At 31.9% G+C, this 61607-nt stretch overlaps 3 protein-coding genes and 1 non-coding gene across 8 annotated transcripts; 1 reads left to right on the plus strand and 3 right to left on the minus strand.

Moving 5' to 3' along the window:
- Positions 1–19125: 19125 nt before the first annotated feature.
- LOC112697418 (wax ester synthase/diacylglycerol acyltransferase 11) lies at positions 19126–32976 on the minus strand. 2 transcript variants are annotated; one of them, XM_025750592.3, is made up of 7 exons: positions 32544–32976; positions 28770–29354; positions 21547–21616; positions 21348–21442; positions 20918–21127; positions 20684–20821; positions 19126–19431 (listed from the first exon to the last, which is right to left on the minus strand). In XM_025750592.3, the coding sequence occupies exons 1-7, from the start codon at positions 32754–32756 to the stop codon at positions 19267–19269; spliced, it is 1476 nt and encodes a 491-aa protein (XP_025606377.1). In that variant the 5' UTR covers positions 32757–32976; the 3' UTR covers positions 19126–19266. The 2 variants fall into 2 exon arrangements, with proteins under 2 accessions (XP_025606377.1, XP_025606376.1); XM_025750591.3 differs by having other exon boundaries at positions 21348–21445.
- A 337-nt stretch (positions 32977–33313) lies between these two features.
- On the minus strand, positions 33314–40100 carry LOC112697417 (wax ester synthase/diacylglycerol acyltransferase 11). 4 transcript variants are annotated; one of them, XM_025750590.3, is made up of 8 exons: positions 39778–40100; positions 38712–38942; positions 35719–36306; positions 35131–35200; positions 34939–35033; positions 34510–34719; positions 34272–34409; positions 33314–33633 (listed from the first exon to the last, which is right to left on the minus strand). In XM_025750590.3, exons 2-8 carry the CDS (start codon positions 38913–38915, stop codon positions 33469–33471), a joined length of 1470 nt encoding a protein of 489 aa, XP_025606375.1. In that variant the 5' UTR covers positions 38916–38942; positions 39778–40100; the 3' UTR covers positions 33314–33468. The 4 variants fall into 4 exon arrangements, with proteins under 4 accessions (XP_025606375.1, XP_025606374.1, XP_025606372.1 ...); XM_025750589.3 differs by having other exon boundaries at positions 34939–35036; XM_025750587.3 differs by lacking the exon at positions 39778–40100 and adding an exon at positions 39036–39441 and having other exon boundaries at positions 34939–35036.
- Positions 40101–44235: 4135 nt separating this feature from the next.
- Positions 44236–45216, plus strand: LOC112805888 (uncharacterized). Its single transcript, XM_025848211.1, has one exon. The coding sequence runs from the start codon at positions 44236–44238 to the stop codon at positions 45214–45216; it is 981 nt and encodes a 326-aa protein (XP_025703996.1).
- A 10401-nt stretch (positions 45217–55617) lies between these two features.
- LOC112700386 (small nucleolar RNA R71) lies at positions 55618–55721 on the minus strand. The gene has a single exon (XR_003153292.1). It is a non-coding gene; the product is annotated as a small nucleolar RNA R71 (small nucleolar RNA).
- Positions 55722–61607: the final 5886 nt, after the last annotated feature.

The raw sequence follows: 61607 nt of genomic DNA on the forward strand, positions 1-61607 counted from the left end.
AATCGTCATTAAGTTTCTTAAATGACAAATATAGTAATAATAGAACCGATCATGCATTCATTTTTAAACAAAATCTAAATTACTGTGTTATATATGATGAACTTTTTTTAAATTATGAATATAAACAACTTAGTATTATTATTCTAAGTGCGCACACTTTGTCCTCAATATTATTATTATTATTAATATTATTATTATGATATGACATTTTGTCCTTTTGCATTAGCCATCATAGAATGTCAATTCTAATTGTTGGAAACAAATGTCACTGCACTGAATAAAAGGGACATGCGCCCTCTCTCCATCTACAATAATGTATGTGTTGAAATGAAAACAAATTTCACATCCGAACACTATATTAATTGAAATTTACAAGAATTGGAGAGTAAACAATATCTGATATATGATCAACTTTCAAGTTTCAAGGATAAATATATATATTTTTTTGGTTGTTCGTGTGTTTGTAAATCGGTTTAGTACTCATGTATTGTATTTCAACAGTAATTATGTTATTATTCAGATTGCGACAGTTTTTTAACCGTCATAAAATAGATAACAATGACTAACTATTCCAATATTAGATATCGCTAAACCATTAGCGGCAATTTCTGCAAACTGCTAGAATAACCGCCACAAAGTAGGATTAGTTGCAGATCCCCTTTTGCAGTGGTTTGTAACTGCAGCTATATTCGAAATTAAAGTTATTTATTTTTTAGTGGCAGTATCAAACCAGCACGATATATCAACAATGTTTAAAAATTTAACATTTGTATTGCGACTGTTTTACCGCCACTACTAAAAACAAAATATAAATGTAACGTTACAATGTTTTTGTAGTGGTTCTATAAAATCGCCGCCAACTTCTTTTATTTTTGTTATTGGTTTTTTTTAGGTTTAATTGAGTTTCTTTATTTCATAACCAATAATTTTCTATCTTTTATTTCGTGTATTTTTTATTTATATTTAATTTATTGAAAAGTAATTAAAATAAATAACATCCAATCAAATTAAAAAGTAAAATGCTAATAAATTAAACAAATATATATTCAAAAATAATATATAATAGCAATTTGTCATAAGTGTATCATTACCTACAAATTTTAAAATAATAGGGTAAGGTAAATAAATAATGAAGACAAAATCAAATATACATCTATAATATCTGTTTCAGTTAAATCAAACTCATAATTTTTTTTGCAGGTTATAATTGCCAAAAAATGATCTTACGCACGATAAAGTCGGTGTGTTTCCCAAAAAATCCAGTTCTATAGTAATATTAGGTGGCAAACCATCTCTTTACTATTGAATGAAATATCTGAAAAAATTTTTTATCGTTTGTCTCTTTATATTCTCTTTTAATGCTTCTATCTTTATTTTGACAATATTTTTTGATACTCCTCTATTCACACATACACTAAAACTTGTTTTAATTGTTTATATATAAATTATATATTCTAATGAGCACCTGAATTTTTCATACTCTAACCAATTCTTATATTTGTACTTCTCAGTTTTATTTAACTTAATAATCTTTAGTTATTTTCAGGAATCCAAATAAAATTATATATGGCCAGTTTAATTTGTAATTATTAAGATCATGATATAGTTGGCCACTCAAATATGTGTAGAATTAAAATATGTGACGAACAAATTCTAATAAATAATACTAGCAGAATAAGTATATACAAAAGTAAAATCATTATTTAAATGAATAAATATTATTTTCCAATTATTTGGAGTCTGAAATTAAATTTGTTGGGAGTATTTTCCATGTTTCTTTCTCCAAATTAAAATCTTCTCTATAACTTTTATTTTTATAAAAAATAATTCTTAATAGAAGATATATAATCAAAATTATGTAATTTGTATATATTTTAATAAATTTTAAATCATAAATTCTATACAAATTGTGGATGAACAACACTTATTAGTCACATTCAGCAAATTGATGTGATGATCCCTTATCTATATTATTGTTTTTTCTGATTTTTTTCGTTTCCGCTACTGTTTAGTGTTCAGTGTATTATTGACTCTCTTTCTTATTGCAAATAGAATGTCGTGTGTGTTTGATTCTCATTAGTAGAACGTGGTTTTCTTTGATATATATTACAAGATATCCTGATGTTAAGAGTCTTATATTTGACATAGAGGGTTTAACTTTTGTTATTTATTTATTTATTTATTTTTTGGTTCTGATCTTGATACTCTCGGACTTGTCAGTTCACTTTTTTTTTTTTGGGGTGTAGAATAGGCTTAATTACTTTATTAGTGAACCACCTTTGAAGTATATATCCATGGTAAGAAAATCTATCAACTAAAATGGATATCTATATATCACATTCATATATAATTGAAAGAAGTTTAGTATATAACTTTTTGAAAAAAAAATCATATATAATATATGTATTGTTATTTTTAAAACTTAAGCTTAAATTTTTATTTAAATATAAAATACTTAATATATTAAGAAATTTTATATTTTATTATTATTACATAAGTATGATAATAAAAAGGTGGATTAATAATGATATTCTAATAAGTATTATATAAGGACAAAATAATTAGTTGAAGTTAATATTCTAATAGAATGATATCATTTAAAAAATAATGCCCTAATGTTGGATTGGGGTAACATAAAAGGGAAGTTCTTTGGTGGCCAAGGATATAATGGTCAAGAATGACTAAGTTTTGACTAACTTGTATAAAAAGTACAAGTGGCGACAATAATAATTATGAATGATTTTATTAGGTGTGTGAGTGCTATATACACTGCAAGCTATATTTGTAATTACATTTTTAAAAAAGTGCTTCATGTATATAGACTTTATATGTAATTGGACAAAAACAAATATCAAACAATTGCTATTTTTTTAAATTAATATAATATAAGATGTTATCTAATTCTTCTTAACAAAATGTTTTCTTAAATAATTATTAAAGTTTTTTTTTCAAAAAAAATTATTATTTAATTAGACAAAATATATTTCAAAAATAAAAATTCCATTAAAGTGATGAGAGTAGTTTTAATGGTTACGTACATAATTACTATTTACTATTAATTAAAAAATATTAGCTAAGTATTTATATTATATATTTTAAATTACGAAATAGATAAATATGAAATATGCGTAAATAATTATTTATTAAATATATCACATGTTGTTACAAAATTGTTTTATAATTATTCACGTTATTTTATCAAATTATGCTACTATTCTTATTAGAGAAATGCTCAGGAAATATTAAAATTTATTTTTTTAAGCTATCATTTAACCATAGACTTAATTTATTTAGTTTAATTTTTTTAGTCTAATAATCTAATAACATACTTTATCTCATATTTTTAAATATTGATGGCTAAATAATGACAAAAAATAATAAATTTTGATAATCCTCTAGTATTCCTCTTCTTATTATTTTATTCTAAAAATTGAAAAAACCAAAAGTATAATTAAAATTTTAAACAAAATAAAGAAAATCAAACCTTTTAATTTTTTTGACAAAATAAAATAGTTGAGGTAGATGAAGTAATAAAATTTATTAGTTTAATGAATATATTTTTTTGTTTTTATTTTTTATTTTTTTGGACTTGGTTCAAGATCCACAAAAACAAACCTGACTTAAAGAATGGCTAAGTTTTGACTGGTCTATGAATTATATAAGAGTATAAATTTATAAAGTGTCTAAATTTTATAAGAAAATATTATTACTTTGAATAAAAATAACTATTAAATAATATTGTTGATATTACCATAGTTATTATTATTTTTGTTCTTGGTATTATTGATATTATTATTATTATTATTAAAAAAATTTGGAGATTGTTAATCTTTAGTTCTTTTGGCCATTTTTTGGTCAATATAAATACTAAATTATTTTTAATAGATAAATTTTATTAATTTATGTGTTTAAACTCTGAAAAATTTAGATGCAAGTGATAATGATTCATGTGTGTAAAATTTTGGTAAATATAGGTGCAAACTATATGTTTATTGTGTATAAAATCTCTGTAAATATGAGTACAAATTATTATTGGTTAAGTGTTGACCAAAAATAATAATACTTGTTGATCATGTAGCATTGTTCTTATTAAAAATATTCATAACAATTTTTTTTAATAAGATTTACTTTTTCGCTTTGTCAATCCATATTAAATCTGATTTCCATAAATCATAAATTCATAATGTCATACTTTTAAGAATTGACTTAATTAAATAAACTATTTAAAAATCATTCGTACGAGATTGTCTTAAAATTAAATGCATTGTTAATTTTTGTTTATCCTCTCAATATTTATATAAGCATTGTTTTTGTACAAAATTTTAAAGAAACAAATATAATATAAAACCTGCAAAACTACCACAATTTTTGAAGTGAATTTGTTAATTTGTATGGCTTTTTAAGATTTTAATTTATTATTTTTTATTTAACTAAAATTTTTTTATTTTTTAATTAGTATATCTATAATTATGCATATTATTTGTTAATTTCAAAACTATAAGTTTCAAAATTAAAGAATAAATGGACACTGACAAGCACGAAATGTAAAAGTAAAAAAACAAAAAAATTATTCGTATTTTTTTAGGATATCCATATAAAATTATGAAAAAATATATTTTAATTCTAGTTGTGTATAAAATATTTTTGTATTTATATTAGCAGGAACGAATCTAAAATTTTTAATATGGAGGAGTCAAATTTTAGATAATTTTTTTTAGATTTTTTTCATTACATAAAAGCAATCTAGGAATAATATAATATTATTGAATTGATTTTATACAGATATATAAAAAAATATGTTCTAAATTCTTTTTGGTAATTACATTTTTTATATGAGAATTACATAAAAAAGACAATAATTAAGCTATAAACCTATTGCATAATAAAAAATAATACAAATAAAATTATTAAATTATATAATATTTTTTATTTTCTTAGACATATATTTCATATGTAGGCATAGTTCTTTAAAATTTGGGTGGATGAAGTCACTACTACTCTTGCATGTTACAATAAAAGATGAAAAAAGCTTAAAAATTAATAAAAACTGAAATTTAAATTTTGTTTTTAATTTTGAACAAAAAAAAGTGTTTCTACAAACATAATTTTAAACCATAAATTTTATTTTCGAAAAAATAACCTATATATAACCGTCTAAAGTGGCATGTCAGCATAAATTTTGTATATTTTAGATTTTATGGTAACAAATAATTATAATAAAGAAATTTTATAAGCCTAACCAGATTTATATAGTATAATTCTAAAAATATTAAGACGTAACAATAGTAAAAATATTATTTAACTTTTAAATATCTCTCCAACACTTAACATCTTAATTGATAATAATTTGTATTTATATTTACAAAAATTTTATACACAATAAGTATATATTTTGCACACATAAATCATTACCATTTGTATTTAAAATTTTCAGAGTTTAAACACATAAATTAATAAAATTTATCTATTAAAGATAATTTAGTATTTATATTGACCAAAAGATGGCCAAAAGAACTAAAGATTAATAATCTCTAAAAATTTCTCTTTTAATAATAACAACAATAATATCAATAATACCAAGAACAAAAATAATAATAACTATAGTAATATCAACAATACTATTTAATAGTTATTTTTATTCAGAATAATAATATTTTCTTATAAAATGTAGACACTTTATAAATTTATACTCTTATATTATTCATAGATCACCAGTCAAAATTTAGCCATTTTTTGAGTCAGATTTATTTTTGTGGACTTTGAACCAAGTCCAAAAAAAATTTTAAAAATAAATGAATTATTCATTAAACTAATAATTTTTATTGCTTCATTTACTTCAACTATTTTATTTTGTCAAAAAAATAAAAAGGTTTAATTTCTTTTATTTTGTTTAAAATTTTAACTCTACTTTTGGTCATTATTTAGCCATCAATATTTAAAAATATGAGATAAAATATGTTGTTGAATTACTAAACTGAAAAAATTAGACTAAACAAATTGAGTTTATAATTAAATGATAGCTAAAAGAATAAATTTTAATGATTCTTTAACATTTCTCTAATAAAAATAGTAGCATAGTTTAATAAAATAATGTGAATAATTGTAGAACAATTTTATAACAACATGTATATTTAATAAAAAATTGTTTACGTATATTTTATATTTATCTATTTCGTAATTTAAAATATATAATACAAATACTTAGCTAATATTTTTTAATTAATAGTAAATAGTAATTATGTACGTAATCATTAAAACTATTCTCATCACTTTAATGGAATTTGTATTTTCGAAATACATTTTGTCTAATTAAATAATAAATTTTCTTGAAAAAAAAATAACTTTAATAATTTGAGAAAACATTTTGTCAAGAAGAATTAGATAACACCTTATATTAGATTAATTTAAGAAAAAATAGCAAGTGCTTGATGTTTGTTTTTGTCCAATTATATATAAAGCCCATATACATGAAGTATTTTTTTAAAAATGTAATTACAAATGTACCCCACAACACATATAGCACTCACACATCTAATAGAATCATTTATAATTATTATTGTTGCGACTTATCCTTTATATACAGGTAGTTAAAACTTGGTCATTCTTAGCCACTATATTCTTAGCTACCAAAGAACTCCCCAACATAAAAATGTTGCATTGGTGTGGAACCAGAAGATAAGATTTGATAAACGTATGTAGAGATCATACAGCTTAAGGAAAAATTTTATTTGACGATCATCAAGTAGTTCAAAGTATTATTTAAACTATTCTTCTAATTCCATAAATAAACAAGGAGAGAGTTAAAATGCCATTATATATACTTGGCTTCTGAGAATTCTTGAGTTAGTTATGTGAAGATGATGGACTACAAAACCATTCTTGTATTGTAGTTCTTTAAGGCGTCGAATCTTTTATTCTAAACGTTTAAAGGAACAGATATAAATATATAAATAATTATATATCTAACAAGATATTATTACTGATGTAATAATAGATATAATTATTACTGTAATAATTATAATCACACTTAGATAAGATTTTTTTTTACCTAAAAAAAACAAGATTTATTTTAAATAGTTTTTAAATTATGGTTGTGGTTGCTGCAACTAGATTTTGCTTTTTGTTGCAATTATATATGTGGATTGCAGCCAACCAATTATTGTCGTATATATATATATTTTTAATTGGTTCTGCTAGATAGATAATGAAAAATCTAAATAACGTAAGACCGATTTTTTTATTTACAAAAAAAATTCACCTCAATGAAGTAACAAAATATCCTTTCACCTTACTTTTTCAAAATTTTAACTATTTGCCACTACTGCCTTTCCTGAAAACTCCATCAGCGTCGTTGTTGCTCCATTAGCCTCTCACTAGATTTGTAACAAGAACAATGATCCATTTTGTATGTAAAATGAACGTCTATCCTTTTTGTATGTAAAATAAAATATAATAATGAATTTGCAATAAAAATAACCATTTTTTTTTGTATGTAAAATGAACATCTATCTTTTTTTATATAAAATAAAATATAATAATGAATTTGCAACAAGAACAACTATCCTTTTGTATATAAAATGAACATCTGCATGCAAATAAAATTAAACTTTTAATAAATACATTGTCAAAAATTTTTTCCTCCACAATATTTCCATTTGAGTGATTATATGATGTAGGAAGATAGGGGCCGTAGAATTTTCTTCGTCTATTAAAGAATTAGGGAGTTATAGAGATGGATTTATAAAGTATAATGGTTTTTGAATTGATTTGAAGAGTAATGAATGTGAAATTTTCAATGGAAATAGAGTTATAGAGATGGATTAAATCAGCTTCATGAAAAATTACTTCTTTTAAATTGGCGATAAGTACTGAGAATATGTTATATGAGTTTGATAAATAAAAAATATATATTTTCTCTACGAAAAAGAAAGAAGTGATAACTTATAGTTAGGCTTAACCAATTGGACGAAATTGGTTCTCTTCACGGCTGCGTCTGTACGGGCTGCGGAGGGATAGCGGCGTACGATCAAGCTGCGGCAGTATCGGTGTCGGCGGGGTACGGTGAGCGGCGTCGACACAGGCTGCGGGGGGACAATGCCACGGGATGAGGTTGCGGCGGCGTGCACAGGCAGCAACTGAACGATGTTAGGGGCACGATAGAATTATCATGCGTCGGAATGGCTGTCTCGGCACCGACGGCGAGGTTTGAGCGTAGACCAGAGATTGAGAGATTATGGTGAAATTAGAAATAACTGTACGTAGTGTAAATGTGTTTAATTACTAATCCTATTTTTTTAAATTTTAAAATCTGAAATTAAATAATTAATTAAGAATCTAAATTTTAATTTTTAATTTACCCTCTTTTTAGATTCATGGTTTTCTATTTAATAATTATTACTGATTAATAAATTATTACATATACAAAATAGTTAAACATAGGAATAAACTAACTATATATCCAATCGACTTAAATTTGTTTGAATTTGAGTTCATGGGAGCCCATTAAATCCGTTGCAATTTTAATTTGATGTGATATAATTTATTGATGTTATGGTCAAGTTTCGGTATCATGACACTTTTGCATCTTGACACAAAATCTTAGATGATAAAATTGTGAGAGTTCCATGTGTTTAGGTATTCCATTCGCGTTTTATTCATTTTGGGTCTTGTTAATATGTATATTAAAGACATATTTTAAGAATAACACAAAAAAATATTTTATTAAAAACTATTGAAAATATAAATTTTTTATATTTCAAATGTATTGAATACATAAAAGTTTAAAATTTTTTTATTATTAGTCTCTTAAAATATATTTTTAAAATACAATATGACTAAATTTATTTCTTTTTAACTATAAAAATACTATTTGTCTTTTAAATATTATTTTTTATTCAATCTTTAAATTTAATATTTTATTATTTTAATTTTTTAATTAATTACATTTCTTATTTTTAAGGAATTACAATTAATTTTATTTAATTTAAAATTTATATATAATAATACGCCCGATGCTTGTGTAACTGCCTGGAAAGGATGCGAGAATAGTATTTTAGTTTTAAAACAATTCAAATAGTAAGCACTTCATTTTTTCTAGTTTTCAAACAAAAACATTTTATGGCTTTACAGGGTAGCATTTTTCATTTTCCATTTCCAAACAATTCAAAATATCCACCACCGCAAATAATTTTTTTTTTTTTTTGAGTTAAGCTCTCTACTTCAATTGACGGTCAAAGAAAATTCAAAAAATTATCAAATTCTATTTATGCACGAGATTAATAAAGAAGGAATACCAATAAGTTGATCATCTTAAGTGTATATATATTTTGAGTTTTGGACATGTTTATAATTTATTTTTGTGCAATTAAAGTATTTTAGACGTATTATGAAGATTTAATGTAGTATTACAAATATATTCAAGAGATATCTAAAATAGCAAATAACAAATATAATAATTTTAAAATACATTAAAAAATCATCGAATGATTTTTTTTTTTTGTAAAATTAAGTAAATGAATGGGAAGAACACATCAGTTTATGTGAAATAAAAGTTTTGATGAGATTTGAATATGGAGTTTTATTATTTAGGATTTAAGATTTTAGAATTTAGAGTTTGAATTTTTTTTTATTTGAAAGAGTAATATATAGAACAACATTTGGAAATGCATATAATATAGATTTATTTGGTAAAATTAAATAAATACGTCTAAAATAATAAATAACAAACTAAATATTTTATAAATACATATAAAATTATCAAAAAAAAATATCAAAAAAGTGGATACCATCAAACGTAATTTAGTTATGATAACTTTAAATTTTTTTTTTTACAAGAATAAAGTTTTTTTATTCCAATACAAATTAAACAAAAATACAACAAAGAAAAAAGGGAGGATGTGATGTGGAAAGAACGTAAATGAGAAGAAGAGAAGATTAGAGTGATACATCCATTTTAATTGCAATGATTTTATTTAGATTTGCTTTTGATATTACTTATTGTGATCGCAATGCAGATGAGAAAGCGACGATGAGAATGACGAGTATGGCAGAGGAGGAAGCGGCAACGGAGATGATGAGCGCCACGAAAAATGAGAGTTAGGCTGCGGTGGCAGATGAAGAATGAGGTGTAATTTTGGATTTTAGGGGTTTTATTTGAGATGTGTTAATAATTAACAGCTTTAATTCTGCGTTAAAAATTTTAGAATTAAAAATTTGAATTTTGTTGTGATAAGAATAAGTGTGTGGATGCCCATTTATGACTTGGGCGGTTAATTGAATGATTTATCTTTTCAAAGATGAATTCATATTAATTGAGAGTTGAAAATGAAGTTTTCTTATGTGTATAATAGGAAGTTTAAACCTCCGTTAATAATACAACATCAATAACAATTCTCTCTTTCTCATTATATTTCTTTGTTTTATTTGTTACCTCTTCCTTATTAATTTAGTTATTTTATAACACGTTATCAGCACGAAACTCTAACGAAATTTTAGGAAGACTTCAGATAACAAATTTTTATTATGTCAAAATTCTCTCATCTTGAATTTAATGCTCATGATATATCTAGAAACAATTATTTATCATGGATACTAGATGCTAAAATCCATCTTAATTCAATGGATCTTGGAGATACCATTAAAACTGAAAATAATACATCGCAGAAGGATAAAGCCAAAGTCACGATTTTTCTTCGTTCTCATCTTGACGCATGATTGAAAAATGAATATCTCACATTAAAAGATCCTGTAGATCTGTGAAAAGACCTTGAAGAAAGGTATAATCATCAAAAGACGGTGATACTTCCTCAAGCCCAATATGTTAGAGAAAATATTTTCGATCTTCCATGCCTCGAATGTGCTCCTGCAGCAGCAGTATCAAGAAAAGGAATTTAAAAAATATTCTGAACTAATTTCTTGCCTTCTTGTTGCTGAACGCAACAATGAATTACTCTTAAGAAATCATGAAGTGTGCCCAGCTGGCGCCGCCCCATTTCCTGAAACAAATGCGACAAATTATAACTCCAGAAGAGGTAAATGGCAAGATTTTGGTAATAAAAAAATTATGTAAGGAAAAGGAATTATGTTCACAATAAAAGATCTCACCAGAAATGGGATAAAGAAAGAAACAATGGGTAAAGTAAATCAATTGAGGATAAATGCTTCCGTTGTAGTGAAAAGAGCCATTGGTCACGTACCTCTCGTACCCAAGGCACCTAGTTGATCTTTATCAAGCATCCTTAAAAAAGGATGACAAAAAAAAGAAACAAATTTTATTTCAAATGATAAAAATTTCACCATTCATTATGATGTATCTAATTTCTTTGAGGATCCTAAAGGAAATATTGGCTATTTAATCAATGATGGAATAATTTAATATGTGTATTTGTTAAGTATTCATGTGAATAATTTTAATGTGCATGTACTTTGACTCATTTTATTATTATTATTATTATTATTTGTCTTTTAAGAAAAATGGCAAGGACATATTGTGAAGATATTTGCCTTGCGGATAATACAAGTTCGCACACTATTCTTAAAAGTAATATATATTTTACCATCTTGTGCCAAAAGAAGAATATGTTAATACTATTATTGGCTCGGACAATGTGATAGAAGGCTTCGAAAGAGCTATAATTTTGTTTCATGGAGGAACAAAATTTATAATAAATAATACACTATTATCTACCAAGTCTCTGAGGAACTTGTTGAGTTTCAAAGATATTTGCCGAAAGGGATATCATATTGAAACAATGAATGAGAAAAATCATGAGAATTTATGTATCACAAACTCATGATTCAAATAAAAATGTTATATTAGAAAAGTTACCATCACGTTCATCTGGGTTATATTATACCAAGATTAGTGCGATTGAATGACATGCCATTGTAAACCAGAAATTTACTAGCCCAAATGAATTTATAATTTGGCACAACCGATTGGGTCATCCGGGAACAACCACGATGCGGAGAATTATTGAAAACTTCCATGGACATTCACTAAAGAACTAGAAGATTCTTAAATCTAGTGAATTTTGTTGTGCTGCATGTTCTTAAGGGAAGTTAATTTTAAAACCATCACCAGTAAAGATTGGATTTGAGTCCCCTGAATTCTTAGAAAGGATTTAATGTGATATATGTGGACCTATTCATCCACCATGTGGATCTTTTAGATATTTTATAATCCTAATAGACGCATCTTCGAGATGGTCACATGTGTGCTTGTTGTCTTCTCGCAACCTGACGTTTGTGAGATTATTGGCTCAAATTATTCGATTAAAAGCACAATTTCCAAAAAATCCAATCAAAGTAATTCGTCTTGATAATGCTGGTGAATTTACTTCCCAAGCTTTTGATGCTTATTGTATGGCCAATGGAATAAGTGTTGAATATCCAGTAACTTATGTTCACACACAAAATAGGTTAGCAGAATCACTTATTAAATGCCTCCAATTAATTGCTAGACCCTTACTTATGAGAACAAATCTCCCAACCTCGGTTTGGGGACATGCTATTTTACATGCCGCAGTACTTATTTGTTTGAGGCCAACGAGTTACCATCAATTCTCTCCTATGCAATTAGCTTTTGGCCAGCAGCCAAATGTTTCCCATTTAAGAATATTCGGATGTACAATATATGTTCCCATTGCACCACCTAATCGCACCGAAATGGGACCTCAAAAAAAAATTGGGGATATATATTGGATATGATTCTCCCTCTATAGTGAGGTATCTTGAGATACAAATTGGAGATGTATTTAAATTCCGGTTTGCAGATTGTCATTTTGATAAATCAAAATTTTCAACATTAAAGAGAGAGAATAAGCTTCTTGAAAAGAAACTTAATTGGAATGTATCATCCTTGGTGCATTTAGATTCTCGATCAGGGCAATGTGAACTAGAAGTTTAAAAAATTATACATTTGCAAAGAATAGCAAATGAATTGCCTAATGCATTTTTGATACAAAAAGGATAACCAAATATTATATACCAGTAAAAAATGCCCCAATTCAAATTGATGTCCCAGTAGGACAAGTAGCCACTGAAGCAAATTCACGCCAGAAGCGTGGTAGGCATGTCGGTTCCAAAGACAAAAATCCTTGAAAAAGAAAAGAGGTAAATACGATTCCAATTGAAAAAGACATAGTAGATACACCTATAATTGTCCAAAATTCTGATATAGTTTTAACGCCAGAAGACGTTCAGGTACCTGAAAATTGTGAAAATGACGAGATCTCGATAAATTATGTCTTTACAGGAGAGAAATGGAACCGAAATAAGACAATTGTCAATGAAATATTTGCATATAATGTGGCATTAAATATCATGAATAAAAGTAAGGATCTTAAGCCAAGATCAGTCGAAGAATGTTGATAAAGAAATGATTGGTCAAAATGCGAAGAAGTAATAAAGGCTGAATTAGACTCACTTGCAAAACATGAAGTCTTTGGACCTGTAGTCTGTACACCAAAAGATGTAAAATCTGTTGGATATCGATGGGTATTTATGAAAAAACGAAACGAGAAAAATGAAGTTGTACGCTACAAAGCTCGACTTGTAGCATAAGGTTTTTCACAGAGACTCGGTATAGATTTTGAAGAAACGTATTCTCCTGTAGTGGATGCGATAACATTGCGTTATTTGGTCAGTTTATCTGCATATCATAAACTGCATATGCATTTAATGGATATGGTAACAGCCTATTTATACGGCTCATTAGATCGGGATATCTATATGAAAGTCCCTGAAGGACTAAAGATATCTAAACCATCCAATGAATATTCACAAGGATTAGACTCAGTCAAATTACAAAGATCTTTATATAGTCTAAAGCAATCTGGACGAATGTGGTATAATCGTCTTACTGAGTATTTGGCCAAAAATGGATTCAAGAATGATGATATCTGTCCATGTGTTTCCATAAAGAAATCTGCTTCTGGGTTCAATATAATTGCTGTGTATGTTGATGATTTAAATATCATTGGAACTCCTGAAAAGATTCCAACAATTATAAAAACTCTAAGAAAAGAGTTTGAGATGAAAGATCTTGGAAAGGCTAAATTTTGTCTCGGCCTACAGATCGAGCATACAAAAAATAGGATCTTTATTCATCAAACAACATACACAGAAAAGATCTTGAAGAGATTTTATATGGATAAGTCACATCCATTAAGTACCCCAATGATCGTAAGGTCCTTGGATGTGGAAAAGGATCAATTCCGTCCAAAAGAATAAAATGAAGATATCATTGGTCCTGAAGTACCATATCTTAGTGCCATTGGAGCGCTAATGTATCTTGCTAATAACACATGACCCGATATATCATTTGCTGTGAATTTACTAGCAAGGTATAGTTCCTCTCCAACCAAAAGACATTGGAGTGGAATCAAACAAATCTTTCGATATCTTCATGGAACGATTGATATAGGGTTGTTTTATCCCTATGGATCCAAATCACAATTTGTTGACTATGCAGATGCTGGATACTTGTCTGATCCACACAAATGGAGATTTCAAACAAGATATCTATTCACATATGGTGGTACAACTATATCATGGAGGTCCACAAAACAAACGATAGCAGCAACCTCCTCTAATCATGCTGAAATACTAGTGATACATGAAACTAGTCGCGAGTGTTTTTGGCTCAGAAGTCTGATCCAATATATTCTATCATCATGTTGACTGATTGATCATAAGATAACTCCAACTGTCTTGTTTGAAGATAATACAACATGCATTGCTCAACTTAGGGGCGGATATATCAAAGGCGATAGAACAAAGCATATTTCTCCCAAATTCTTCTTCACTCATGATCTTCAAAATCAAAGGGCAATTGATACCCAACAGATCCGCTCAAGTGACAATCTGGCAGATTTATTCACAAAGTCACTCCCAAAATCCTCCTTTGAAAGATTGATACCTGAGATTGGGATGCACCGATTTCAAGATATTAAATGATGTCGACAAGAGGGGGAAACTGTACTCCTTTTCTCTTGGTCAGGTTCTTTCCCATTGGGTTTTTCTTGACAAAATTTTTAACGAGGCAGTCCCCATCAAAGGATATTATACTCTTTTTCCTTCACTAAATTTTTTTTTTTCAATGAGTTTTTCTTTAGTAAGGTTTTAATGAGGCATAATCCTAAATGGTCATCTAAGGGGGAGTGTTGTGATAAGAACAAATGTGTAGATGCCCATTTATGACTTGGGCAGTTAATTGAAGGAATCATCTTTCCAAAGATAAATTCATATTAATTGAGAATTGAAAATAAAGTCCGCTTATGTGTATAAATAGGAGGTTAAACCTCCGTTAATAACACAATATCAATAACAATTCTTTCTCTCTCTCATTATATTTTTTTATTTTATTTGTTACCTCTTATTTATTTATTTATTTAGTTATTTTATAATAAATTTTAGTTTTACTTAGTTTAATTTTTAGATGTATATTCAAATTGGGATGTGTTAATACTTAAAAATTTTAAAACTAAAATGTGGATTTTAAAATTAAAATTTTTAATTTTAATTTTATTTAGTGTGTTTTTTTAATGTGTATTTAAATTAAAAAGACATTAAATCTATTTAGATGCATTTTTTTAAATTTTTTTAAATTAGTATAATAAAAGGCTGAATAAAAAAAACACTCTTAAATAATACCTAATTAAACTGTTTTAACTAATTCGGGTACAGCTTCACCTTCACACTCACATTATCACTGGTACTTTCCGTTCCCTTGTGATTTTACTTCAATTATTACTAGCTTTTTGTTTGCTTACTTTTGTTATTATCATCTTGTTCTTTTCCAAGCTTCCGAATTTTGTGGTGTGAAATGATTTATTGGTGGCCCTTCACTCCACCATTTTGTCTGTGTGTTCATCAAAGCATATGGAGGGTTAAGTTCATGGGGTTCCTACTTGTCTCACTCACATTTTAATTTTATTCTGTTTAAAATCCAATAATTGAGGGAACGGTATATATAGCTTGAAGCTGGGGGAATCTCGACTTGAATATTATTATTGGATGTGAAAAAAATGGCAAAATGAATGCAACTATCAAATTAAACACATTCAGACACGTGACCTTATTTATTTTAATTAATTAATTTTCCATGCATTCTTGCATTCTCCCTAGCCAAACATTATTCTTTCAATAATTTTTGTAGTAACTTTAACAAATATTATTATATGCACTATTTTTTTTGTCTATATATTCTATATATATTTTATATTTTAGTATTGGGTAAATCACCTAAAATACATTCGAATAATTTTGTCGTTGACAAAAATACACCCAAATTTTTCTATAAAAAAATGTATTCAAATAATTTAAAAATTCAACAAAAATATCTAATATTAAATATGTATTTATCAAAAAACCGATTTAAAAATTGAATTTTGATGAATTTTTTGCAAACATGATTAAAAAAATGAGGTATTATTATTATTAAAATTTAGTGATTTTTTTAAGTATATATGTTTTTGTGACTTTTTAAAAGTATTATTGGTCGTTGACAAAAAATCACAAAAAAATATATACTTAGCGAAAAATCACTTAAATTTAAGGATAAAAATATTTTATTTTTTTAATTATGTTTACAAAAAATTGCATCAAAATTCAATTTCTGAAGTATTTTTTGAGAATAAATATTTACTGTTGGACATTTTTGTCACATTTTAAAATTATTTCAAGACATTTTTGTTGATATAAAATTCGAGTATATTTTTATCAGTGACAAAATTATTCGAGTACATTTTTAATTAGTGGTTTACATGTTAGTATTTAAAAGAAAAGTTAAAAAGATCAGAGAATAAAAAAAATCTTTTAATATAAAAGAACAAAAATATGCATTTTAAGTAATGTAACCCTCTAAAAAATAGTATGCCAAATCTTAAATAAATAAAATTATAAACTAATAAATTAATAGGGTGATGATAAAACCAAGAAACAATTAGACGAATAATAAGTAATTTGGCCTCATATAAAAATGAATACACAAGTTTATATAAATTCCTAAAACAACAAAAGCAATGTCTCCACGATATACTTATTATCAAGGAATATCATGTGATGACAAACATATTTATTTCCGAATATACACAAGAATTTCTCTTTCAAGCTTATTTTCATACAAATAAAGATAAATGATGATGACTTGTAATTTATTGGCACTCTTTCCACCGATTGTCCTCTTCTGCATGCGTTAAGGTCCTCAACCTTCTTGTCTTTTATCATTCAGGAGACGTACTATTCTTCGGTAAAATTTTAACTTGGAAAGTGATTCGACTCTCTCAATCTGAATTTTTTGATATAAACATTAGTATGTCTCTTTCTATTCATTTAAATTAAAAAAAAGAATATCATAATATAATATTAAAAGATGCTATTACATGAGAGAATGTGTGAAAGATATAATCATTACTATCATTGGTTTTGTCCTTTAAGAAAAAAATGGAAATGCGGACAAAATTAATTGGAGACCGATAAAAAAAAAGCTTGATAAGTTTGGTTACAATTAAATTGAGTTAATATTTAAAATGGTCTCTGAAATTTAATTTTCGATTCAATTTAGCCCTTAAATTTTTAATTGACCTAAATTATACCCTAAAATTTTAACGCATGTCTCAAATTGGTTCTTCTGTCTATTTTTATCACCAGAAAACTAATATGACACAATTAAATGATATCGTTTTGCTATTTGTTCTAAAAAAACGTCGTTTAACTCTTCCTCTTTTTCTTCCTTCTCTTCAAGCAACCATGGCTTGGGTACTGTTTCGAGATTTAAAAACTTTAAGTATGGTCTCATCCTCAACTTTAGACTCATATCTTCTTCTTTGTTCATTATCTCTCCGAATAGCTATTAAATCCATCACTCGCACTCTCTCCTTTTCTCCATGGCTTTTCTCCAATCCAATTTCAGTGATCAAGTAATCATCATCACCTTCATCTATACACGCATGAGCAACTACTTCATTGACAACAACAACTACAACCACAACCTCTTCTACTTCCTCCATTTCACTTCAAATTGATTCTTAATTATCATTATTATTATTATTATTGAAAAAGAAAATACAGAATGGAGGATAGGGTTCCAGTGCAATACTACAACCTCAATTCATCCTCTTCCTTCATCGGGAGTCTCCTCCATGTTCTCAAAGTCGTCGTCGACGTAAGAACCAGTGTCCCCTCCCCTATTAATCCGGAAGCTTTTCATGTGATTGAAGTGGCTGATTCAAAGGCTGATTATTCTGGCCAAGACAAAATAGATAAGAGAAAAAATAGGAAGATATAACATAAAGAGGAGGAGGCGACGAACGGTGCACGTTGGTGCAGTGGCCAAGGTTGCACGACCAAAAAAGAGGTGGCAACGATTACAAATACGGCGGTGGTGGAAGGATGTTGCAGGAGCTTTTTGTTGGTTTATTTGGATTTGGCACCATGAAAATTTGACACACCCTTTTAGTGATGAAGGAACAGAAAATTGGGGTTTCGAAAAACGGACGCACGCGCTAAAATTTGAGGTACAATTTGAGACAATTGAAAATTTGAGGGTTAAATTGAATTGGGAGTCAAATTTTAGGGCCATTTTGAATATTAACTCCAGTTAAATTTGGGTGTCAAACATAGGCCTTAAGACAGAAAATTCCACGGTCAAATTCAAAACTTTAAAGTATCAAATTAATGAATCTTTTATCTTTATAAATTTCTCATTTGTTTTTGTTTTCTTCGATGTGTGACTAATTCTTTATATTCCTCACACTTGCTACTCAACATGTAGAGCTTTGGATTGTGGGTAGGTGTTGGTTGATCGGTTTTGTCTCGTTGCCTTTCTTGGAGGTGTTTGGTGAGGGTGTTTATGGATTTGTAAGATCTTGGTGGAGTCATTGTCATATGAAGAATTTGGTAGCTTTTATTGCTGATCTGTATGGTTGGTCTAAAATGTTCCTAATGACAATTTTGCCTATTTTTTGTGTAGACAAAGTAAAGTGGTACTGGTGTGTTACGCTGATAACAAAAGTGAGTGAACATAGTCTTGAATTATAATGGTCCTAGCAGCGACAATAATACTTATGGATTGCTTGTTATATGATTTGGACTTGGTGATTGCTTGTTTTTAGTTTGCAATTGTTTTTGTATAAACTAGATATCTTGCATCTATGATTTATTTTTGTGTGTGTAATAAATCAATTTCAGAATAATTGAATAATAAATGAAATTACTTAAACAAATATAAGCTTTCTCAAATGCTGATAATTAAAGTATTTGTTGTCACACTGCATCTTCAACGGGCTTCTTCTGAGCAACATCACGCATGAGTTTTAGTGATTCTTCGAAATCATCACAAAGGAGATAAGGATCTGGAATTACACTTGGATCCACTGATAGAGAAATTATCATCTTATTAGCGTAACTTTGGAAATGCATAGTCAGGGCCTGCAAAACAAATCCCAACTGATGAGTGGAATGATTCAATGGTCTCTGGCTATAAATAATCAAAGGTAAAACTCCTATTTTATTTTGATCTTTAAAAAAAAAATGTGTATCGGAAGTAACTAATTTGGTTCGAAAAATTAGAGATAATACTTAATTTAGTCCTGAATTTACATGCAAGTCTCAATTTAGTTCCTAAAGTTTCAATTGCCTTTATTTAGTCTCCAAACTTTGCGAACACAACTCATGTTAGTCCTTGAAACAATTTTCAACGTATAAATATTAACGGAACACTGTCGTGGACAGTCGAATACCACACTAAACTTTGTAAAATGATGTCGTTTTAGTTTTGACACTCAAATAACCCAAAAACAACATCGTAAGTGGTGCTTATTAAAATTTTATCTAACAAAATAAGTGATACGACACCGTTTATGAGCTATTTGAATGTTAAAACCAAAATTGCATCATTTTACAAGTTTCAACGTGACATCTGACTGTCTATATCAATGCTCCATTAATGTTTTTGTACTGAAAATCGTGTCATGGACTAATATGAGACAATTGAAATTTCAAGAACTAAATTGAGACTTTAGGGACCAAATTGAGTATTAACTCGAAAAATTATGATGGCTTGTTTCAAAGCAAGTTATTTGCTTCTAACTTAAATCCAAGATTATTGAGGAGACAGAAACTTGCGTAATACTTGACTAACTAGCTATTGCTTAACAAAGAAATCAAATAAGTTCTCGTTTAAAAAGGCCTATCCAAACTCAAACTTAATAGAAGGGACAACTCGAATCAAAAGTGTTGACGAATTCTTATTAATTAATGAAGCTAATCACAGATTATCATCAACTAGTGAAGCTGTTACTTAGCACACAAGCAACCAATTCTGTTTCGCATGTAAACTGAATTAACAAAATCAGTTATTGCCAGTTATGCTCATCACGTGCAAATTGAGCTTTTTTTTAAATAATGTTATCTGGATTCTACTAACTAGAAAAAGTAACTAATTTGGTTCAAAAAACTATGATGATTTCTTTCGAAGCAAATTACTTGCCTCTAAATATGTTAAATCCAAGATTATTGAGGAGAAAGAAACGTGCTTACTTCTTGACTGACTAGGCATTGGTTAACAAAGGATTTTGCACAAACATTTATCTATGTATTGTCAAATTAACAGAGGTATTTGGTTAGTTCTAATATCATGATGATGGTAGCGATAATTGTGATTAGTTAATGAAAGACATACCTGAGGGTGTCCATATACACTAGGAGCAATGTATGCGACAGGATGACCATAGAAACTAACTTCTTCCACCGGCCCTGGCATGTTAGAGAACACCAACGTTGTATTCAGCAGAACTCTTCGTATTATGAAAGCCGCGACCTATATATATACCCAACCAAATATTTTATGACAATATATTAATTACTGCTCAAAACTCAATACCACCAATATATATGTCTTGTTATCGTGACGTACCTTAACCCCAAACAAACTGAGTACTAATTTGGCACAAGCGTACGTGCTAACGGCTTCCAATGAGTGTTTCTTGCGGTCAATGGTTGCCTTTGCTTGGCGAATATGCTCCAATGGATCTTGTTGTGTAGCAATGGAGAAAGGGAGCATGATGTATCCAATCAAATTTCCCCATCTTACTTTGGATTTTTCAGCCATCATATCTGCTACATTCTGAGTAACGTAATTAATGTTCCACCAATCCATGGTTATTTACAACTTGCAACTTACTTTTACAACACAAAACAAAACGCCCAATCTTGCTGATCAAACAAACATGACTTAAAAAATCTATACATACACTAAAAATCAGCCACAAATTAATAATCTTATTGGTGAATATATCATAGCACACCTACAAATCTATTTATGTTAATTTGATAACAAAATTCACCTGGATTCCACCAATTGGTCGAAGGTTAACAAGAATGGCTGATCTAAGCCGAATTTTCTTCAGGACACTACTTGACCCCTTCTTTGCATTAGCACCTACTGATTATAGCAAAATAATGTTGGTAATAAAACTAGCCATTTTCTATTTTCAGTGAAACTTTAATTTGTGGTAATCTAAAGAACCAAAAGAAGACACTTACCAAATTCCTGTCGATTCAAGTAGCGACTGATAGCAGCTTGTGTTATTCCCAACAGAACATCATTGACGGTCTACTAATTGAAATGAGTAAAAAAAACACTTATTAAGTTGATGCCAACAAAAATCTATAAATTTTTTCATACCTGACCCACAATTTATAAGAATTCAAAAAGGGTAAAATCCAGTCAACATTATACAAGTATTGTTCAGGTCTACACAATCTTATAGAGGTCGGACATGACGACATAGAGACTTAAACTTACTAATCCAAATAAGTAAGTAACTCCTATTATCTCTGCTATTCATCTAAAAAGGAGATCTCAACAATCTCCTTACCAAAAGAAAGTAACTAACCCACAATCAAAGGTGGAACTACTCAAAAGATGGTTATTGACTCCACCTTTACAATTATAAATACCCTGACACTCTCAGTTATTTTTTGAATGCCAATCTACTAAAAACATGTTTAAAATCTTTGCTAACTTAAATATCAGAGTCCCTTGTAGGTACCATCTCCAACCTTTTCATGAAGAACTCAGACAGCTTCATCCCTGCACGAGAAGACATTGGATCTTTCACCTAAAGGCGTCTGAACCTCACGTTCAGGTCAAAATCATCCTGGTGCTAAGTAAGCTTCGGAACATTAACGTCGTTGTCGGGGACCTGATAATTAACACCGTTCGATAGCGAATGACATTCCAAAAGATGGACAGATGGCTTCCGATTCTGAAGCCCGAGAAGAAGAGCAATATAATGTGAACAAGCGTTAGTCATACCTCTTGGAATTGATAAAGGAAAAGGATATGCCAGAGACACACATCAATCAAACCCAAAAGGACATAGGATAAGCTCAGAAATTCATCGATCTGAAGGATCCGGGTCAATACATCCTATAGAAATTATGGGGCTCATCAAAAACACGGACATCAAGGTCTGCTGGAACAACTCGAGCAGGAGCTAGAGCGACAACAAAAATCCAAAAGAGCCCTGAGAAGGGAGGTACGACGACGAAGGGAATTAGAAGAAAAACTCTTAAAGCTAGAATCCGACTTCAAGAGTAGGAGACCCCACATTGATCGGGAAGAAACACTTTTAGATTTCATCTTTTAAAAAAATATCATTTAAAAAAGATATTTTTTGAGAATGGTGCCCAAACAAGCCCTTAATGAATCTAGTGTTAGTGCTTCTGATTTTATTGTAGAAGAAAATTATATTATGCATTAATTAAAGGTTTAATTACTCTGTTGGTCCTTATAGTTTAGCGAAAATTTCAATTAGGTCCCTACACTTTTTTTCCTTTCAATTGGGTCCTTGCCCCCAATTTTTTTTTTCAATTAGGTCCCTACCGTGACCAAACAGTTAGATTTAACGGAATATTCCGTTCCTAAGTTAAAGATTCTTTAACTTTATGTGAAATCCCTAATGCTCTTTCACTCATATTTTTTCTGAAATACCATTTTACCCTCTCAGAGTTAGAAACTGTTTGGTCTCTTCTCCCAAACTTAGAGAAGAAAGTTGTTTGCATTCCTTGCTTCCCAACTCGCTCAGCTGCAGAGATCAACTCCACCGAAATATTGCGGGAGGGTTTGGCGTCTCCGCTATCACTGCCATCGTCGTAGGCGTTGCTTCTTCCTCTAGGTAAGACAACGCTCAACGTTTCACTCATTGAAGGGTTTTTGTTCTTTTCTCCTGGGAAAGTTTGTCATTCTGTTTATTAGAGCTTCCTTTTGTTTCTGAAAGTGTTTGAACAGGGATTTATGGCATTATTTTTTTTTTGGTATGCAGTTATGGGTGATTTGGATTTCAGTATCGAAATTCATCATGGTGGAAAATTTGTTGACAGTGGACAACGATTAGAGTATTTAGGAGGAATGGTTGTGGAGGATTTACATTTTGAGGTTGATGAATGGTCATCGCAAGAGATTGTCAGTCAACTAAAGCAACTAGGGTATAAGGGTTTCGCTAGGGTCTGGTACAAGGAACTTGGGATGGATTTGAAGTCAGGTCTTAGAGAGTTGAAGTCTGATGGGGATGCGATGAGAATGGCTAGGTCACTGGTGTCAAATTTCTGCAAACATTGCGAGGTATATGTTGTCGATGGAGCCAGAGAAAGTAATGGGATTGAGATCACTTCAACTGATGCTGATTATGTGCCAGAGGAAGGTGAGGGCAGTGCTGATGATGATGGGTTGCTAGAGGTTGAAGTGGATGCTGAGTCAGAGCCTTCTACTGAAGAAGAGGTATTTGATGATAGTGCTGATGATGGTGACCATGATGATCAGTTTGGGTTTGAGGTGGAGGATAATGATCCACCATCAAATGCATTTGGGGGATTTACTGGCCCACTAAATGATGAGAGAACTGCAGCAGCTGGCACAGCTGAAGGTGATGAAGGTTTAAGGGAGGGTGATGAGCAAGTTGTGGGCTTATCTGATGGATATGAGACTGATGACATAGATAGTTATGAGGGAGACTCTGATGATATGATAAAAAGAGGAGGTTCCCTAAGTACAATGAGGCAGAGATGAACAGAGAGTATGAATTTCAGGTGGGGCTGGAATTTAAATCACTTAGTCAATTCAAAGAGGCTGTTAAGGAGCATGCCCTATTGAATGGTAGGGACATTAGGTTTCGAAAAAATGATAAGGTGAGGTGTAGAGTTGTTTGCAAAGGAAGAAAGGGAAAGTGCAAGTGGGTTTGTTTTGCGAGTAAGGTGGGGGGTTCTGACTGTTTCTGGATCAAGACGTTGAATGGAAAGCATACATGTGGAAGGAACTATAGCGAAAGACTTGCATCAAGTAGTTGGATCTCAAAGAAGATTGCCAACAACATCAGTAGAGGGGAAGAGATGAAGCTTGCGACAGTTATTCAGACTATACAAGACAAATACATGGCCAATATCAGTGTTGGTAAGGCTTACTGGGCAAGGAGGAAGGCAAGAGAAGAGGTACATGGGCGGGCAATCCAATAGTATGCTAAACTAAGGGATTACTGTGCAAAGATACTTAGGGCAAATCTAGGATCTAGTCTGACCATATTGGTTGATAGGCCTTCTCTTACGCACCAGCCCCGATTTATGAGAATGTACATGTGCCTTGATGCAGTCAAGAAAGGCTTCTTGGCAGGGTGTAGACCTATTATTGTCGTGGATGGATGTCATTTGAAGGGCGACCATGGACAGCAGCTGCTAGTTGCTGTTGGCAGAGATCCAAATGACAATTACTTTCCCATTGCCGTAGCTGCAGTAGAGGCAGAGACTAAGGACAGTTAGGGGTGGTTCTTGGAGATGCTGTTAAATGACATTGGAGAATCAAGAAAATGGGTTTTTATGAGTGACCAACAAAAGGTATCACTTTAATTTTTTGCAACTAATTTTATCTAAATATAAGAATGCCATGTTTATGATTATATATGCAACTGATATGAGTTTGTGAATATAAGTCTGTCATGTTTATGATGATATATGCAACTGATATGAGTTTGTGAATATAAGGTTGTGAATCTAAGTCTGCCATGTTTATGATGATATATGCAACTAGAGGCTTGTGAATATTAATCTAATATGTATATGATCATATATGCACTTGATAAGTTTGTAGATGTAAATCTGAAATTTATATGATTATAAAACAGGGGTTGATGCAAATCTTTCAGGAGGCATTGCCAACACTGGAGCATAGGCTTTGTCTGAGGCATTTATATGCCAACTGTAAGAAAGCTTATGGGGGTGGTACTGTACTAAGAGACCTAATTCTGTTTGAGAAGTTGTTTGCTTTGGATCCAAAATTGTGGACAAAGAGTCACTTTACATTTTTGGCCAAGAGTGACATGCTGATGAACAACATCTCGGAGGCATTCAATGGAAGAATCCTAGAGGCAAGAGACAAGCCAATTCTGACAATGTTTAAATGGATTAGGTGCTATTTGATGACAAGGTTTGTAGAGAAAAAGAAGAAGGCAGAGAGGTATGAGGGTACACTTTTGCCAAAACCAAAGAAACGGCTAGATATCATCGCGGTTAGAGCTATGGAGTGGCAAGCTAAATGGGCAGGAGACCTGAAGTTTGAAGTCCACCATAAGAACAGGATGATAATGGAAAGGTTTGTGGTCGATTTGATGGCTGGGAGGTGTAGTTGTAGGTTCTGGGGTTTGTGTGGTATGCCGTGTCCCCATGCTTGCTGTGCTATCTTTGAGAAGGGTGACAACCCGAAAGATTATTGTAGTAACTATTACAGCAAGGCAGCATACCTTGCTACATATGGGCAGTCAATATCACCAATTAATGGAGAAAATATGTGGCCAAAGATACAATGCGATACCATCATCCCTCCAATTTTCAGAGTTAAACCAGGAAGGCCAAGGATGGTTAGGATAAGGGAACCCGATGAAAACAGAACACAAACAAAATATAGAAGATATGGAACTTCTGCCATCTGCAGTAATTGTGGCCAATACGGACACAATAGGAGACTCTGTCCAAACCCTATAGTGACAGGTATTGTTTGCCAAGTTATTTTCTTCATATGTTGATGAACTATTATTAACTGCTATTTCATCTTGTAGCTCCTGAAGGCACACAAGGATCTGATGCTGCAACTAGAACTGGAGGAGTTGACTCTACTGCTAATAAACCTGCTGCTGCTGATGAAGTAAACGGATCTGCGCCTGCTGCAACTGCTAGATCCAGGATGGTTAAAGGGAGAGGCAGAGGAAGAGCAGCAGGAGGGATGGCCAGAGGAAGGGGTAGAGGGAGGGCTGCACCCATTACTGCAACAGCATCAAGGCCTTCAAACACCCCTGCACCCACATCCTAGCCACCACACACCCCTGCACCCCCATCCCAGCCACTACACACCCCTGTCCCACCCTCACAGCCTACAAACACCCATGCACCACCATTACAGCCTGCACCACCATCACAGCCTACCACCTTACCCACACCAGCATCACTGCCCACCACTTTGCCTACACCTGCATCACTGCCCACTGCACCAGTATTTCAACCTTTTTCCAAGACCAAAATCTTTGGTGTCAGAAGAAGTGGAAGACTCAAGATTGGAGTTAGGAAGGCAACAAATCAGCCGCCTGAACATGTTGACCTTACCCTTGATTGAGGCTGAAGAGAGTTTAGGGTTTCTTTTCGATATCTCTTGTGTTATGTAGGATTTGTGTTCACCTGTGACTCTGGTTTCTTTATTGTTTGGACCACTGTTATTATGTGATGTGGACCACTTTTGTTATGTGGGTAGAAAACTGATATGAGTGGGTGTCACATTTATTTTGTTGCTATCTAGGTGTCCTACATTATATAATGTAAAAAATAATTGTATCTATTATAATTCAATGCATCTTTTGTTTTACCTACTTTTTTCTCAGTTTCATACTTGTATGCATATTAAATAGCAAAAGAACAACTTTCATTTAGAAAAATTAAACATTTCATATAACTTCATTGAACCCAACATAAACAGTACACTATTGTCTTATATAGACTATTACATTATCATAACAGCCATGCTTTCTACATCTTTACATATAACACTGCAACAATCAAAACACCTAATATCAAGCTCAGCATAATTAGCATCTTGTATTGCTTTTTCATACTATCTTCCATCTTAGCAAATTGCTGCTCCACTGAACTCAGCTCAGCACATAACCTTCTTACCCAGGCATCTACTTCTCCAACTTCTGCAATTAATCTCTCTAGATCCACACTTAATCTGTCTATCTTCCTTTCTTGTACCTCCAATTCTCTAACCCTTCCAAGTACTTGCTGTGAACTGTTCACTGCATCTTCTCCAGATATCTTTTTTTCTTTCCCATCAACCCACTCAAAAAACTTGCATCTCCTATTAGGGCAAGAAATGAATCTTCTGTTTGGATTTTTTGATGTACTTGAACTACGAAGAATCAGAGTGTCTCCACAAAAGCACCAAACCCTCCTTTCCTTTTGCTTCAACCATCCGCTCTTCTCATCTTCTTCATCATCAATCCACTCGAAGAACTTGTATTTTGGCATTCTCCCACAACCAACATACCTTCTTTCATGGCTTGCTACTGCCGAAGAAGACATCACAGCAACTGTCTCACCACAAAAACAAAGATGTCTCTTCTTGACGAGGGTTCTGGAACTACAGACTCCTGAAGATAACTGACTCTGATCTATGAGTATTAACATAGTAAGGGTAAGGGTTGCAAAGAGACGAGCAGAAGTTTGAGGAAGAGGCGAAAAGAAGAGAGATAGAACTCAGATCCCTACTGAGTCTCCTTCATTTGTAAGGGATAACTGAGGGTTATAATGGTCATATCACACAATCTTAACGTTTTTTGTAACGTTTACCGTCAATAGGGACCTAATTGAAAAAAAATTGGGGGCAGGGACCCAATTGAAAGGAAAAAAGTGTAGGGACCTAATTGAAAATTTTGCTAAACTATAAGGACCAACAGTGTAATTAAACCTTAATTAAAAATTGTATCCATTGTGTTTATCTCTCTAAAATTATTTTTATATTAAAATTTTTTGACTTAAAAATTATTAAATTTAAATATTTAAAATTATATATTAAATTTTTAATAATTTTATTTAATATTTAACTAAACCGATTGAACTCTAGTTGAATTTCGGTCGAATTATTAAACTAGTGAACCAGTTGTCTCACCAGTTTATTGACTGGTTCGGTTCTCACAACCTTGTTATAAACTACACCTCTACATTTATAAATATTCTAACACCCCCAGGTATTCTTCGAACTCCAATATACTAAAAACCTGCCTAAATCCTTACTAACTTAAGTATCGAAATCTCTTATAAGTACCACCTCTAACCTCCTCACAAAAAATTCGGATGACTTTATTCCTTACAGGAGAAGAAGTCGGATCTTTCCCTCAAATGCATCTGGATCTCACATTCAGGCTCAAATCATCCTGGTCCTAGTTAAGCCTCGGAACATAATTCATCTCGAAATTTTTAATAACTTATTTATTCAATTAATCTTAAATTAATAATGTGTCATTTAAATCAATTATATTTTTTATACGTAAAAAATTAACTATCAAATTAATTATTAATATAAAATATATAATAAAATATAAAATAAATATTAAAAATAAATAAAATGACAAATGTATTTATAAGTAAATAACTGATTTAGTTACTTATTTTTGGCACATGTTTGTTTAAATATATAAATTCATGAATGCATGGGTGAAGAAGTCAGTTACCGAATTCATTTCCTTCTTGAGAAGCTTGATATCATCCATACTAACTATCCGATGCACGTAGCGCTTGGTATTAAGCTCCACCCCAGGTGCACCTTTCAGGGAAGTCCACGTGTCCTTGAGAAACAAAACAGTCAACACAAACATCATCAAGTCCACAAAAGTGTGCCACATCAGCACCAAATCCCACCACAGCGCCATCAACGGCCCAAACAACATCATCAAGAAACCCCTCTTCTGTTTCTCCTCCTCCTTTGTTGTTGCCGCTGGCACCGTTGGCAATGCATTAGGATCACTGGATTTACGAGTGCTGGCAATAAGAAGTGACATGAGGGAAACACAATCGCCCATTGAATGGTGCATCCGCAAAACCCCAACGGAATCTGCATCTGAGGTTTTGATGTTGAGCAGGTGAAGTTCCCAGAGTGGTTTTGTAATATCCAGTGGTGTTTTTGTGCAGTTTGATATGTAGTCTTCAACGAATCTATCTGAAAATTCAATTTCTGATGAATTGATTTCTGGAACTATGATGTGGCTGTCTAAGTCGATTGTGGTTGAGGTCCATCTAATTTTTCCTCTCTTCTTAACCTGAATAACATTGGAAATTAAAGTTATATATGAATGTTTCAGAAAACGCGCCTACTGATTCACTAGTGAAAATAATGGCCTAGTGTTCATATCCCGTGTGAATTGGGTTGGATATTGACCCATTAATAAATTAGCTCAACTTTCATAACTGAACCCATCGTTTTGTTTCTTTTAGGTTTAGGCTTGGTTCAACAATAGAATATCATACTTTGGCTGAGGAAACATGAATGTTGTATATATCACGTTTTCATTGATGCTAAGGTTAAAATCAGATTTATTTATTGAACAATAAGCTGTTGTTAATAAGTTTAATTGATTTCTTATAAATCATTAAGCAAAGTCGTACCTGTAAAATTCAGTTGATGTCTTGATGATATAATACGTTGATTCTAGCTAGGTTCTAAAATATAAGTAACTTGGTTACTCCATCTTACGAAGACATTGAGAGCATAGTTGTTAAAACTGAATCATTAATTAAATCGGTTTTTAATCAATATTAGTTGAATTGGTAGAATCAATTTTACGTATATAAATAAATATAAAATAATTAAAATTTTAAAATTAAAATTTTAAAAAAATATATTTTTATTAATAATTTAAAAATAATTAAATTTTAATAAATTATAATTTAATTATTATTAAATAAATATATAAAATTTTAATATTTTTATAATAAATATTTTTTAATTTTATTTTATATTAAAATAAATATTTTTTATTTTAATAACTAACTAATTAATTTATATTTATTATGTTGTTGTATACTATATATATTTATTAAAAAATAATAATAATAAATATTATATAATTATAAAAAATAATTATATTATAATTAATAAAAATATTTAAACTTTTTAATTTATGCATATTTATTTATATTTATATTAATAATTATGAATAATAAAAAATATAATTAATTTAAATATAAGTAAATATAAAATTAAAATAATACTTAAAAAATTAGTGTACATTTGTATTACATAATTAATAATAATTAGCATTTAAAATAATAAGAAATAATATAGTTTAATAACAAGAAGAGTATATAGGTACAAATTAAAAAAGATCAAAGTTTAAATCACAACTTTTTTTTGTTGAATTGAGCGGTTGGATCTGATTCTTACAACTATGATTGAGGACGATATTTTTAAATTATTTTAGCTTTTTTTTTTAATTTCATTTAGAATTTGGACTAAAGAATATTTTTTATGTTTTTTTTTACTGTATCTCTTCTGCAATTAAAGAATTAGTTTTATTTAAACATTTATTATTGATTAATTAATTGTTATACGTATATGACAAAATTTAAACTTCTATCATTTACTTAATCAAATTAACGAATGAACGGTTAGACTAACACAAATTAATTTTTATATATTTCATAAAAAAAAAGAATAAAAACAAAACGCGAAAAAAAAAAGAAAAAAAACGAAACTCCCATGTTTAAGAGAAAGGGAATAAGATTGTTATTACTGTGTGAATTTAATATTAATATATCATCAATATAAAATATTTTTATACCTATATTTAATGATATAATATTATATCAATAAAAATAATTATTTTTTATAGTAATCAAGTGAATAACCATTAAAAAAAATATAATTATGTAATTATATAAAATATTTTATCTTAGTACATTAAAATTAAATTTTTATACCGTTGTTAATTGATTTGATAATTATGTCATGGATTTAAAAACTTATTATACTCCACTCTATTTCACTAATTGTTCGGTGAAATCTCTTTCATTATTTAAAAATAAATACAAATTTACGTAAATATAAAAATACATATGCATTATTTTAATAATAGATAACTTTTAACCAAATATATAAACGAAACTCTTAATCTCTACACAGAAATAAACATCACCACCCACGTATTTTAGTTTTTTACTCATGATCAGGCCAGGTTTTGTCCGACCTGAAATAAATTTTAATATTTTATTAAATTTATTTTAAAAATATAAATTATTAATTGAAGTATAAAAATATAATATTTTATTATTAATTTTTATATAAAATAAAAAATATATTTAATTATAGAAAAAGTATTATTTTAATTTTTAACATTTGAACCAGGTTTAATTTTGTCTATATAATATTTTAAACATTTTATTTAAATTTTAAAAATTCTATTTCAGTCTTAAAAATTTTTAAATGGGTTTAATATTGTTTCACTATTAAATTTGACATGAACAATTAGCATATTAAAGAGTCAATAATATTTGATTTTAGTATGTAAGTAAAATTGATCCATCAATAATCACTAATATAAATTTTTTTTTAGATTTTAGAACATTGATAATTGATTATTAGAATTTGTGGCCTTTTGACTCTTTTCTATAAGAAAAAGATCAAGAAGACGAGATATTATACGAATATTTTGATTATATTTCTCTAACACACAAAAAAATATGAATTAACAATAATATTATTAATATTTATGTTACTCATTTTATTAACTATTTGTGTCAAATTAAATAATAAGACAATGTTAAATTCCTTTAAAATTTTTTGAGATAGAAATAAAACGATTAAAACCTTAAAAATCAAATTAAGATTTGTCTTGAACGTTAAAAATAAAATAATATTTTATTAGTAATTGTTAGACAAAATCATGAAATTAAATTTACCTTATTATAATATAATTCAAACTCAACAAAAATGATAAACTCAAATTCAACAAAATATATTTTAAGGGAGACCAATTTTTGAAGTGGGCCGGGTGTTTCACACCCATTAGAAAAGAGAAGCATCCCAACCTCTTAGTTAGAAGCATATAGAAGTGTTAAGAAAGAATAGTTGGTGGGGTTTGAATTTCGTCTTGTGTATAAATTTTGTTAGAGAGTTAGAGGAGTATTTATATAATGTATATAATAGGTTATTTATTTGTCTCAATATGAGTTAAAAAATAAATATTTAAAATAAAATATTACTAATTTCTCAAACACTATACTTAGATTATCCAAACCATCCGAATACCAAAAATAATAAACATCTAATATCCTACTGAATCGAACATCCTTATATTTTCATTGTACACATGGTATAAATACTCTGTTAATTTTCTATACTTTCTCTTATACATAAATACATTAGTATATTAGTGATTGATTTTAATAACTAATTTTAATGTACAAATAACATTTTTATAGTAAGATAGAGAAAATAGAGAATGACTTACGAGGTTGCTAGTGAACCTTGGATGCTTAAGAATAGTTTCACGCAATCCTTCTTTAATTACTTGAGGATTCACGCTTGTTTTGCACCCTATTACGGCCATCACATAGCAGTTGAACTTCGGCGAATGGAACAACCTCGACACCGGACTCATCGGTTCGCCGCCTCCTCCTTCTCCTGATGATGATGATGATGATGATGATGATGATGATGCCATCTTTAGCTCGCTTCTTCCCCTTCTCTTTTGCACAGAGAGATGAGTGCCCAACAAATTAACAATGAAGATTCATTGAGGTTTTATTGCATTAGAAAAAGAATGTTAAGACTTTTCTACCCTCGTCAGGACCCAGTGCGTGTGAAGCAGGGGAAGATGGTTGATGATCATAATTAATAGTTATATGTACTCCATTCTTCTTTTAATGTTTATTTTAACCGTTGTTGGTTGCTTTTCAATCACGTTTTTCTAATTTTCCATGCATTCTTGTCGGTTGTTAATAATTAAATTAATCTTTAAAAAATAAAATATTTTTAAATTTATTTGTAACTTTTTTTAATTAAATTAATCTTTTAAAAATTATAAATTAATCATATTTATTCTTTAGTAACTCTATTAATAATTTTTGTAAATAATTAATAATAAAAAAATTCATTAATAATACATATAATACTTGACATATCAAATTAAACATTAACAAAATATATTTATTAAAATCTATTAATTTAATCCTTTTTTTCCAATTATATAATCTCTATTTTAAATCTATTAATTGCTCGTTTTTGGTTTGCAAATTGTTTTTGTATAAACTCTATATCTTGCACCTATGATTTATGTGTGTGTAATAAATCAATTTTAGAATAATTGAATAATAAATGAAATTACTTAAACAAATATAAACTTTCTCAAATGCTGATAATTGAAGTATTTGTTGTCAGACTGCATCTTCAACGGGTTTTTTCTGAACAACATCACGCATGAGTTTGAGTGATTCTTCGAAATCATCACAAAGGAGATAAGGATCTGGAATCACACTTGGATCCACTGATAGAGAAATTATCATCTTATTAGCATAACTTTGGAAATGAATAGTCAACGCCTGCAAAACAAATCCGAACTGATGAGTGGAATGGATGATTCAATGATCACTGCCTAATAATAATCAAGGTAAAACTCCTATTCTATTGAGTTTTTTTCCAATTTTTTTTTTAAATAATGTTATCTGGATTCTACTAACTAGAAGCAGTAACTAATTTGGTTCAAGAAACTACGATGAGTTGTTTCAAAGCAAGTTATTTGCTTATAAATGAATTAAATCCAAGGTAAATTCTCGTTTAAAAAGGTCTATCCAACTCGAATAAAAGTTTTGATGAATTCGTATTAATTAACGAAGCTAATCACAGATTATCATCAACTAGTGAAGCTGTTACTTAACAGAATTAACAGAATCAGTTAGTGCCAGTTATGCTCATCACGTGCAAACTGAACTGATTATAACAAACTCTTTGTATATAAGCTAGGCTTAAGTGTATCAACCATTTACTCCTCTCTGTTCTTACAACTTATCCCACTATAGCTAGAACAATATTATCAAATGCATAACCAGATAAGAACCAATATAAAATATATACTTTCAAAAAGGGATCATAAACTTTCTGAACAGAAGAGGTGGGGTAAAATTCACATAATAAAAATTTTAACAAAAAGATATGCTTTATCTAATTATTGAAGACATACCTGAGGGTGTCCATACACACTAGGAGCAATGTATGCGACAGGATGACCATAGAAACTAACTTCCTCCACCGGCCCTGGCATGTTAGAGAACGCCACCGTTGTATTCAGCAGAACTCTTCGTATTATGAAAGCCGCCACCTATATATATACCCAACCAAATATTTTATGACAATATATTAATTACTGCTCAAAACTCAATACCACCAATATATATATGTCTTGTTATATCGTAACGTACCTTAACCCCAAATAAACTGAGTACTAATTTGGCACAAGCGTAGGTGCTAACAGCTTCCAATGAGTGTTTCTTGCGGTCAATGGTAGCCTTTGCTTGGCGAATATGTTGCAATGGATCTTGTTGTGAGGAAATGGAGAAAGGAAGCATGATGTATCCAATCCAATTTCCCCATCTCACTTTCGATTTTTTAGCCATCATATCTGCTATATCCTGACTAACATAATTAATGTTCCACCAATGCATGGTTATATTACAAGTTTACAACTTACTTTTCCAACACAAAAAAAAAACGCACAATCTTGCTGATCAAACAAACATGACTAAAAAAATCTTGTATGTACACTAAAAACCAGCTACCAATTACTAACCGGAGAATATATCATGGCACACCTACAAATCTGTTCGTGTTAATTTGATGACAAAATTCACCTGGATTCCAGAAACTGGTCGAATGTTAACAAGAATGGCTGATCTAAGCCGAATTTTCTTCAGGACACTACTTGACTCCTTCTTTGCATTAGCACCTACTGATTATAGCAAAATAATGTTGGTAACAAATCTATTCATTTTCTGTAAAACTTTAATTTCCGGTAATCAAAAGAACAAAAAGAAGACACTTACCGAATTCCGGTCGATTCAAGTAGCGACTGATACCAGCTTGTGTTATTCCCAACAGAACATCATTGACGGTCTATTAATCGAAATGTGTCCAAAAAAAAAAAAAAACACCACTTATTAACTTGTTTCCAACAAAACCTATAAATTCATCTCAAAATTATTAACAACTTATTTATTCTATTAGTCTTAAATTAATAATATTTTATGTCGGAGCGGAGTTAGATAAAATATTAGAGGGTCAAAAATATTTATACAATAAACTAAGACTAAAATAAAATTTACATATAATTTACATGTAAAAACTTAAAATTAAGAGACTACCGTCTCTCTTTTCTACCACTTAGTTCCGCCCCTGTTTTATGTAAGAATTAATTTTAATTTATTAATATAAAATAATTTAATACATACATCATAATATGCATAACATGTAAATAAAACTAATTATCTTTTTCGTTGACAATAGAATAATTATCAAAAAATAAATATAATAAAAAATTATGTAAAATAGTAAATATTTATGGTGCATCAAAATTAAACTTTAGATTTAAACATATAACTCATGAGTGCATGGGTGGAGAAGTGAGTTATTACCGCATTCATTTGATTCTTGAGAAGCTTGATATCATCCATGCTAACTATCCGATGCACGTAGCGCTTGGTATGAAGCTCCACTCCAGGTGCACCTTTCAGGGGAGTCAACGTGTCCTTGAGAAACAAAACAGTCAACACAAACATCATCAAGTCCACAAAAGTGTGCCACATCAGCACCAAACCCCACCACAGCGCCATCAACGGCCCAAACAACACCATCAAGAAACCTCTCTTGTGTTTCTCATCCTTCTTTACTGATGTTGCTGCTGGCATCGCTGGCAATGCATTAGGGTCACTGGATTTACGAGTGCTGGCAATAAGGAGTGACATGAGGGAAGCACCATCGCCCATTGAATGGTGCATGCGAAAAACTCCAACGGATTCTGCGTCTGCGGTTTTGATGTTGAGCAAGTGAAGTTCCCAGAGTGGCTTTGTAATGTCCAGTGGGGATTTTGTACAGTTTGATATGTAGTCTTCAACGAATCTATCTGGAAATTCAATTTCTGATGAATTGATTTCTGGAACTATGATGTGGCTGTCTAAGTCGATTGTGGTTGAGATCCATCTAGTTTTCCTTCCTTTCTTAACCTGAACCACATTGGAAATTAAAGCTATATAAATATATATAATTTAATTTATTTTTAATATATATTTTATATTAATAATTGATTTTAATATACATCTAACTTAATTAAAAAAATGATAACTTAATTTTTACAACACTTTTTAAGTATGGAAGTTATATAACTACTGTAATGATAACCCTTTTAGCATGATGGTTCCGCATGCTTGTTTGTATATAATTGTTGAATCAAATTGTGCCCAGTTTTAGGAATTCTAGCACTAGAAAAGGCTCTAATCTAGTTCTTGTTTTCTTTTTGGTAAGACTAAGATGAAATCCTCATATATATTCGTTGGCTCCAAATTGATTTTGGAGTTCACCAAGAATCGAACTTTTGACCTTTCGGATCTAAAATTTTAATACCATGTTATGATACTACTCATTCTAGAAGTTTACGCTAATAAAAAAAGTAACACTAATGATTATATCTCTAATGCTCTTTAAACCTCCATGGCTCCCCATACTTTTCCAGCCACAAAACTACCATTAATCGAACTCGAAACATAACATTACGTTTAATAACCCAAACAATGAGTACCCTACGTGCCCTAGGGTTCACCGTTCTGTTTTTGGTCATCTTTCTCTCCTCTGATTGAATAAGATCGTTGATATAAATTATTCCAACTTCAATATCTGAACCCATTGTTTTGTTTCTTTTAGTTCAGGCTTGGCTCAACAATATAATAGAATTTCAAGATGAATGTTGAATCTCGTTTTCGCATTGACGTGAGTTCGTCACTTCTGAGAACTCGCGCTAACGAATCAGTTAGTATAGTTAGAAGTTCGTTAGACGATATTTATGTATTGTAGTGTACAGATCAGTGGATAGTTTTTTCTTGTATTATTAAACAATAAGCTCTTGTTAATTAGTTTAATTGATTTCTTTTTTAAATTGTTTAAGCAAAGTCGTACCTGTAAATTTCAGTTGATTTGTTTTTCTCTAGCTAAGTTCTAAAATATAAGTAACGTAGTGATTACTCCATCTTATGATGAAGACTTTGAGAGTGATGTTTTCAAATTATTCTAGTTGTTTTTTATTGACTTTCATTTGGAATTTGGAGTAAGAGTATCCATGTGTTTCATTTGAAAGAAAACAAAAACAACGAATTGAAAAGAAAGGAACTCCTGTGTTTAAGCGAAAGGGAATGAGATTGCTATTATACTATTGTTAATAGATTTGATAGTTAATTAGTTATGTCGTGGATTTAAAAACTTATACTCCACTTTATTTCACTAATTGTTTGATGAAATCTCTTTTATGATTTAAAAATTAAGTAAATATTTACAATAAATATAAAAAAAATAATAAATCTGCATTATTTTAATAATAGATATATAACTCTAAACCAAATATATAAACGAAACTCTTAATCTCTGCACAAAAAAGAACAATAGAACATCACCACCCACATATTTTAGTTAGGGGGAGTTATGCATGGGTCCACCGACCACCGGGCTTTTGTCAGACATGGAACCGATATTAATATTTTATGGTGAAAACTCAGGTGCAGTTGACTTCACGTAAAGTTGATAACTGAGAGCCATTAGATAATTTGACTGATTTGACTAAATTTTCATCTAACGGCTCTCAACTATCAACTTCACGTGAAGTCGAGTGCACATGAGTTTTCACCATATTTTATAGGATTTATTAAGTAAATTGAAATCGGGTGAACTCGATATATAATCAGTATATATAATTTTGTAAATTTTATATAACGAAAAATATTATAAATTATTGGAATTTAATATTTTTTTTGCAATCACTAAGTCATTTGAGTCTAATCTTTTTAATCTACTAATCTAATAAATTTTATTCTATATTTTTAAATATTAATAATTAATTGAGGGTCAGCAACAATAAATTCAAAATATTATGTAGCATTTTTTTTTATATAATAAATTAATAAAATATGACTCTTAAAAGGTAGATTTAATAAATATTATATATCTTATATTAAAATAAATTATTTTAAAAGTTAAATAACGTTATATAATATAAAAATATTAATTAAAATATAAAAATATAACACTTTATTACTTATTTTTCTATAAAACAAACTATGAACTTTAATTATATAACATACATAATTCAGGTGGAGTTGAATCTACCTAAAGTAGTCAAACGCAATCCAAAAATTATACGAAGTAAAAATGATAAACCAGAACTTTAGCAAAATACATTTTATTAGACAGGCCAATTTTTTAGCACATCCATTAGGAACCTATCTTACTCTATCAATGCACTATAACTAGACATTTTTCAACAATAAATGATATTTTTTTGAGTTTTAGAAAGGCATTACGCATATAAGCATAGTTTTAGAAATATGAAATAGTGGTAAGATAGAAGAAATAGAGAATGACTTACGAGGTTGCTAGTGAACCTTGGATGCTTAAGAATAGTTTCACGCAATCCTTCTTTGATTACTTGAGGATTCACGCTTGTTTTGCACCCCATTACGGCCATCACATAGCAGTTGAACTTCGGCGAGTGGAACAACCTTGACGCCGGACTCATCGGTTCGCCTCCGCCTCCGCCGCCTCCCCCTCCTGATGACATTGATGATGCCATCTTTAATTTGCTAATTCCCTTTCTCTTCTGCACACACAGATGAGTGCCCAACAAATTAACAATCAACATTCATTGAGGCTTTATTGCATTAGAAAAATAAATATTAAGACTTATTGCTACCCTCATCAAGACCTAGTGCGTGTGAAGCAGGGGAAGATGGCTGATCAACATAATCAATAGTTTTAGGTACTCCATTCTTCTTTTAATATTTATTTTAACGTTGGTGGTTGCTTGTGCCATTTTGCACACCGAAACCAAAAAAAAATTATTATTACCGATGTATATCAAAATCAGTGATAAGTATGAAATATATATTAAAAAATATATTTAAATGAATTAAATTATATATATTTATATATAAATATAGTTAATTTTTATGATTGATTTTAAGATATAATTAATATTTTTTTAAGAAAATAAAAAAGGACGAAGATATAAACTATACGAATCCTTTCAATATAGTATGTTATACAATAAATAAAACAGAACAAAACTATAATTTACTGCGCGAGGACCTTGCTTTTCTGTCTTTTATGTTGCAAATGAGATATGTTATTTGGGTTCTGAAATTTGATGTGCTTTTAGTAATGTGAAATCTATCGTTACCGAACATGGGTGGTTCCCTACTCAACTTAATTAATGGATGAAAGAAACAGTTAGAAGCATTAATGTCCCTCCACCCATATAATTCCATATGCATTTAAAGAAACATAGGGTATATTTATATCAACGATTATTTCTTTCACAAAATATATTTATCCTCAAAATTAAAAAAAAAATTATTCAAATATATTCAACGTCTTAAAATTCCAAGGGAAAAAAAGAGAAACCAAAAGCATGAAGAAGAGGAAAGTTTACTCACTTTTAAAGATGGCAGTGCTGCAGAAGCAACTAACCCGTATGAGGTGAATCAAGAAGAAACTGATACTCCATGGATGAAAATGAAAAACAATAATTGAATCTTTGTCTTCTATCTCTTTTGCCCATTGTGTTTTCTTGATTTTGCTTGGCGCTTATTAAATATTGCCACCGAATGATGTAAATGTGAGCCAACATGTTTGACCAAACACAAATCGAGATTTAAATAATCTCATAATACGATTTCTGACTTAATTTAATAATAGTATTTATATTAGAATCGAGAAAGACAGATGAAAAAAACAGTACTCTTGTATCTAAGTCTGCAACTATGCTCAAGCTTTTTTTGTTTAAAAGAGAGATATAATACGGTGATCATAATTAATCACTTTAATTTATAAGTGTTTTAATTAGTAGCGGTTAAGTTTAAATAATTAAACTATAATAAAGATGATAATTAAACATTATTAGAATATTATTTAATTGTTTGGGTAATTAGTTTTGCTAAATGTGCAAGAATTAATTTAATTAAATTTGGCTCAAAAAGTATGAAAATAAGTCCAAATTGAGTCAAGCCCACATAAACACTCTATAATTCAAGAAGATATTTGCTATACTCATCCCTTCAATTATTAGAAACAAAAACAAGTATCTAGCCTAAAGAACAAAAAAAAATCTGGCCCAAGATCATCACAAACCCAAATGATGGTCTACACACAAATTCATTCACTCCACTTAATTACTAATAAGGTAACTCAATTTCACTTCAATTTAAAACACACCACACTTTACATCCATCAAAATCAAAACTCTATCTTCTCTTTTTTTTTCACATCACATCACTCTCAAACAAAAAGAAAGAATGAGAAAATTTATAAAAGTTAGGACAAAACAAAGTTCAAAAAGCAAGTTTTCGATTTCAAGTAAGAAGAGAAGGTTAAAAAGACTATAACAAAAAGACAAGATCACATCCAAGGACAAATTACAAAAGAAGATTTTTACATTTATGTTTCGTTAAGGATTGTTAAAAAAATCCTCAGTGTCACAAGCACCATTTTAAAAACTATGAAGAGTCAATGGTGCTTTGCTGCTTATCAACTATAAAAAATCAAACTTAGAGTTAAAATAAGAACGCACGACTCAACTTCAAAAAGTAAAATAAAAAAAATGTAGAAAGAGAAGATTAAAGATATAGTTGCATGTCACTACTTCTATCCTCTCTCTCATCTGTAAACGTCGATGCAACATCTGTTTATTACAGGACAAACCCACATTTAACCCCACAAATTTTTTAAAAAAAATTAATACTATTATATATATTATTTATTATATTATATTTGTCTCAAAATAAAATATAAATAATTTTTTTATATTTTATGTTAAAAAATATTTTGTTAAACTTAACATGTAATAATAAAATTATATTATTAAATTTGATTTAGTATGAAAAATAAATAAATTAATTAAAAAAATAGTGATAATTAATTTTATTATATTAGTTAATTAATTAATAATTAAATTAAACTTAATTTTTTAATTAATACAACTTAAATTATTAGTAATTTTCTAAAAATTGTTTAAGATAAAAACATATTATCTATATATTAATATACTGTAATTATTTTGGTTAAAAAATTTATTTATACTATAAAGACTATAATAAGTAGATTTGACAATTAAATATGAGATAATAAAAAAATAAAATAATTGTTTAAGAACATATATATAAAAAATAATACTTAGTCATGTTAAAAATAAAAAGAAAGTCATTATAAATAAGTAATGGAGCGCATTGGTGGTTGTGGATTGCTGATGTCAACAAAAAGAAATTCTATGTCCTTGACCCTGTCAATAAGCTAAAAAAAAGATATACCTGAATTAAGAGTGAAACTGAACAAATTTGTTGTAAGTTATTTTGTTGTAAATTATTCAAATTATTCAGTACATGAGAGGAGTTCGGTTCACTATTGTTACTTCTCTTTATTTACTTTGTGTGTCCCTTTTAGGGTTTAATAATTTCTCAGATGAGGGTATACGTTGGGACGGAACCCTTAATGGAGGACGGACTAGTAAAGAAAGTAGAGTATATCATGCTGAACGGTCAACGTATAAAGTAAGAATCTTTCTCTTCTATAATGATATTTTAATGTTTTTTATTTTTAATACTATTAATCGTATTATACTCAATTATTGCTTAGCTATGATTCCTGATGCCACCACGGTCAGTTCCACCCGGTGGCGACAGCACCCTCCACCCGTTCGGCAATAAGACCTAGCGATATGAGGAGATGGGATCCAGAAGAAGAGGATCAGCGACGACGAGACTGGATGATGGCTGAGAAGACGAGTTCATTGGCAACGTCGGCGCTGGGCACTGGGCGGTGGCTCCTGGCCTCCTGTTGATGTTGGCTGTGAGAGAGAAAGAAAAAGGGGCTAGGGTTCCATGGAGTGCAGAGAGAGAGAGAGAGAGAGAGAGGGGGAGTTGGGTTCCGTGGACTTGTGCGTGAGTGAAAGAGAGAGAAAATAGGAGAGGGTTTATAATCATGGTTCTAAAAACCGGATCGGATCGGCCGGTTCAACCGAATAGCAAAGAACCGGTGAAAAAACCGGTCGAACTGGCAGTTAACCGGCGAACCGGAAGAACCGTCCGTTTTTTGGCGGTTTAGTGGTTTGGAAATTCAGATGCCAAACGACGTCGTTTTGGCTTTTTTTTTTAAAAAAAAAATAGAAACTGGTGTACGGGTTTACCTAACCCTAATCACTAATCAGCCACCAATCACCCAAGCTCCCAGCCTCCCCTTTCTTCCCCCCTCACCCACCAAGGCCACCATTGCCACCGCCCACCAAGCTCCAGATTTCAGAGCGCTCCTCATTCGCCACCCAGCAGCGCTCCTCATTCGCCACCCAAACCAATCCACAGCAGCCGCGACCACCACCGCGTTGAGCCCGCCTCCTCATCGCCGAACCTCGCAGAGCTCGCCGAGCCCGCCTCTCATTCGCCGGTAAGACTGATTTTCTTGTCTTCTTGATTTTGAACATGCTTCCTTCTGAATTCTAAGCTCGCCTGTTCTGTTTGAAAAAAAAATAACATGGCATTTGAGTTAAAAACAAAATAACATATTAATCCAGTTAAATATGCTTCAGGTTCAATCTATTTTTCAAGTCGTGTTGAGTCTCGAACACTTTTGTTGCTTCTGTTTGCTGCTTCATGGATCTGTTTTTGATTCTCTGTTTTCGCTGCTTCATGAATCTTCAATCTGTTTTTGCTGCTTCATGAATCTTCAATCTATTTTTGCTACTTCTGTTTGCTGCTTCATGAATATGTTCTGATCTTAATTTTTGTTTTTGATTCTCTATGCTGCCTGTTCTGTTTGCTGCTTCTCTTTGCTGGTTCATGAATATTTTTGTTGCTTCTGAATGGAAATAGTTTTAAATTTTTATTTTACCTGAATCAATTGATTTTTGTGACTGTCAAGCTGCATGAAGTTGATCTATGCTGCCTGTTCTGTTTGCTGGAAATAGTTTTTGATTCTCAGTTGATTTCTGTGACTGTCAAGCTGCATGAAGTTGATCTATACTGCATGTTCTGTTTGCTGGAAATAGTTTTTGATTCTCTATGCTGCATGTTCTGTTTGCTGCTTCATTATTTTCATGGTTTTCTGAAGTTGATTTCTTGTCTTTGATTTTCTGATTGTTATAGATGGAACAATCACAAAGTAACTCACAGCCACAAGATAATGTTGTTTAAAATTCTCAAACTGGTTCATCCAGAGGTAAATCTGATCCAGCTTGGCAGTATTTTACAGTGAAGTATGACAAAAATAGCAAGGCTCAATATACATGTATTTTCTGCTTGAATACTTACAATGGAAGGGGGATATATAGAATGAAATATCATCTTGCAAAAATCCTTGGACAAATTAAAGTTTGTAACAAAGTAACAGAGGATGTTGAACTTCAATTCAAAAGGCTTTTGGAGGAAAACAAAAAAAATAAGGCAGAAAAAAGAAAATTTACATCTGATTGTTATGATGTGGAAAGTGAAAGAGAAGCGGAAGAAGAGGGTGAAGCGCCTAATCCTGTACAACCTCCGGCTCCTGCAACAATGGGAGACAAAGGAAAGAGAAGAGCGATTGCTGCTACTCCAATTGGAAGTTATTTTAAGGAAAGGACTACGCCAGGCTCTCAACCAGCTTTGAAAAGTGTCTTGGCCAGTAAACAAGTTAAACACAAGGTTAAGTTGGGGCTTGCAAAATGGATCATTGATGCACGGATTCCATTCAATGCAATTCAATCGCCTTACTTTCAACCTGCCTTGGACGGCGTTGCTGCAATTGGACCTGGTTTCAAAGGACCGTCGTATGACGAAATGAGAGTTCATTTGCTGACCGATCTTAAGAAGGAGTGTCAGTTGCTTGTTGAAGGTTATAGGAGCTCGTGGAAAAGGACTGGTTGAACACTGATGGCAGATGGCTGGACTGATCAAAGGCAACGTATGTTAATTAATTTTCTAGTTTATTATCCTGCTGGTATGTCATTTGTTAAGTCTGTTGATGCTTCTGATATGATAAAAACTGTCGATACCTTGTTTAAATTGTTTACTGAGGTTATTGATTGGGTTGGGTCTAGTAACATTGTGCATGTGGTTACTGATAATGCTGCAAAATATGTATCTGCTGAAAAACTCATTCATAAAAAGTATCCAAACATTTTTTGGTCTCCTTGTACTGCTCATTGCGTCAATCTTATATTGAAAGACATAGCAAGTCTTCCTCACATAGCTGACCTTGCCTCTCGTGCTTCAAAAGTGACTGTGTTTGTTTACAATCATATGATTTTCTTGTCATGGCTTAGAAAAAGAAAAGAGTGGAAAGAAATTGTTCGACCAGGAGTAACACGTTTTGCTACTGTTTTCATTACTTTGAAAAGTATATATGATCATAAAGAAGACTTGCAATCATTGGTGACTGACAAATATTTCACTTCTCATAAATTTTCCAAGAGTGTCAATGGGAAGATGGTTAGTTCAATTATCTTGGATAGTAAGTTTTGGGAGGATTGTTTTACTACTGTTATGCTTGTTGGTCCTCTAATTAAGTTATTGAGATTTGTTGATGCTGATGAGAAACCTTCTCTGGGTATCATGTATGCGGGCATGCAAAGAGCCAAAATTAATATCAAGACAATGTTTAAAAATAGGAAATCTGCATACACACCTTATACAAGTATCTTGAAAATGCGGTGGGATAAGCATTTGAAGCGTGACCTCCATGCAGCAGCATACTTTTTGAATCCAGATGATGGTGGTGGCTTTGGATTACCTGTTTATGTTGCTGATTCTTCAAATACAGCTTCTTTTGGTGGTACTTCTGATGATGGTGGCTTTGGATTACCTGTTTATGATGGAGATGTTAGAACACTTAATGATAATTATGATTTTTGATGAGTTGCACCTTTGATTAGTTAAAAACTTGCTAGTAATTGTATCTTTTGAATGTAGACCATTATGGGTTTGTCATTATGTATGTTTTATTTTTTGTTTAGTTATAAACTTTGATGTTTGAAGTTGTTTGTGAACCTCTAATATTAAGTAATGGATAATTTATTATGTGAAATATTAAATTTTATTAAGTTAGAAATTATTGAATTTATATACTTAAGATTATTTTAAGTTTTTTAATAATTTTATTTAATATTTAATTAAACCGGTTGAACTCCGGTTGAACCCCGGTCGAACTAGTGAACCATTGAATCAATGACCTCATCGGTTTATTGACCGGTCCGGTTCTCGCAACCTTGAGTTTATATATATTTTTTATTTTTTTCTTTTTTTAAAATTGAAAATTGGAAAAATGAAAAAATCAAGAGTGAAACTAAACAAATTTGTTGTAAATTATTCAAATTATTCAGTACATGAGAGGAGTTTGGTTCACTATTGTTGCTTTTCTTTATTTACTTTTTGTGTCCCTTTCAAAGTTTAATAATTTTTCAGATGAGGGTGTACGTTAGAGTGGAATCCTTAGTGGAGGACGGATTGGGAGAGGAAGCAGAGTATATCATGTTAAACGGTCAACGTACAGAGTAAGAATCTTTCTCTTCTATAGTGCTATTTTTAATGTGTTTTATTTTGAATACTATTAATCGTATTATACTCAATTATAGTTTAGCTATAATTGTGACATATACGTCATGAAATAATTCGAAACAATTGATCCACGAAAGATCAAAAGTGGGAAAAGACATAAATATAAAGTTTGGACACAAGTAAGTACTTTCTAAATTAATAAACTTCTTTCTTTTCTTATTTCAGTTAGATTCATTTCTTATGTAACTAATTCCTTTCAATTGAAATGTAGGATGAGATTGATGACTTCAGGTACCAATATGGTTCGAATATTCTGTTGCATGAAATGAATAAAATCAGAGACCAAGTGATTAAGTAATGAAAGTAAAATTACATTATTTAGAATGAAAGTGTAAAAGTATAAAAAATTAATTTATTTTGAATGAAAGTGTAAAATTATAAAAAAAAATAAATTATAAGTATTGTGATTAAGTAATGAAAGTAAAATTACATTATTTATAATGAAAGTATAAAATTTATTTATTTATAAAAGAATTACATGACTTAAGTGTAAAATTATAAAAAAATTAATTTATTTAGAATGAAAATGTAAAATTATAAAAAAATATAAGTAATGTGATTAAGTAATGAAAGTAAAATTACATTATTTACAATGAAAATATAAAAATTATTTATTTATAGAAAAAATTATATTACTTTAAATGTAAAATTATAAAAAAATTAATTTATTTAGAATGAAAGTGTAAAATTACTAAAAAAAATTACAAGTAATGTGATTAAGTAATGAAAGTAAAATTAGAATGAAAGTGTAAAATTTATTTATTTATAAAAAATTATATTACTTAAGTGTAAAATTATAAAAAAGTTAATTTATTTAGAATGAAAGTATAAAATTATAAAAAAATATAAGTAATGTGATTAAGTAATGAAAGTAAAATTACATTCTTTACAATGAAAATATAAAAGTTATTTATTTATAGAAAAAATTACATTACTTTAAATATAAAATTATAAAAAAATTAATTTATTTAGAATAAAAGTGTAAAATTACTAAAAAAAATTACAAGTAATGTGATTAAATAATGAAAGTAAAATTACATTATTTAGAATGAAAGTGTAAAATTTATTTATTTATAAAAATATTACATTATTTTAAGAATAAAATTATAAAAAAAATTAATTTATTTAGAATGAAAGTAATGTGATTAACTGTAATTTAAAAAATAATTGAATATTATGTACAGTAAAAATTAATATTATTAAAGGATAAAATTAAAATTTATTTTTATGTATCGTTTTTGTCTCCAATGTTTTCGTCCTATTTAAGTCCTTAACGTTTTAAAATCGTCTCAATTTTGTCCCATCGTCAATTCTGTTAACGGATCCCTAACGGTAGGACAACATTGAGTCAATTTTAAAACATTAGGGACTTAAATAAGACGATTAAAACGTTAGGGACAATTTTATGACTTACCTCAAACGTTAGGAACAAAAACAATATTTTACTCTTCTTTATATTCATCACACTTGCTACTCAACACGTAGATCAGAGCTTTGGATTGTGGGTAGGTGTTGGTTGATGCGGTTTTGTCTCGTTGCCTTTCTTGGAGGTGTTTGGTGAGGGTGTTTATGGATTTGTAAACCAAATATATAAACGAAACTCTTAGTCTCTGCACAAAAAAGAAGAACAATAGAACATCACCACTAGGGGTGTAATCGGTTCGGTTTGGTTCGATTTTGGACCGAAAACTAATCGAACTGACCTGATCGGTCCTATAATAATACCAACCATTCGGTTGACTGCTAGTTGATCAACCGAACCGAACCGAACCGAACCAACAGCGATTTGGTTCGATCGGTTTTTTTACACTTATTGATCAGAATTAAAATTATCATAAAATAAAGTTTAAAACCTTCAATAAACTAGAATAATAAGAATATATCACATCCAAATTCAATACAAATTCAACTTAATTAAACATAAAACAAAGACAACTAAAAATGTCTAGCAAAACAACAAAAATAAATACACTTTAAACTGAAACAATCACTTTGTAACAAATAAAAACTAAACAGCCACCATGCTTAATTTGAATCCACACCAGACTCATCATCATCTTCTTCGGTTGGTGCAATTTCTACAAAAATAAAACAAAAAAAATTAATATATATTATAAACATAATATAGATTATAAATTATAAACATAAAGCATAAAAGGAACTACAAATTTCTTTTTTGCATACCTAATTCAAGTTTCTCAAACTCTTTAATAAGCTCCTCAAAATAAGTTGTTACTGGACTGTTCATTGCTTGTTGGCTGCATATATATATATATATATATATATATATATATATATATATATATATATATATATATATATATATATATATATATATATATATATATATATATATAAACATAACAATGAAAAATTAGCATTTTAACTCATCAACAGCACCAAAAATTATTAATTGTAGCATTCAAACTTGTGAAACATATTAATTATATGCAGCCATATATATGCACTTATGCAGCCATGTATATGCACTTATGCAACCTAAATTATTGCATGAAGAAACAGTAAACCCATGTGCCATGTACCTATTTCTAAGCTTCATTGTGAAAGAACCATGGTTCTAAATTAAATACTACAATAATCTTCATTGTGAAAGAACCATTGTGAAAGAAACAATAAATCCATGTGTCATGTATTCTTTATTTTCTAAATTAAGTAATCTTCATTGTGAAAGAAACAGTAAACCCATGTGCCATGTACTCTTTATTTAAAAAATTAAGTACTCTTTATTTAATCTTTCTGTGTTAGTGCTATCAAACCTACATCAAAGTAATTATTGGTCTTTTGGTCTAGAAAAGACTAAAGAGTACTACTATTCAGGTTCATTTTTATCTCTAAACTTGATTTATTAAGTATGGGATACTGCATGACATAATGCAGATATAAAGACATGATAATGTTTAAAAATTTGTGGCTAATTACAATATCCCAAATCCATAACTTAAAGAAAAAAGAACACCAAATATTAAATTATGAAGATACTTAAACAGAAAAAGATATCCAAATCCCTCAGCTTCATAGACAGAAAAAGGTAAATATCTAATAACTTGCAATAAATTTTGAAAAAAACCAAAGATCAGGGAGACAAAACCAGTCCTAAAGATTAATCAACGAGAAAATTTAATTAGGATTCAAGTGGTCAGGCAGTGACTAAAGTAGGTAAAATATCTCTGTAAGCACCAATTTTTTTTATTTTAGTTATATGAGTTAATATTCAGAATAAATTGTGAAAAAATCAATGAACAAGAACATTGTGAACACTGAACAGCAACAGCAACAAACTTTCAATCAGTCCACCAACAAACTTTATTTAATTTTTTATTTTTTATTTTCAATTCAACGAACAGCAACAACAACAAACTTTTAATCAACCCACCAACAAGAACATCTAATAAGTAATAACTTGCAACAAATTGTGAAAAAATCGAGTTACCAACCTCAGAAGACGACATTGTGAGTTACAAAAGAAGGCTCGGCGACGAAGACTGCTGGACGGCGACGAGGACTGCTCACTGCTGGACGGCGATGAGGACTACTGGACAGAAGAACGGCTTAGACCGAGATCGACGACGGCGAGACGATGGCGTGAAGACAGCTCTCTGCAACGCCCATGATGGAGATCGACGACGTCCTTCACGGCGACTCGACGACGGCGCTCTCAGCTCTCTGGCTCTCTAGCTCTCTCAAGCTCTCATTCTCTCAGCGTCTCAGGCAATCAGGCATAGAAGAGAAAGATGGAGGTTGTGACTTGTGGGGGTGTGACTTGTGTTGTGGCTGCGCTGAGTAAGTAGGGATTGGGGGTTAGAGGATTGCATATTAGGTTAAAGGGTAAATGTGTAAAAACAAGGTTTCTGAACCAATATTTTGGTTCGGTTCGGTTTTTACTGAGCTAACCAAAAACCGAACCGAACCGATCGGTTTAATTCGAAAAAACAAAAAAAACCGGTTTTTTTGGTTTTCCTTTCGGTTGTTATAAATTTCGATTCGATTTTGCGGTAAAATTCGGTTCGGTTCGGTAACTTACACCCCTAATCACCACCCACATATTTTAGTTAGGGGGAGTTATGCATGGGTCGACCGGGCTTTTGTTAGACATGGAGCCCATGCTAATATTTTACAGGGTCTATTTAAAAATCTAAACTAATCTGAAGTAAATTGAAATCGGGTAACAATCAGTATATATTATTTTGTAAATTTTATATAATAAAAAATATTGGAGGTTATTAGAATTTATTATTTTTTTGCTATCATTAACTATTAACTCAATTATTTTAATTTAGTTTTTTTTAGTCTAATAATCTAATAAATTTTATTTCATATTTTTAAATATTAATAGCTAACTAATAATAAAAAATAATAAATTCTTACTGTTCTTTAGCATTTTTCTTTGTATAATAAGTGTTCAGCTTGTCGGGTGTCGGACGGTTCGGGAATCACTTTCCAAAGCTTCGTCGTTCCTGCCTGACTGCCGGGTGTAGGTTCGGGGGAGGACAACCGATCTTTCGAATTCTTCGAGTTGGATGGGGGGTGTCACCTGCAAAGATATTCCGACGCTCAAGTCAGCGATGTGTGCAGGTGGGTAAGAGAGTAGGGTCTGTTAGTGACGTACTTTGGAGGAGGGGTAGGACCCTCCCCTTATATACCCTGTCAGTAGAACGAGTCCCACAGGAGGAGGTCTCCTTCTTGAAAGCTTCCTTTCCTCCAGCTGTCATACAGCTGGTGACGGGGGTGTGCTCGGGTCGTAGACCGGGTGGGTTGCACATGCGAACCCGACCGAAGAGGTCAGGTCGCGTACGGGTCGGGTTGGCCCTAGTGCTAGCTGGGCTGGGCCGTAACAGTGCCCCAACGCGCCAGCCGTGGTCGTGAGCACCGTGGTTGGCGCGTTTGACTTCATCGAGTGTGTGTCGTCGCTTTGTCGGTTCATCATGCTCGGGACGCGCCTTCTATGCGCGTTGGCTTCCTTGGTGCAAGGGTGCACCGTTTGGCGCCTCGTTTTTCGTGCTGGCCATTAATTGCTCTTAATGATTATTTCGAAACCCCGTGTGAGATGACCATTTTTCCCCTGCCCTTCGCGCTTTCCCTTATTGGTTTTCTCCACGTTCCTCTACAATTTCCTTTCAGTTTTATTGTTTTGCTATCACACTTCCCTTGCTTTCTCTCTTCTTTCTTTCAAAAATCTTTACTGTGGGTTCTTGCTTCGCTCGGACTTCGTTGATTGCTCCATTTTTCTCCCATTTCTAGCTTCTATCTGGTAAGCTTCCTTATTCTCGCCTCTGGAACAGATACAATGCCGTTTATTTTCTTGCCTTGGATTTGCATGCTTTGTTTTTTATGCGAATCCATTCTGTGTAATGGCATGCTTGATGGCGTTATGTAGATAGTGTAGGGGGTTACCATTCCAATACACTGGTTTCTAGCCTTCGCTTAGGATTTTCTAGGATTCATTTTGATTATGTTTGGTTGTAGTTATTGGATGTGCGAGCTGTAGTTTTCTGGGTTAGTTCCGACCTACCGAGCTCTTAGACTAACTGAGTGGTGCCCCCACTGTAGGTATGCCTCGTCACGTTGCACGGGCCTCCACCTCGACCGCGGCTTACGATCGGTATGCCTGGGTGACTTCCGACGTGAAGGACTCCCCAAACCAAATGGGTGAGGAGGATCTTACCGAATTTCGTCAAGCCGAGTACTTGTGCGACGGGACTGACGAGGAGTCTAACTACAACGTTTTTGTCCCCGCCCCTCACGAGCGGTTATAGGAAGTCAACCTCCACTCTCCTCGAGTCGCCGATTGGATCTGGTTCTACAAGGCAATGTTTACCCAATTGGGGGTTCGCATTTCTTTTTCTTGTTTCCAAATGGCGCTCCTTAACCAATGCTCCGTGGCGCCATCGCAACTGCATCCAAACAGCTGGGCTTCCATCCACAGTTTCAAGATGGTGTGTGAATATTTATATCTGCCGGTTGATGAGCGGATAATTTATACGCTTTTTGGCATTGTTTTTAGGTAGTTTTTAGTAGGATCTAGTTACTTTTAGGGATGTTTTTCATTGGTTTTTATGTTAAATTCACATTTCTGGACTTTACTATGAGTTTGTGTGTTTTTTTATAATTTCAGATATTTTCTGGCTGAAATTGAGGGACCTGAGCAAAACTCTGAAAGAAGGCTGACAAAGGACTGCTGATGCTGTTGGATTCTGACCTCCATGCATTCGAAATGAATTTTCTGGAGCTACAAAACTCTAAATAGCGCGCTCTCAATGATATTGAAAAGTAGACATCCAGAGCTTTCTAGCAATATATAATAGTCTATACTTTATTCGTGATTAGATGATGTAAACTGGCGCTCAACGCCAGTTCCATGCTGCATTCTGGAGTCAAACGCCAGAAACACGTCACGAACCAGAGTTGAACGCCCAAAACACGTTACAACTTGGCGTTCAACTCCAAGAGAAGCCTCAGCTCGTGGATAGATCAAGCTCAATCCAAGCACACACCAAGTGGGCCCCGGAAGTGAATTTATGCATCAATTACTTACTTCTGTAAACCCTAGTAGCTAGTTTAGTATAAATAGAACTTTTTACTAGTGTATTAGACGTCTTGGACAATCTAGTTCTTTTGACCATTCGGTCTTTCATGGGGGCTGGCCATTCGGCCATGCCTGGACCTTCATCACTTATGTATTTTCAACGGTGGAGTTTCTACAAACCATAGATTAAGGGTGTGGAGCTCTGCTGTACCTCAAGTTTCAATGCAATTACTACTATTTTCTATTCAATTCCGCTTGTTCTTATTCTAAGATATTCGTTGCACTTCAACATGATGAATGTGATGATCCGTGACACTCATCATCATTCTCACCTATAAACGCGTGACTGACAACCACTTCCGTTCTACCTTAGACCGGGCGCATATCTCTTGGATTCCTTAATCAGAATCTTCGTGGTATAAGCTAGAATTGATGGCGGCATTCATGGGAATCCGGAAAGTCTAACCTTGTCTGTGGTATTCCGAGTAGGATTCTGGGATTGAATGACTGTGACGAGCTTCAAACTCGTGATTGCTGGGCGTGATGACAAACGCAAAAGAATCAAGGGATTCTATTCCAACATGATCGAGAACCGACAGATGATTAGCCGTGCTGTGACAGAGCATTTGGACCATTTTCACTGAGAGGATGGGATGTAGCCATTGATAACAGTGATGCCCTACATACAGCTTGCCATAGAAAGGAGTGACAAAGATTGGATAAAAGCAGTAGGAAAGTAGAGATTCGGAAGGAACATAGCACCTCCATACACTTATCTGAAATCCCCACCATTGAATTACATGAGTAACTCTATCCTATTTTATTTATTTTCGTTTACTATAATTTCTTAATACAGTTGAATCTGCCTGACTGGGATTTACAAGATGACCATAGCTTGCTTCATACCAACAATCTCTGTGGGATCGACCCTTACTCACGTAAGGTATTACTTGGACGACTCAGTACACTTGCTGGTTAGTTGTGCGGAGTTGTGACAAAGTGTGATTTATGTTTGAGAGCACCAAGTCTTTGGAGCCATTGTTGATGATCACAATTTCGTCCACCAAGTTTTTGGCGCCGTTGCCGGGGATTGTTCGAGTATGGACAACTGACGGTTCATCTTGTTGCTCAGATTAGGTAATTTTCTTTTTATTTTCTTTTCAAAAAAAAAAGTTTTCAAAAATCTTTCAAAAATTTGTCTTTATTTTCGTTTTTCTAAAGAATATTTTTGAAAAAATCATAAAATCATAAAAATAAAAAATATTTTGTGTTTCTTGTTTGAGTCTTGAGTCAATTTTTAAGTTTGGTGTCAATTGCATGTTTTAAAAATTATTATGCATTTTTCAAAAAATTCATGCATTCATAGTGTTCTTCATGATCTTCAAGTTGTTCTTGGTAAATCTTCTTGTTTGATCTTGATGTTTTCTTGTTTTGTGTCTTTTATTATTTTTCATATACATTTTTGCATTCATAGTATCCATGCATTAAAGAATTCTAAGTTTGGTGTCTTGCATGTTTTCTTTGCATAAAATTTTTTTCAAAAATATGTTCTTGATGTTCATCATGATCTTCAAAGTGTTCTTAGTGTTCATCTTGACATTCATAGTGTTCTTGCATGCATCATGAGTTTTGATTCATAATTTTCATGTTGTGAGTCATTTTTGTTGTTTTTCTCTCTCATCATTAAAAATTCAAAAATAAAAAATATATTTTCCTTATTTCTCTCATAATTTTCGAAAATTTGAGTTGACTTAGTAAAAAAATTTTAAAATTAGTTGTTTCTCATAAGTCAAGTCAAATTTTCAATTTTAAAAATCCTATCTTTTCAAAACTTTTTCAAAAATAAAATCTTTTTCATTTTTATCTTATGATTTTCGAAAATTTAAAAATATTTTTCAAAAATCTTTTTCTTAATTTTATCTTTATTTTCGAAAATTATGCTAACAATTAATGTGATTGATTCAAAAATTTGAAGTTTGTTACTTTCTTGTTAAGAAAGGTTCAATCTTTAAATTCTAAAATCATATCTTTTAGTTTCTTGTTAGTCAAGTAATTAATTTTAATTTTAAAAATTAAATCTATCTTATCTTATCTTTTATATCATATCTTTTTCAAAATTTTATCTTTTTCAAAAATCTTATTTTAAAATATCTTATCTAACCTCTTATCTTCTTATCTTTTCAAATTTGATTTTAATATCTTTTTCAACTAACTAATTAACTTTTTGTTTGTTTCTTATCTTTTTCAAAACCACCTAACTACCTCTCCCTCTCTAATTTTCGAAAATATCTCATCCCTTTTTCAAAATTCTTTTTAAATTAATTGATTGTTTTAAATTTTAATTTTAATTCTATCTCATCTTTAATTTTCGAAAATCACTAACTCGTTTTCAAAATTAATTTTCGAATTCTCTCTCTCATCTTCTTCTATTTATTTATTTATTTACTAACACTTCTCTTCACCTCTCTTCATCTCCAATCACTTCCTCTATCCTTACCCTTGTGTTTGGATTATTCCTTCTTCTTAATCCTTATCCTCTTTCTTCTTCTACTAATAATAAGGATCCTCTTTACTGTGACATAGAGGATTCCTCTTCATTTTCTTTTTCTCTTCTCTTTCATATGAGCAGGAACAAGGAAAAAGGCACTCTTGTTGAAGCTGATCCTGAACCTGAAAGGACTCTGAAGAGGAAACTAAGAGAAGCTAAATTACAACAATCCAAAGGCAACCTTTCTGAAATTTTCGAACAAGAGAAGGAGATGGCAGCCGAACCCAACAACAATAATACAAGGAGGATGCTTGGTGCTACTAAATCCACGTCCAAGTTTGATGGAAGAAGCATCTCAATTCCTGCCATTGGAGCAAACAATTTTGAGCTGAAACCTCAATTAGTTGCTTTAATGCAACAGAACTGCAAGTTTCATGGACTTTCATCTGAAGATCCTTACCAGTTTTTAACCGAGTTCTTGCAGATTTGTGAGACTGTTAAGATGAATGGAGTAAATCCTGAAGTCTACAGGCTCATACTTTTCTCTTTTGCTGTAAGAGACAGAGCTAGAACATGGTTGGACTCACAACCTAAAGATAGCCTGGACTCCTGGGATAAGCTGGTCACGGCCTTCTTGGATAAATTCTTTCCTCCTCAAAAGCTGAGCAAGCTTAGAGTGGATGTTCAGACCTTCAAGCAAAAAGATGGTGAATCCCTCTATGAAGCTTGGGAAAGATACAAGCAGATAACCAAAAAGTGTCCTTCTGACATGTTTTCAGAATGAACCATATTAGATATATTCTATTATGGTCTATCTGAGTTTTCCAAAATGTCATTGGACCATTCTGCAGGTGGATCCATTCACCTAAAGAAAACGCCTGCAGAAGCTCAAGAACTTATTGACATGGTTGCAAATAACCAATTCATGTACACTTCTGAGAGGAATTCTGTGAATAATGGGACGCCTCAGAGGAAGGGAGTTCTTGAAATTGATGTTCTAAATGCCATATTGGCTCAGAACAAAGTGTTGACTCAGCAAGTCAACATGATTTCTCAAAATCTGAATGGATGGCAAAATGCATCCAACAGTACTAAAGAGGCATCTTCTGAAGAAGAAGCTTATGATCCTAAGAACCCTGCAATGGCAGAGGTAAATTACATGGGTGAACCTTATGGAAACACCTATAATTCATCATGGAGAAATCATCCAAATTTCTCATGGAAGGATCAACAAAAGCCTCAACAAGGCTTTAATAATGATGGAAGAAACAGGTTTAGCAATAGCAAGCCTTTTCCATCATCTTCTCAGCAACAGATAGAGAATTCTGAGCAGAGCTCCTCTAATTTAGCAAATATAGTCTCTGATCTGTCTAAGGCCACTTTAAGTTTCATGAGTGAAACAAGGTCCTTCATCAGAAATTTGGAGGCACAAGTGGGCCAACTGAGTAAGAAAGTAACTGAAACTCCTCCTAGTACTCTCCCAAGCAATACAGAAGAGAATCCAAAGAGAGAGTGCAAGGCCATTGATATAGTCAATATGGCCGAATGCAGAGAGGGAGGAAAGGACGAAAATCCTAGTGAGGAAGACCTCCTAGGACGTCCTCTGAGCAAGAAGGAGTCCCCTATTGAGGACCTAAAGGAATCTGAGGCTCATATAGAGACCATAGAGATTCCATTAAACCTTCTTCTGCCATTTACGAGCTCTGAAGACTATTCTTCCTCTGAAGATGATGAAGATGTAACTGGAGAGCAAGTTGCTCAATATTTAGGAGCTATCATGAAGCTGAATGCCAAGTTGTTTGGTAATGAGACTTGGGAAGGTGAACCTCCCTTGCTCATTAGTGAACTAGATACATGGGTTCAGCAAACATTACCTCAAAAGAGACAAGATTCTGGCAAATTCTTAATAACCTGTACCATAGGCACCATGACCTTTAACAAGGCTCTATGTGACCTGGGATCAAGCATAAATCTTATGCCACTCTCTGTAATGGAGAAACTAGGGATCATTCAGGTACAGCCTGCCATATTCTCATTACAAATGGCAGACAAGTCAGTAAGACAAGCTTATGGATTGGTAGAGGACGTGTTAGTGAAGGTTGAAGGCCTTTACATCCCTGCTAATTTCATAATCTTAGACACTAGAAAGGAGGAGGATGAATGCATCATCCTTGGAAGACCTTTCCTAGCCACAGCAGGAGCTGTGATTGATGTTGACAGAGGAGAGCTAGTCCTTCAATTGAATGGGGACTACCTTGTGTTTAAGACCCAAGGGTGTTCTTCTGTAAACATGGAAAAGAGGCACAGTAAGCTTCTCTCAATACAGAGTCAAACAAAGCCCCCACAATCAAACTCTAAGTTTGGTGTTGGGAGGCCACAACCAAACTCTAAGTTTGGTGTTGAGAAGCCCCCACATTCAAACTCTAAGTTTGGTGTTGGGAGGCCCTCATCATGCTCTAAACATCTGTGAGGCTCCATGAGAGCCATTGTCAAGCTAGTGACATTAAAGAAACGCTTGTTGGGAGGCAGCCCAATTTTTATTTATCTAATTTTTTTTATTTTACTGTTATTTTATGTTTTATTAGGTTCATGATCATGTGGAGTCATGAAAAAAATACAAAAATTAAAAATAGAATCAAAAACAGCAGAAGAAAAATCACACCCTAGAGGAAGGACTTACTGGCGTTTAAACGCCAGTAAGGAGCATCTGGCTGGCGTTCAACGCCAGAACAGAGCATGGATCTGGCACTGAACGCCAAAAACAAGCAACATCTCGGCGTTCAAACGCCAGGAATGCACCCTGAGGAGAGCTGGCGCTGAACGCCAGAAACAAGCATGGAACTGGCGTTCAACGCCAGAAACATGCTGCACATGGGCGTTAAACGCCCAGAACATGCATCACTTTGGCGTTTAAATGCCAGAATTGCATGCAAAGGCATTTTATATGCCTAATTGGTGCAGGGATGTAATCCTTGACACCTCAGGATCTGTGGATCCCATAGGATCATCTCAGGATCTGTGGACCCCACAGGATCCCCACCTACCATATTCTCCCCTCTTCTCAACATTCATCCTCTCTTTCCAATAAACACTCTTCCCCAAAACCCTTAACCAATCACCTCAATTTCTCTTCCCAATTACCCCCTTCACCACTCACATCCATCCACTCTTCCCCATAAACCCCACCTTCAAAATTCAAATTTCTTTCCCACCCAAACACACCCTAAATGGCCGAACCTACCCCCTCTCCTCTCCCTATATAAACCCCTCCATTCTCCTTAATTTTCACACAACACAACCCCCTCTTCTACACCTTGGCCGAATACACCTCCCCCTCACTCTCCTCCATATTTTCTCTTCTTCTTCTTCTTTTCTTTCTTCTCTTGCTCGAGGGCGAGCAATATTTTAAGTTTGGTATGGTAAAAGCATAAGCTTTTTGTTTTTCCATTACCATTGATGGCACTTAAGGCCGGAGAATCCTCTAGAAAAGGAAAAGGGAAGACAAAAACTTCCACCTCCGAGTCATGGGAGATGAAAAGATTCATCTCCAAAGCCCATCAAGACCACTTCTATGATGTTGTGGCCAAGAAGAAGGTGATCCCTGAGGTCCCTTTCAAGCTCAAGAAAAATGAGTTTCCGGAGATCCAACATGAGATTCAAAGAAGAAGTTGGGAAGTTCTAACCAACCCCATCCAACAAGTCGGAATCTTAATGGTTCAAGAGTTCTATGCCAATGCATGGATCACTAGGAACCATGATCAAAGTAAAAACCCAAATCCAAAGAATTATCTTACAATGGTTCGGGGAAAATACTTAGATTTTAGTCCGAAAAATGTGAGGTTGGCGTTCAACTTGCCCATGATGCAAGGAGATGCACGCCCCTACACTAGAAGGGTCAACTTTAATCAAAAGTTCGACCAAGTCCTTATGGACATAGGTGTGGAAGGAGCTCAATGGAAAAGAGATTCCAAAGGCAAGCCGGTTCAACTAAGAAGACTAGACTTCAAGCCTGTGGCTAAAGAATGGTTGGAGTTCATCCAACGCTCCATCATCCCCACTAGCAACCGATCTGAAGTTACTGTGGATCGGGCCATCATGATTCATAGCATCATGAATGGAGAGGAAGTAGAAGTTCATGAAGTCATCTCCCTTGAATTCTACAAAATAGCCGATAAGTCCTCTACTTTGGCAAGGCTAGCTTTTCCTCATCTTATTTGCCATCTATGTTACTCAGCTGGAGTCATCATAGAAGGAGACATCCCCATTGAGGAGGACAAGCCCATCACTAAGAAAAAGATGGAGCAAACAAGAGAGCCCACTCATGGAACCCAAGAGACGCATGAGGAAGCCCATCACCAAGAAATCCTGGAGATGCCTCAAGGGATGCACTTTCTTCCCAACAACTATTGGGAACAACTCAACACTTCCTTAGAAGATTTGAGTTACAATGTGGATCAATTAAGGGTGGAACATCAAGAGCACTCCATCATTCTCCATGAAATTAGAGAAGATCAAAGAGCAATGAGGGAGGAGCAACAAAGGCAAGGAAGGGACATAAAAGAGCTTAAGGACATCATTGGTCCTTCAAGAAGAAGACGCCACTAAGGTGGATTCATTCCTTGTTCTTATTTTTTTCTGTTTTTTTTTTTCATTTTTATCTATGTTTTGTGTCTCTACTTCATGATCATTATTATGTAGTAACTATGTCTTAAAAGCTATGAATAAATTCCATAAATCCTTCACCTCTCTTAAATGAAAAATGTTTTTAATTCAAAAGAACAAGAAGTACATAAATTTCGAAAATTGTCCTTGAATTTAAGTTTAATTGTATTGATGTGGTGATAATACTTTTTGTTTTCTGAATGAATGCTTGAACAGTGCATAATTTTGATCTTGTTGTTTATGAATGTTAAAATTGTTGGCTCTTGAAAGAATGATGAACAAAGAGAAATGCTATTGATAATCTAAAAAATCATGAAATTGATTCTTGAAGCAATAAAAAGCAGTGAAAAAGCAAAAGCTTGCGAAAAAAATAGAAAGAAAAAGAAAAAGCAAGCAGAAAAAGCCAATAGCCCTTAAAACCAAAAGGCAAGGGTAAAAATGATCCAAGGCTTTGAGCATCAATGGATAGGAGGGCCCAAGGAAATAAAATCCAGGCCTAAGCGGCTAAACCAAGTTGTCCCTAACCATGTGCTTGTGGCATGCAGGTCCAAGTGAAAAGCTTGAGACTGAATGGTTAAAGTCGTGATCCAAAGCAAAAAGAGTGTGCTTAAGAGCTCTGGACACCTCTAACTGGGGACTCTAGCAAAGCTGAGTCACAATCTGAAAAGGTTCACCCAGTTATGTGTCTGTGGCATTTATGTATCCGGTGGTAATACTGGAAAACAAAGTGCTTAGGGCCACGTCCAAGACTCATGAAAGTAGATGTGTTCAAGAATAAACAAACTTAACTAGGAGAATCAATAACACTATCTGAAATTCTAAGTTCCAATAGATGCCAATCATTCTAAACTTCAAAGGAAAAAGTGAGAAGCCAAAACTGTTCAGAGGCAAAAAGCTACAAGTCCCGCTCATCTAATTAGAATTAATATTCATTGATATTTTGAGATTTATAGTATATTATCTTCTTTTTATCCTAATTGATTTTCAGTTGCTTGGGGACAAGCAACAATTTAAGTTTGGTGTTGTGATGAGCGGATAATTTATACGCTTTTTGGCATTATTTTTAGGTAGTTTTTAGTAGGATCTAGTTACTTTTAGGGATGTTTTCATTGGTTTTTGTGTTAAATTCATATTTCTGGACTTTACTATGAGTTTGTGTATTTTTCTGTAATTTCAGGTATTTTCTGGCTGAAATTGAGGGACCTGAGCAAAACTCTGAAAGAAGGTTGACAAAGGACGACTGATGCTGTTGGATTCTGACCTCCCTGCATTCGAAATGGATTTTCTGGAGCTACAAAACTCCAAATGGCGCGCTCTCAATGGCGTTGGAAATTAGACATCCAGAGCTTTCCAGCAATATATAATAATTCATACTTTATTCGTGATTAGATGAGGTAAACTGGCGCTCAACACCAGTTCCATGCTGCATTCTGGAGTCAAACGCCAGAAACACGTCACAAACCAGAGTTGAACGCCCAAAACACGTTACAACTTGGCGTTCAACTCCAAGAGAAGTCTCAGCTCGTGGATAGATCAAGCTCAGCCCAAGCACACACCAAGTGGGTCCCGGAAGTGAATTTATGCATCAATTACTTACTTCTGTAAACCCTAGTAGCTAGTTTAGTATAAATAGAACTTTTTACTAGTGTATTAGACGTCTTGGACTATCTAGTTCTTTTGACCATTCGGTCTTTCATGGGGGCTGGCCATTCGGCCATGCCTGGACCTTCATCACTTATGTATTTTCAATGGTGGAGTTTCTACACACCATAGATTAAGGATGTGGAGCTCTGCTGTACCTCAAGTTTCAATGCAATTACTACTATTTTCTATTCAATCCCGCACTTCAACATGATGAATGTGATGATCCGTGACACTCATCATCATTCTCACCTATGAACGCGTGACTGACAACCACTTCCGTTCTACCTTAAACCGGGCGCATATCACTTGGATTCCTTAATCAGAATCTTCGGGGTATAAGCTAGTTGATGG

Source organism: Arachis hypogaea, chromosome 6, assembly GCF_003086295.3.
Source record: "Arachis hypogaea cultivar Tifrunner chromosome 6, arahy.Tifrunner.gnm2.J5K5, whole genome shotgun sequence".
NCBI lineage: Eukaryota > Viridiplantae > Streptophyta > Magnoliopsida > Fabales > Fabaceae > Arachis > Arachis hypogaea.

Bases quoted from the DNA above. Each gene is read 5' to 3' on its own strand.
- LOC112697418 (XM_025750591.3), bottom strand. From the start codon at position 32,756: ATGGCATCATCATCATCATCATCATCATCATCATCATCAGGAGAAGGA. The intron at 21,617-28,769 runs GTAACTGACTTC...TTCAATTAGTAG, and splicing joins TCAAGAAGGAAATGAATTCG to ACCGTCAATGATGTTCTGTT. The intron at 21,128-21,347 runs GTGAATTTTGTT...TACGTTACTCAG, and splicing joins GACCAATTGGTGGAATCCAG to AATGTAGCAGATATGATGGC.
- LOC112805888 (XM_025848211.1), top strand. From the start codon at position 44,236: ATGGCAGATGGCTGGACTGATCAAAGGCAACGTATGTTAATTAATTTT.
- LOC112697417 (XM_025750587.3), bottom strand. The intron at 36,307-38,711 runs GTAAGTCATTCT...AATGTGGTTCAG, and splicing joins CAAGGTTCACTAGCAACCTC to GTTAAGAAAGGAAGGAAAAC. The intron at 34,720-34,938 runs GTGAATTTTGTC...TATGTTAGTCAG, and splicing joins GACCAGTTTCTGGAATCCAG to GATATAGCAGATATGATGGC.